The sequence below is a fragment of the Helianthus annuus genome, chromosome 13, assembly GCF_002127325.2.
Source record: "Helianthus annuus cultivar XRQ/B chromosome 13, HanXRQr2.0-SUNRISE, whole genome shotgun sequence".
Classification (NCBI taxonomy): domain Eukaryota; kingdom Viridiplantae; phylum Streptophyta; class Magnoliopsida; order Asterales; family Asteraceae; genus Helianthus; species Helianthus annuus.
In genome coordinates, this window is record NC_035445.2 from 65841367 (window position 1) to 65913455 (window position 72089).

At 35.2% G+C, this 72089-nt stretch overlaps 5 protein-coding genes and 3 long non-coding RNA genes across 13 annotated transcripts; 2 read left to right on the forward strand and 6 right to left on the reverse strand.

Annotated features, from left to right (window-relative positions):
• Positions 1-11379: 11379 nt before the first annotated feature.
• On the reverse strand, positions 11380-12948 carry LOC110902661. The gene is made up of 2 exons (XR_002571312.1): positions 12866-12948; positions 11380-11545 (listed from the first exon to the last, which is right to left on the reverse strand). It is a non-coding gene; the product is annotated as an uncharacterized LOC110902661 (long non-coding RNA).
• Positions 12949-27027: 14079 nt separating this feature from the next.
• On the reverse strand, positions 27028-28470 carry LOC110902662. The gene is made up of 3 exons (XR_002571313.2): positions 28368-28470; positions 27848-27901; positions 27028-27355 (listed from the first exon to the last, which is right to left on the reverse strand). It is a non-coding gene; the product is annotated as an uncharacterized LOC110902662 (long non-coding RNA).
• Positions 28471-45356: 16886 nt separating this feature from the next.
• Positions 45357-46217, reverse strand: LOC110900833. Its single transcript, XM_022147695.1, has one exon. It carries the CDS (start codon positions 46215-46217, stop codon positions 45357-45359), a length of 861 nt encoding a protein of 286 aa, XP_022003387.1.
• Positions 46218-47468: 1251 nt separating this feature from the next.
• LOC110902663 lies at positions 47469-48728 on the reverse strand. The gene is made up of 3 exons (XR_002571314.2): positions 48633-48728; positions 48116-48169; positions 47469-47623 (listed from the first exon to the last, which is right to left on the reverse strand). It is a non-coding gene; the product is annotated as an uncharacterized LOC110902663 (long non-coding RNA).
• Positions 48729-49591: 863 nt separating this feature from the next.
• LOC110902664 lies at positions 49592-50464 on the forward strand. Of its 2 annotated transcripts, none has more exons than XM_022149150.2 (2): positions 49592-49925; positions 50007-50464. In XM_022149150.2, exons 1-2 carry the CDS (start codon positions 49663-49665, stop codon positions 50050-50052), a joined length of 309 nt encoding a protein of 102 aa, XP_022004842.1. In that variant the 5' UTR covers positions 49592-49662; the 3' UTR covers positions 50053-50464. The 2 variants fall into 2 exon arrangements, with proteins under 2 accessions (XP_022004842.1, XP_022004843.1); XM_022149151.2 differs by having other exon boundaries at positions 50158-50464.
• A 2550-nt stretch (positions 50465-53014) lies between these two features.
• Positions 53015-56586, reverse strand: LOC110897869. Of its 4 annotated transcripts, XR_004877152.1 has the most exons (8): positions 56188-56586; positions 55844-56085; positions 55704-55769; positions 55538-55606; positions 55163-55267; positions 54272-54360; positions 53718-53773; positions 53015-53624 (listed from the first exon to the last, which is right to left on the reverse strand). XR_004877152.1 is itself a non-coding variant. In XM_035981940.1 (6 exons), the coding sequence occupies exons 3-6, from the start codon at positions 55586-55588 to the stop codon at positions 53528-53530; spliced, it is 309 nt and encodes a 102-aa protein (XP_035837833.1). In that variant the 5' UTR covers positions 55589-55606; positions 55704-55769; positions 55844-56586; the 3' UTR covers positions 53015-53527. The 4 variants fall into 4 exon arrangements, 1 of the variants encoding a protein (XP_035837833.1); XR_004877151.1 differs by having other exon boundaries at positions 55844-56586; XM_035981940.1 differs by lacking the exon at positions 54272-54360 and having other exon boundaries at positions 55844-56586.
• A 3275-nt stretch (positions 56587-59861) lies between these two features.
• Positions 59862-62411, forward strand: LOC110897870 (protein DEHYDRATION-INDUCED 19 homolog 4). Its single transcript, XM_022144601.2, has 4 exons — positions 59862-60152; positions 60865-61004; positions 61699-61776; positions 61871-62411. Exons 1-4 carry the CDS (start codon positions 60083-60085, stop codon positions 62243-62245), a joined length of 663 nt encoding a protein of 220 aa, XP_022000293.1. The 5' UTR covers positions 59862-60082; the 3' UTR covers positions 62246-62411.
• Positions 62412-64374: 1963 nt separating this feature from the next.
• LOC110897871 lies at positions 64375-70131 on the reverse strand. Of its 2 annotated transcripts, none has more exons than XM_035981942.1 (6): positions 69467-70131; positions 67701-67912; positions 66812-67058; positions 65545-65630; positions 65356-65447; positions 64375-64903 (listed from the first exon to the last, which is right to left on the reverse strand). In XM_035981942.1, the coding sequence occupies exons 1-6, from the start codon at positions 69701-69703 to the stop codon at positions 64656-64658; spliced, it is 1122 nt and encodes a 373-aa protein (XP_035837835.1). In that variant the 5' UTR covers positions 69704-70131; the 3' UTR covers positions 64375-64655. The 2 variants fall into 2 exon arrangements, with proteins under 2 accessions (XP_035837835.1, XP_035837834.1); XM_035981941.1 differs by having other exon boundaries at positions 66812-67061; positions 69467-70015.
• Positions 70132-72089: the final 1958 nt, after the last annotated feature.

Consider the following 72089-nt stretch of genomic DNA (forward strand, 5'->3'; position numbering starts at 1 on the left):
AGGGAAAAGGGGCATTTCAAGAGAGAGTGCGAAAACCGTGAAGCTACTGGAGCCTAAAATCCTTTCGGAAACAACGATTATCACAAAAAAGGCGATTTATCATCAAGTCACACCACCAGCACAGCATCAGGCACAAACTGCTCATGGGAGAGATGTGATTGATAATTCAAAAAGAGCATGTCTAAGCAAATATGAAAACTTTTCATGGGATAAATATATTCCAACAAACAGCAAAGTGTGTTTGGCAGAACAAGAAGATGAGAAGTTGGCTGAAGGTTTTTGTTGGGATGATTTTTGCCCAGATAAAGATCTCATGGCCAAAGAAATGTCCAAAAACACTTCAAATGCTTTCTTTGCTAATGCCTGTGATTTGAAATGTGCAGAAAGAAGCAGGAAAGTCATGGAAGCTGCTGAAGCAAGACGAAGAAAGCTTGAAGAAGAGGAAGAAGAGGAAGAAAGATTAAAAGCTGAAGCTGAAGCTGAGAGAAAAAGAAGAGCTGAATTTTTACAATCAAACAGAAAAGTCAAAGAGGTTCCTGAATATGAAGTAAAAGTTGATGCTGAACCAGTCAAAGTTCCAGAAAAATGCATGAACTGTGATTCTTTAATCAAGCAGAACAATGAGTTGCTGCATAACATAAACAAATTAAAAGAATCATATGATACCATGAACAGAGAAATCAACAAGTATACTGATTCAAATGGTGAACAAGCTGTGGCAATGAATACACTGAAGATAGCGTACCTGAGACAGCTTGATGATGCTAATTTTCATATTAAGAAATGTGCAGATCTAGAGTTGGAATTAGCAACACAAAAGATAGAAACTGAGAAAGTAAAAAAGTTATTAGAAAGTTACTCATGTTCTACTTTTGTTGTTGACAGGATTCATCCGGTTATGGAAAATTTGAAGACGTTTGGAGAAGTGAAGATGTCAGAAGAAAAGAAATCTGTGACAAAAGATGAAGAAAAAGTGAAGACTTCTGGTAAGAAATCAAGTGTGGTCTACAATAGATGTCCGCCCCCGGTCGAAAATGGATATTCACCCCAAAATCCAAATTCTGAGAGAGTCGAAAAAGCGATAAACTTAGAATGGGAGTCTGGGCCATCGGATAACTTGCCAGAAAATATTGATGTCACGTACACGTCATCCGACACTGATCATGAGTCAAAGTTGATAAAAAGTATGGTCGACCAGGTGTTAGATAAAGATGACAGTGAGGAGTCAAACATGGAGTCCAAACCTGAGTCAAAGTCAGGGTCCAATGCGTCAAAGCCGACATTCAAAAAGGACAAACGGGTTTATGATAAAGAGTTTTTGATGTCAAAATCTAATTTGAATGATGAATCATTCAAAGTAGCATACACTTTGAAAGATTCTGACAAATTATATTCTGATGAAGCTTTTCCAATAAGAAGTGTCAGACTTGAAATGATTCAAAAGGTTTTCAAAATAACAGAAATTAATATTTCTGAAATAAAAGATTTAAATCTTATCGGAAAACGTAAACAATACACTTCAAGAGATCAATAAAGAATCAACAAGAAAATGGGTTACAATTGTGGTTATAGTTTCCAAAAGAAACCAAACCATAATCGTAATTTCAAAAAGAAAGGATTAGGTTTTGTTCCACCGAAAAACTATAAAAATGAAAAAATGTATAAACCAAAAATTGTGTTTGTTTCAGGGAAAACGACAGAGGCTGAAAAAGAACATTCATTTAGAAAGCAGACAAATCAGGAATTCCTTGCCAAGAAGCAAGAAGAACTGAAGAAGAATGAAGTTCCGAAGAAGTTTGAAAAGAGAACCTGTTTTCAGTGCAAGATTGCTGGTCATGTTGATAGGAATTGTCCGAAGACATTCAAGCCAAAACAGGAAGTTTCTGATAAAATGAAAGAAAAGGTTGTCGAGAACACTGAACTGAAAACCCGGAAGTTTACTGGCTTTGAAAATTCAACTTTTGAGAAAGGAGAATGTTCAAAGAGTGCTTCAAGTAGAAAAGATAATGTGCTAAATCAAAAATGGGTTGTGAAAGGTTCAGGTAATAGTTCTGGTGATGAATCTGATTCCATAAAATCAGAGGAGCCACGTGTTGAGAAGAAGGTTGAAAGAAAAGTTCCAACTATGAATGATGAAAATTTTCCACCGTTGCGTGCTGAAAATTTTATGAAAAAAGTTGGAAAGGTTGAAATTTCAAATCAATTTTATTCTGACAAGAAAAAATTTGATGTTGAAAAGACTTTCAATGGAAGTGTGAAACACATTTTTGGCAAAATGGTCAATGGTAAGTCCAAAGGTGTTAAAGAATTTTACGCTGCCAAAAGAGGGGTTCACAAGTCCGTTAAAAGTAAAGATGATGAGATTGTTACACCCAAGGAAGGTCAGGCCTGGGTGGATATATTTTTCAAAGAATAAAAAACCTGACTTGCCGGAGATCCCAAGTTGGTAATCGTGGATCATGAATCGGCATCATTCTTTATTATGTTTGTATAATGTGTTTGAGAAGTTGTGCAGGACTTGCCGGAACTCCCAGGTTTGTAAGCGAGGAGTAGGAATCGGCACCTTGAGAATTCAACCAACATATGGTAATTGGTTGAAAAACAGGTTTGAGTTGTATGTTTGTGATTGTTATAAGTGGTTCAGAATGTGAACCAAGGTGTTCTTACAAGTGATTAATCAAGGTCATTAAGTTGAACTTGATGTGATCCATATTCAAGTGATTAAAAATGGGGATCAATTCATTATAAAAGGTAAAAAACAAAGTGATGATCTTTCCCCTTAACCTACAAGTGGTTGATAAACGAATTTATTTTTTGGAAAAACCATTCTGATTAAAACAAACTTAAGTGTTTTGAAATCATTATGGGAAAATAGTTTGTTGTGAGGGGGAGTTCTGATTGTTTAAGCCAAATGGATGGAGAATTGAGGCATTTCGATATCAGTTGTCATGTTCTGTACAGTTTGTTTTCAGTTTTCATTAGATGTATTTGAATTTTAGGGGGAGTAAGAATTTTTAGAAAATCCAAAAACATCAGAAAATTTGAAAAAGCCAAAAACATGATAAAACTGAAAAATGAGTTTTTGTTGCATAAAAGAGGAAATGATAGTACATCAGTGGACTATCACGACATGCTAAAGAAATGTAAAGTCAAAATGTGATAAACAATCTTACTGTGGATGTGTCAGTAGATTTTCGCACATTTAGTAAACTGTAAAGAGATATAAACCTAAAATTCAAACTTGCTTATTCTGTGGGTTAACAAAACTGCTTGGATATATAGGTAACCCCTGAAATCTTGTTTGAAAGGTCCCTTATTCTGAGATACTAGGTCTTTATACTCAGTGATATCTGGGGTATTATCCCAGGACTTCTGCTGTATGGAAGTACTGACCTAGTCCTCGGATAATGCTTTCTGCAAAAAAGCTTGTTTAAGCATCGCCCTCAGCAAGCTGATGAAACAATAAAATTAATAGTCGCCGCTGTTGTAAATAAAAGATCCTCTAAAGGGGACACACCAAAAGTCGAAGCCATCATCTCTCTGTGTATACGGAAGTATCGACCTGAGCTCTCACGGCCCTCGCACATAACCCCTTTACAGATATCAGCTGTGGTATACTCACCTGTAAGACTGAATATTGGGATCTGGATACGGGAGTATATTCAAGTAGTGGGACAAACGGATAAGTTTAAGTATCTAAGACACTAATTGCATATCTCGAAACAGTTGAAATCTGTGTGAAAATTTAAAAGGACAAACATACTGACAATCTAGATAAATTGTTTAGAACTTACAATGAAATTAAGCTTAACGGTGTTGATGATATGTCTCAGAAACTGATATGATCCTCTTGCACGAACTCACAAAAATATTGTCTGTAAATATTTCATTTCTGCATTGTTTCGTGTTTTTATAAAGTAGTGTTAGTTACTTTCTTTCAGAAAATTTAAAAAGATTTTCGACAACTGGTGTTGAAAAGCTGTTTTTCAAAGTTCAAAGTGCTAAACATGAAGAACAGGTTTGGGAGAGTGAATTTGAAATTGTTAAGTTTGCTTGGATAGAGCCAGTAAAAGTTCCTGAATGCAAAATCATTTCTGTAGTTTACCATCATAATTTCTAAATTGTTGAAAAGATTTAATCTCTGAAGAAACTTATGTTTGGGTAGAGATTGTTTAGGTATATTTGTGCCAAGTGATGATCCTGAGACAGATTAGAGTCAGGGAACGATCCTGAATCTGATGAAAGCCTGTTCACGATCTGAGAATGAAGCTGTGAATTCTAGACTACGATCCCAGCAGTTTGAGAGGGGGAGTCTGAAGACAAAAGTTGAGGAAGCAGTTAGAGCCAGTACTAATCCGGAAAATTGCAAATCAAGAAAGAGAAGCTTGTTAGTGATGAACATAGAGTTTGCGGATTCCTGCAATGATATATTCTTCTGAGGATTATTGAAGACTGATAAAGACTGTAGATTGGCATTTGAGAAGACTCGAAGACTCCGTCAACATCCGAGGGGGAGTCTGTTGGTGCACTACGTCTGTCGACTACGTCTTACTTCGAGTCTTAGAGTTGTATAGACTAAACATGGCACGAAATCCTAGAAACATGTGTTTGTATAGGTTTCGCTTATGTGTACTTAACTAGGTTTCGCTTGTATGTCAGTCTAGTAGGTTCTGCTTGTATGTCATGATGTAGTTCCGCTTATACGTGCATGTACGTATAAGCGAAACCTCTTCAACTATATATAGAGGTCATTTCAAGCGGAACTAGATAGATAGTTAGAGGTGTTTTCTTCCGGTGAGCCACGAAGTGCTGCCGAAGTGCTGTCAGAACGTGTACTCGTGTTATTGATCAATACAACAGCAAGTTTAATTGAATGTGACTGAAATAGAACCAAATTTCCGCCTCTTGATTTGGATAGGAATTCTTCTGATCGACTCAAACAGGGCCAAAACTCGATCCTACAACCTTAATGGATCATAATGGGTCGAAAGCACTTAGGATAGGTTTCACTTTAGTATGTAGGCCTTGTTTGACCATATCATATGAGTTCCCACGCTCATTTGGTTCACGAGACCTCATACTATCCGATCTCCCGATTTAGGCCCGGTTTATTTATGTAGTTATCAATATTATGTGCCGTTTGATTCCGTGCTCCTCTAGCTTTGCTTGGTAGTTGTTCAAGACTCCTAAGCACTCTCAAGTGAGTACATAGTCCCCTCCTTTACTGTTTTCAACTGTTTTGGGGTGAAGCATGTGTACCTATCTGTTATTTTCATGATTTCAAAGTAGAATTGATTATGCATGTTAGTACTTATCTTTTGACAAACTGCATGACTATTTATGGTTTAAACACTGATTTTTCAAAGATTATAAAATTAATTGTTGGAATAGTACTTATTTTTGTTCACTAGACCGGTTGGTAGTATGATATAGCGCTATAGGATTTGACACCCCATTCCTATTGTCATGGAAGTCTGAAACCAATTTGTTGCTCCATCCAAATAGGGATTGCCTTTGTGGTATTTCTGTAGTCTCAAAGGTGTATTTTGATGCACTAGGTCTGAATGAATTCTTAAATCACATTATTTTTGTATATTAAGTTATACTCCCAAAAGTATAGTTTGATATGCTCTCATATGGGATATTGTACAAAAACCAACATATATTTTGTTAATCATTAAAACATAGTTTGATATGTTATTTTCATAATCCAAAGCATAGTTTTAATATGTTATTTTCAAACCAAAACATAGTTTAATATGTTATTTATGAATCCAAAGTATACTTTTGATATACTACTGAAAACTTATTTATTTTACCAACTAAAGTATGGTTAATATACTATTTACTTAATGACTGGTTTTTGGTTAGTGTTTAGATAACGGGACGGGTGTAATGTGATGAAAACATGGTAGATACGCCGCTGGTACTTCTTATATATAAGTGTTTTCATCGCATTACGTACAGTGCGTTATTTAGTACACTTGGGTTAACGATTTTGGAACTGAAATATATTTTAATATATTACTTATTCGACTTTCTTAAAAACCAAAGTACATTTTTATATATACTATGAATCTTTTTATCAAAACATTGTTTTTCAAACAATATATTTTTATACAAACTTATTCTACTTACTTACTTAATTTCCTATGTATTATTATTTTATATCATCTGATTTCTTATAAATGATTTATAAAAGAAAACCTTTTACAAGGATCATGACTACTTTTATTAAACATTTTTCTTTAAACTCATAAGTCATGAATCCTAAATAAAATAAAACCTATGTATCTCACAGGCATTTTTATGCTGACGTACCTATTTTTACACATGTTTCAGGTGCTGCTTTGTGATGACTGTTGATATATGCTACACTTAGGATGGACTCGTGTCTTAGCAACTTTCAAACTTGAAAGATAATAGTTGTACTTATTTGATTGTATTAAAACAATGATTTCATTTATTCAATAAAACAAAATTATTTATTCCATGGTTGTGAAACAATGATTCTGTTACAACACTCCCCGACGTTTCCGCCACATTTTGTTGTTTTACGTGGTCGGGGTGTGACAGAAAAGTTGGTATCAGAGCCAATGGTTATAGGGAATTAGGTTATTAGTAATGCTTTGACCTAGACTATAACCTTCCTAGGACCCTAACACAAGTTATCTTGTGTTTAGTTTTAAAACAATACCGTCACTTATTCTTAGGTGACAACCACAATAAGAACACAAATTGTGTTTCCATCTTGAAAACTAATCATCTGTTCTAGGATGAATTATTATAAGGTTTTGAACCCTTTAAGTTTTCAAAATCTCCTCAAAGTTTGGTCTAAATAATGTGAACACGTGCAAACTGGAAGGGTGGGTGCCTGTACCTTGATTTTTCTGTCTAAGGCTAGATTGTTCATACAAATCCGCAGTATCGGACCAGTCACTCTTACCTGGGAACTCTTGGGGTGAGTGTCCACTTATAGGCGAGCATGTCTTCGCGATACATTATTTTTGACCTATTTACTTTGATTAATCACCGTGGGTCGTTTGTTGCTTTGTAGTAACAAACAAATGACCTCCATCTTTGCTTTCATCGGATTTGTTTCATCTCATTCTTTTCGTCTAATCCTCTCACTTGTTTTCCTTCCTGTTTCCCCTTTTAGAATGCCTTCTCGACGCGAAAATCCGCTCTCAAATGCCGAAATGGCAGATATTCTGGCACAGCACATGGCTGCCGCACTCCCAAACATTATAGCTCAAGTGAACCAAGCCAATAACAACCAGAATGCTCCTTGCAATTTCAAAAGTTTCAATTCAGCTAACCCCCTCAAGTTTAGTGGTTCTGAAGGAGCAACTGGGCTCCTACAGTGGTTCGAGAGCATTGAGAGTACATTTCGTCATGTGCAATGTCCAGACAATCGGAAAGTCGAGTTTGCATCTAGTGTGCTTCAGAAGAGGGCTCTCACATGGTGGAATGGAATTATGAGGGACCGTGGTGCTGAGGTCGCATTAGCACAAACTTGGGCTGAGCTTAGGGCTCTTATGAATAGGGAGTTTTGTCCTCGTCATGAATTGAGGGCTTTAGAATGGGAATTTGATGACCTAAAGCAAGACAGCGGTGAGCATCGCGCCTATACTGACCGCTATGAGGAATTGAGCCTGCTATGTCCTGCTATGGTTACACCTGTGGATAAGGCGATTGAGAAATATATTGATGGTCTTCCTGACCTAGTTCAGGATATTGTTAGTGGCAGCAACCCTACTACTGTCAGACAAGCCATTGAATTGTCTGCCACCTTAACTGAATCCCACATCAGGAAGAAAAAGCTTTTTCGAAAAGGCGACCCAAGACCATCCGACAAGACTGCTCCAGCTGAGCCAAAGGAAAAGCAGGTTGAAGGATCCAAGAAGAAGAAGCGTAAGGCTTCTCAAAACTGCGCCATCACTGCTCAAGAGAAATAGGTTGCACCAAACCAGCCAGCACAACCTCGCAAAAGGCAAAATTATGTTGGTACCGCACCTTTGTGCAATAAATGCAACCGTCACCATCTAGAGCAAGAGCAGTGTCGCAAATGTACCCAATGTGGGCGGTTGGGACATTTGATCAATGTTTGCCGTTATGCAAATCAAGCTGCTGCAAACCCTGCTGCTGTTCAAGCACGGTTCCCACCGGGGTCATGTTATAACTGTGGTGACCTTACTCACTACAGAAACAATTGCCCAAGACTTGTTAACATACCTCCAGCACATGGACGGGCGTTTAACATCAATGAGGCAAACATAGACAATGATGCAGCAGTGAACAATTAGTGTTTTGTTATTTCCTCTGGTTGTTATCTTTTGACATTTAAAGACAAGTCAGTTGTTATATAAAAAAAATTCATCGTTTTTATTTTAGCAAAACTGATGCAATTGTGTGAATGTTTGATACGATCTTATGATAACAACACAAAGATGAACTACTCGTGTGGTTCTGTCATTTTTATGATCACTCGTGATCTCCCCAAAAATCTTAAATACTCGTTTCTTTTAAGAAACAAAGCCAAACTCCTATTAAAGATCTTTCTATCTCCATAGATAGATTCTTGAAAATGATTAAGGTGCCAAATGAAATCCACAGATTGGATTCCTAGTGTGCTTTAAATATCCATGCCCAAAGATAACAAATTAAAGATCAAGTTAACTAATTATGTGATTATGTGCTTATGTGTCTTCTTATATGTTTGTGTTTTGTGTGATCCATCCAAATCCTAGTAGAATCTTCCATATCTCATATGACGGATTCATAGTAGGATATCTAAAGGTACTATCTTGAATCCTTAATGGACTTCTACGTTGTAGTTAAAGTCCCTTGGGTTTTAAAGTACTATTCTAATATTGGACCCCTTGAGTGGTCTAGTTAAACAGATTGATTTGAAAATCTGGTTAGGATTATCATGTGATGATATAATTGAAAAGATCCCTTAAGCGGTCTATTTAAGGAGATCGTACGACGGTCTAGTTAAGAAGATTATGTGTTGATCTAGTTAAAAAGATGGTTCGTTGATCTAGTTAAAAAGATTCTTTGGTGGTCTAGTCAAGTCTCTTCATGCCTATTCAATTGATTTTTCCCATACGCAATATGAAATGAATTGTGCAGACTGTGCAAGGAATTACGTAATTATGGAGGCCTACATAATTATGGAATTTAGTGCACAGAAACCACAAGAAGTTTTGTCATGTGTTAAGACCTATAGTGACAAGAGTAATGATACGGGAGAAGTCTTGGACCTTGACCGATGTCATTTTATCTTACACTCCCCAATTCTGATTTCAAGCACACAAAAGTTTCCTCTAAAATTAAATTTCGGGACGAAATTTCCTAAAGTAGGGGAGACTGTGACACCTGTGTCACTTCAACCATCAAACAAATGCCAAACCAATGTAATATTGTATTTCATACTTGGGATTTGTAAAAATATGTGTATTGTTTGCACATATCAATCCTTGTCCGATTTCAAGCTCTAAATCGCTTTCTGGAAGGTTATACGCGCACTGATGCGTAAATATAACCAGTTTAACACGACAAACACTCCAAAATAGTGAAATAGGCTTAACACACCTTAAATAACCTCCACATAACTTAGAAATAAGTTTTGGATGGTTTGGTGTGTTGAAATCAAGTTTGTTCGATCGCAGGGACTAATTGTGTCAAACTGCGAAACTATACCGATTCGTGTAGTAACGAACATTCCGGAACTTGATCATAAGTTAAATATGCCCTAAATATCCTTATTATAGCTTAGAAACAGGCTTTGAGGTGTTTGGTGCTCAGAAATAAACTTTATTGATTAATAGGGACTAAAAGCGTCAAAAAGTGCACAAGTTTGCATTTTCGCGCACATCTTATGTTCTGAACATATCCAGACATCCAAAAATTTATGTAATCATTAAAATACTTTATTTTAGTGATTGGCATGCTAAAATTCCATTCATCGCTTAATTTGGATCGTTTTTTGCGTTCGTTACGACTTCCGTCGTAATTTACCGAACGACGCAACCGTACGGCCAAACGAACCGACATCCGAGATATTTTTGTGCAAGTTTTAAGTTCCCTATACTTTAACTTCATTTTATAGCTTTGAAATGGGGTTAACGGGGCTTAAACGTGTCAAAAATGGACCCGAAATGCATGTTTCTCAAGTGCAGGGACCATTTTGCAATTTCTGGAAAGTATCAGACCTGCAAGGTCCTTACGTACTGTATGGGCATGGTCTTATGGTCCGTAAGCATGTCCCAAATCAGCAGAAATGTTTTCCAGCTGTTCCACACACTTGCAAATGGTTTTTGATCAATCTATGTGCTATATTTGATGGTTTTCAAGTGCCCATGGTATCCAAATACCATGTGCCCACTTGTACGGATGAGATCGAAGCTCGGTTTTCGATAAACGATCTTAACGGTGCAAGGAAATCTATAAATAGCCCACCCCTTTCACTTGAAAACTCACACTTGATCTGATTTTGGCCTTCTAAGTTGAAATTTATACTTCATACCTGAAGGTAAATCGGATCAAGAGCTTGCGGGGACCTTTTGTAAGTATTCTTTCGTTCTTTTCATTCGTTTTTATCGTTAAAGTCAAACTGCATTTGACTTTCTGCTTTGACCAATTTAAGGTCAACGCGAAGTTCGTTTGAACTTCATAACGTGAGCGTAATCACGATGGTCATAATCCCTAGTGACTATACCTACTGATTACCACGTTATCTAGGCTCAGTGACGTGTCGTAGCTTCCGCCAAAATGCGTATTCTCGCGTATTTTGTAACCAAGCTACTTGTAGGTATCAAAACCGTTTGTTTTGATACCAAACCTGTTTTCTAACTTTATTAAACATGTTTCGACATGTTTAGCTCGTCACTTTTAGTTTAGTGCTTGTGTAGAGTTGTAAGTCAAGCGGACATAACACCCGCTTAGACTTTTGAACACGACCCGTTTGGTCGATCATTAGGATCCGACCAAACATGTTTAGTGACCATAGTTGCATAGGGAATAACCTTCCGAGGTTATACCTATTGGTCACTTCGTTTAAGTAGTTGTATGATAGGTAGTTTATATGCCTTAGGAAAATGACCAAAATAACCTTTTTATGCATAATTGATATTTAAGCATATGTAACCCAAACTTTTGTCACTTAACTGATTATGTAACATATTTAAACATGTTTTGGCATATAATACTTGTCATGGGGCTAGTTAGACGTCTCGAACGCGCATTTCGCGCGCGACGCGTTAAAGTAGCGTAAGCTACCTTAATGGATCATAATGTGTAACACCCTAGTTACTATTTAACGGTTTTATATGTAAATACCAACAATTAGATGTGTAATTAAGACCACACATGCTATAAAAGAATACGAGTTTATTAAAACTTTCACAATTCATAAGTTATTCAACATAAGTGATCGAATTCGTCGTTTAAAATTTACGACGAGGCAAGGTGCGGAAGCATGTATCTTTATCGTGTTCGGTTCTTCGATGAGCTTGATTGTCTTCCGTTGTCCAAAGTGTACCTACATTTCATAAACATGAAATTCATTAGTCATACCGGGATTAAAATGTGTTTAAACAGACCCGGTAATGATAATCGAAGGAAAAAGAATCCCAACGTTAAACTTTTGATCTCAAAACAAAGATTTCGAACTGGGCTCCACCGTAACTTACGGTGGCACCGTAAGTTACGGTGGCCCCTGGTTTAACATGCCCCTACCGTACAACAGTAGGCAGCCACCGTAATGCATCTAGCTCCACCGTAATGCATCCAGCTCCACCGTAACTTACGGTGGCACCGTAAGTTACGGTGGCCCCTGCATCTGAACTCCCATATTGTCGTTTATTGACACGAAAACTTTCGTATCTTTTAAACCGCTTGTCCATTTGACCTACCGTTTTTTCCTACGTGATTGTAATTTGATTCTCTACCTTATGGAGTTAAAATCCAACATACGGTTTAACAAAATTTCAGAGTTTTAAGTCTTTGGCTTATTGCCCTTTTTACCAAATTTTGACCCGTTCGATTTTTATCAAACAAACAAGTTTGTTTGACCTTTATTTATCATAAACCTATTAAATTCACATGATGTCTAACATATTAGATTCGAATTACAGATTCATCTACCTTCTTAACCCATTTTCACCCATATGCTTATTTTGACCCGTTAAGGGTATTTAAGCATATTTTAAGCACCCATTGCTTTCACTCGTTTCTAAATACATATACCCACATTTCTTATCAAATGATCACCCACCACAACTATATTTGTGGTGGATTCGATGTGGTGATCTACTTAATCCGAGTTTTATCCATCGAATTATTATTTTACGGTAAAGACTCATATAGAGTCTTTTGACCAAGAAATTACATCTTTCGCTTATATACTTGTTCTAAGTATTGACTTGATTATAAAACTCGTTTTCCAAGTGACCTCTAAGGGTTGTTTACTTAATTTTACTTACAAGGGCGTTTTGGTCACATTTTAACCCTCCTTTACAACGAAGGGCTTGCTTAAGCCATGCACGCCCAAAATCTCATTTTTAACCAAATCTTGTTTTCAAAACACTCTGTCTATAATTTAAATCCTCCGGTTTACCTTTTTAAGGTAACCAAATGCCCCTATTACTTTGCCTAACTCTCATAGGTCTCCAAGTTCTAAATGAGGAGTTGATCTATTATACATACCTGGCCCGGATCAACTTATTAACCCTGTTTTAATACTTTGCTTTATAATCGCTAATTAAGAATGATGCGAGCACTCATTGGATATCTATTCCTGTAAGCATATAACTCGACAAAAGGATATTCTGAAACTATGGCTAGTGTAAGATATACTTACCTTGCATCATGTTTATGCATTTTCCTTTACTCCCGATTCGTTTGACCCGCTTCCTTCCCAAGCTTCCACCTAGCTTGCCAAGCGTCAAACCATAATGCGTTCATCCACAAGATAGTTGTATTAGTCATCAATACTATGACTATTACCCTCATGGACTCTCTTTACCATTTTCCGCATACGCTTTTTATTATAGGTCGGTTTGACTCTTAATGGTCAAACTTCTTATAACATATGCAATTGCACTAATGAACTTAATACACTCATTTAGGCATTTCATCAAACACTTAGCGGGTCAAATTTCTACATGATCTAAACCAAATTCATGACTTGAAATCACTATCTAAACTTAACTTCAATTAGTCAAATTTTACACATGTCTTAACATCAATATTTTCTGAAATTTATTCTTAAATTCAGATTTATGTTAGAACAAGATTATAATTCTAGGGCTTATCATGTTTTCTTCAAGTTCATTAATCACCTACAATGGTGGTTATAAATTCTATAAATATTCATGAAATCTTTTAACATGATTTCACCTAGGGTTCATCCCTAGACACCATATCTCTTCTAATTACATTCATGCATGACACAACCAAGCCAAATTTTGATTTTTCATAATTAACGTAGAACTTGAGATGAATTAAAACACTAGAATTTCACATACCTTGTGATCCCTTCAGTGAGGTGATCACTAATTCGTGCTTGAAACTTGATTTAGGACTGATTAGGAGCTTCAATTTGATGAAAATTGATTGAATTAGGGTTGTGAGGAAACCCCTATGTCGCCCCTGTGCAGAGAACGACCAAACACACACTTCTTGTGTGTGTTTGGTGTAATATCTTTTGTTTTAATATCCCAAGTTTCAAGTTTAATCATTCTAGTCCCTCAATTTGTGTTTTCTTTATGATTTAGGAGTTTTAATCCTATTTAAGTTATTATTTATTTTATTTTTTTTAGACTTGTAGTTAACTAGGTTATAATTTTCCTAGTTATTCATCTTGCTCAAAAACCCGTTTTAGTTTAAGTCCCGTTAAATCTCGGGCCTTTTTTATATATTTTGCTTTCTCAAGGTATTTCCCATCCTTTTAATAAATATTAGACTTATTTGTTTGAATCCTAATATTCACCGGGTTAACTTTACCACTAACGGTATTTTACCCGTTTTTACTATTAACGAGGTTTGATTACCAAACCCGTTTTTGGGTTGTTACAAGTCTACCCCCCTTAAAGTGGTTTCGTCCTCGAAACCTTTTCTTGCTTAATTCATCGAGTTCAGACTCAATGCATTTGATTCGTGAAATCTTTTAAATGTTACTTTTACTTTGACCAATTGTTAGTATTACCAGAAAAGTATGGCAATATCCTTTTGGTTACTAATTGTCTACGTATCTCATACTACATAGTGCAATCTTGAAATAACGTAACCTCGTTATTTCCACTAGTCCAGTTAACTTAGCGATATTCATCGCTTTCATATACTATCAAATTATTTATGAATCCGTCGTTTTGACCTGTTTAAAGGTCCTTGATGAAATCTTTCACTTTTAGCAACTATTCTTTTGTTCATGAACTTATAGCTTTATGATCCCTCAAATAAGTGATCAATATTTTCTGTTAGTGAGGTCTCATGGGACGTCACTTTATCTCTTGGATCTATTTACCTTTGTTGTTTACTTGACCGAATCGCCAAACGTTGGCCACTTAGTCACATAGGTTTATAAATTATGTTTATTCTACATTACTCTTCGTAGTGAATAACGTGTTAAACAATTTTTTAATTTGGGTTTCGACCTTAACCGATCTCACTAACTAGACTTATCAGTCCAGTTACTTTGTACCCATCACTCGGGTCATAATATGATTACTTCACATTACTTCTCTTGACCGTGATCACGTCACGTCATGTTTAGGTCTATTCCAACCTTTCTTTTCAAATGTATCGTCTTGCACTTATCAGTGTCAAGACTTATATCTTTCATGCCTATTACATAATCGTCTATCAGAATTCATATTCGTAAAAACGTCATTTCTTGCAAAAATCGGTGTTTTAGTTTAGCATTTTCCCTTTAACTTTTGTCAATTATCCATATCAAGGAAATTGATAACTCATAATTTATTGTTTTCCGTTCTTACTTATGCGGGGAATCGTAACAAATTCCCTCACCTTACACTATTGACCCGTAGGTTCCTTCACTTAACCTCGTAGGCTATTTCCTTATGTTTTCACCTCTTTAAGGTGAGACCCTTATGATCCCTTTTGCTTCAATTCATGACCCGTGGGTCGTTTTGGCCCCGTAGACCTTTACACTAATTAATATCCCGTAGGTTATGATGATCCCGTAGATCATCTTTTATTCGAGTCTTTATTTAATGTGTATACGTTTATATATACGCATATAGCGTTAAGGCACTCCTTTTATGTTTAGAATTATTCACCTTTACTTTTGGATTTCGTTTAACCTTGACCGTAGTCTAAGGCTACATTATTTTCTTTCGAACAAATTTTCTGACTTTATGACTTCTTACGTCATTTATGCGTCGGTTTATCTTATGCTCATCATTAGCCTGTTTACATACATTCATATTTGATTATGTCTCATTACCGGGCTCATTATTCTTTTGTTTTTAACACTACTATTATCCTGCTTGCATTTACTCATGTCGTCTGGCATAATATTATATTCGACCCGTTCAACTTTAAAATAGTTGAACATATTTATTCAAAATTTCTTTTACGAAATTTTTTTAGTCATAATTCATAATCCAAATCTTTTGAATTTTCAACCCTCGTTCATGTCTCTTGGTTTACGCGTGTGTTTAATTCTTACCCATCAACCGTGTGTTTCACCGAAGTCGTTATTATTGCGACCCTCCCGGTATGCATCAAGACTTCGCTTCATTTTTATATTCCGACTTTGTCCTCAAGTTTGACGTTTTACAAAAACGACCCGTTTAGAGACATATTCGCATTTTCTGGGTTCGAGTGTAAGTACACCCCCTCCAATACATGTCTACCTTGTTTTACATGTTTATATTTTCTGGGTTCGAGTGTAAGTACACCCCCTCCCAATACATGCCTACATCATTTTACATGTTTTCATGTCTACATGTTTATATTCCTCGGGTTCGAGTGTAAGTACACCCCCTCCCAATACATGTCTACATCATTTACATGTTTCCATGTCTACATGTTTATATTCCTCGGGTTCGAGTGTAAGTACACCCCCTCCCAATACATGTCTACATCATTTTACATGTTTCCTTGTCCCTTCTCTCGGGCTCATTATACTAATATAATACGCTTCCGTCACTCGGCTGTGCGTTTATATTATGATCAAATAATTTGCTTATCTGATTCATTTGGGTACTTCTTAATTTGTCCCTTTCACCCCATCCTTACTACATCGGACGTAAATGTGTCCGCTAGAAGAAGTTCATGGTATCATATGCCACTACTTACTTGGCCAGAGTAAGCAATTAACACATGACACACATGACCTTTTTATAGTTTTCACATCACGCCCTATGTGAGTAACGTCTCTTATTTAGTTTTCTTGGGAATAATATCCTGAATAGGTATTCTATTCAGGTTTTCCAAGTTTCTAATTTACATATGCGACAATCATTCTATAGATGCTTGTTGCATATTGCTAATTGCGCGATTATATTTAAAAGCACGCACCTGATAATACTTGCCCCGATGGGCGTTTCTTGCCATTAGCCTTGTTCGCGGTCTTTACGCGATTTAGTCCTTAGTGAGCATGTTCTTCTTGTCATGCCCCGGACTGTTCCTCTGTCTCATCCTTAATTTGTTTAACCTTTGTCATATTTAAACACAAGTGTCCTTCAATCAAGACATTCACAAAAGTTAGTAATGTTAACTTTACTAAATGCCCGTATCATAACACAAGACTTTTGTACTATATGTGTCAACGCACGAAATGTTGTTAACTATATCTATCATTTAATTGGGGTAACGTGTATTACACGATAACCCTATGTGTTGTTTACAACACTTTAATAAACTAAACTATTCACATACATACACTTACCGGAATTGCGATCAAGCCTCGAACCGAACACCAATATTTGTCAAGAGCATAAGGTTTAAGTCCAAGCATGGTTTTCCCCACCATACTTGAATCTCTTAAACCAAGGCTCTGATACCAACTTGTAACACCCTAGTTACTATTTAACGGTTTTATATGTAAATACCAACAATTAGATGTGTAATTAAGACCACACATGCTATAAAAGAATACAAGTTTATTAAAACTTTTACAATTCATAAGTTATTCAACATAAGTGATCGAATTCGTCGTTTAAAATTTACGACAAGGCAAGGTGCGGAAGCATGTATCTTTATCGTGTTCGGTTCTTCGATGAGCTTGATTGTCTTCCGGTGTCCAAAGTGTACCTACATTTCATAAACATGAAATGCTTTAGTCATACCGGGATTAAAATGTGTTTAAACAGATCCGGTAATGATAATGGAAGGAAAAAGAATCCCAACGTTAAACTTTTGATCTCAAACAAAAGATTTCGAACTGGGCTCCACCGTAACTTACGGTGGCACCGTAAGTTACGGTGGCCCCTGGTTTAACATGCCCCTACCGTACAACAGTAGGCAGCCACCGTAATGCATCCAGCTCCACCGTAACTTGCGGTGGCACCGTAAGTTACGGTGGCCCCTGCATCTGAACTCCCATATTGTCGTTTATTGACACGAAAACTTTCGTATCTTTTAAACCGCTTGTCCATTTGACCTACCGTTTCTTCCTACGTGATTGTAATTTGATTCTCTACCTTATGGAGTTAAAATCCAACATTCGGTTTAACAAAATTTCAGACTTTTAAGTCTTCGGCTTATTACCCTTTTTACCAAATTTTGACCCGTTCGATTTTTATCAAACAAACAAGTTTGTTTGACCTTTATTTATCATAAACCTATTAAATTCACATGATGTCTAACATATTAGATTCGAATTACAGATTCATCTACCTTCTTAACCCATTTTCACCCATATGCTTATTTTGACCCGTTAAGGGTATTTAAGCATATTTTGAGCACCCATAGCTTTCACTCGTTTCTAAATACATATACCCACATTTCTTATCAAATGATCACCCACCACAACTATATTTGTGGTGGATTCGATGTGGTGATCTACTTAATCCGAGTTTTATCCCTCGAATTATTATTTTACGGTAAAGACTCATATAGAGTCTTTTGACCAAGAAATTACATCTTTTGCTTATATACTTGTTCTAAGTATTGACTTGATTATAAAACTCGTTTTCCAAGTGACCTCTAAGGGTTGTTTACTTAATTTTACTTACAAGGGCGTTTTGGTCACATTTTAACCCTCCTTTACAACGAAGGGCTTGCTTAAGCCATGCACGCCCAAAATCTCATTTTTAACCAAATCTTGTTTTCAAAACACTCTGTCTATAATTTAAATCCTCCGGTTTACCTTTTTAAGGTAACCAAATGCCCCTATTACTTTGCCTAACTCTCATAGGTCTCCAAGTTCTAAATGAGGAGTTGATCTATTATACATACCTGGCCCGGATCAACTTATTAACCCGGTTTTAATACTTTGCTTTATAATCGCTAATTAAGAATGATGCGAGCACTCATTGGATATCTATTCCTGTAAGCATATAACTCGACAAAAGGATATTTTGAACTATGGCTAGTGTAAGATATACTTACCTTGCATCCTGTTTATGCATTTTCCTTTACTCCCGATTCGTTTGACCCGCTTCCTTCCCAAGCTTCCACCTAGCTTGCCAAGCGTCAAACTATAATGCGTTCATCCACAAGATAGTTGTATTAGTCATCAATACTATGACTATTACACTCATGGACTCTCTTTACCATTTTCCGCATACGATTTTTATTATAGGCCGGTTTGACTCTTAATGGTCAAACTTCTTATAACATATGCAATTGCACTAATGAACTTAATACACTCATTTAGGCATTTCATCAAACACTTAGCGGGTCAAATTTCTACATGATCTAAACCAAGTTCATGACTTGAAATCACCATCTAAACTTAACTTCAATTAGTCAAATTTTACACATGTCTTAACATCAATATTTTCTGAAATTTATTCTTAAATTCGGATTTATGTTAGAACAAGATTATAATTCTAGGGCTTATCATGTTTTCTTCAAGTTCATTAATCACCTACAATGGTGGTTATATATTCTATAAATATTCATGAAATCTTTTAACATGATTTCACCTAGGGTTCATCCCTAGACACCATATCTCTTCTAGTTACATTCATGCATGACACAACCAAGCCAAATTTCGATTTTTCATAATTAACCTAGAACTTGAGATGAATCAAAACACTAGAATTTCACATACCTTGTGATCCCTTCAGTGAGGTGATCACTAATTCGTGCTTGAAACTTGATTTAGGACTGATTAGGAGCTTCAATTTGATGAAAATCGATTGAATTAGGGTTGTGGGGAAACCCCTATGTCGCCCCTGTGCAGAGAACGACCAGACACACACTTCTTGTGTGTGTTTGGTGTAATATCTTTTGTTTTAATATCCCAAGTTTCAAGTTTAATCATTCTAGTCCCTCAACTTTTGTTTTCTTTATGATTTAGGAGTTTTAATCCTATTTAAGTTGTTATTTTTTTTAGACTTGTAGTTAACTAGGTTATAATTTTCCTAGTTATTCATCTTGCTCAAAAACCCGTTTTAGTTTAAGTCCCGTTAAATCTCGGGCCTTTTTTTATATATTTTGCTTTCTCAAGGTATTTCCCATCCTTTTAATAAATATTAGACTTATTTGTTTGAATCCTAATATTCACCGGGTTAATTTTACCACTAACGGTATATTACCCGTTTTTACTATTAACGAGGTTTGATTACCAAACCCGTTTTTGGGGTGTTACATAATGGGTCGAAAGCACTTAGGATAGGTTTCACTTTAGTATGTAGGCCTTGTTTGACCATATCATATGAGTTCCCACGCTCATTTGGTTCACGAGACCTCATACTATCCGATCTCCCGATTTAGGTCCGGTTTATTTATGTAGTTATCAATATTAGGTGTCGTTTGATTCCGTGCTCCTCTAGCTTTGCTTGGTAGTTGTTCAAGACTCCTAAGCACTCTCAAGTGAGTACATAGTCCCCTCCTTTACTGTTTTCAACTGTTTTGGGGTGAAGCATGTGTACCTATCTGTTATTTTCATGATTTCAAAGTATAATTGATTATGCATGTTAGTACTTATCTTTTGACAAACTGAATGACTATTTATGTTTTAAACACTGATTTTTCAAAGATTATAAAATTTATTGTTGGAATAGTACTTATTTTTGTTCACCAGACCGGTTGGTAGTATGATATAGCGCTATAGGATTTGACACCCCATTCCTGTTGTCATGGAATGTCTGAAACCAATTTGTTGTTCCATCCAAATAGGGATTGCCTTTGTGGTATTTCTATAGTCTCAAAGGTGTATTTTGATGCACTAGGTCTGAATGAATTCTTAAATCACATTATTTTTGTATATTAAGTTATACTCCCAAAAGTATAGTTTGATATGCTCTCATATGGGATATTGTACAAAAACCAACATATATTTCGTTAATCATTAAAACATAGTTTGATATGTTATTTTCATAATCCAAAGCATAGTTTTAATATGTTATTTTCAAACCAAAACATAGTTTAATATGTTATTTAAGAATCCAAAGTATACTTTTGATATACTACTGAAAACTTATTTATTTTACCAACTAAAGTATGGTTAATATACTATTTACTTAATGATTGGTTTTTGGTTAGTGTTTAGATAACGGGGCGGGTGTAATGTGATGAAAACATGGTAGATACGCCGCTGGTACTTCTTATATATAAGTGTTTTCATCGCATTACGTACCGTAGCGTTATTTAGTACACTTAGGTTAACGATTTTGGAACTGAAATATATTTTAATATATTACTTATTCGACTTTCTTAAAAACCAAAGTACATTTTTATATATACTATGAATCTTTTTATCAAAACATTGTTTTTCAAACAATATATTTTTATACAAACTTATTCTACTTACTTACTTAATTTCCTATGTATTATTATTTTATATCATCTGATTTCTTATAAATGATTTATAAAAGAAAACCTTTTACAAGGATCATGACTACTTTTCTTAAACATTTTTCTTTAAACTCATAAGTCATGAATCCTAAATAAAATAAAACTTATGTATCTCACAGGCATTTTTACGCTGACGTACCTATTTTTACACATGTTTCAGGTGCTGCTTTGTGATGACTGTTGATATATGCTACACTTAGGATGGACTCGTGCCTTAGCAACTTTAAAACTTGAAAGAAAATAGTTGTACTTATTTGATTGTATTAAAACAATGAGTTCATTTATTCAATAAAACAAAATTATTTATTCCATACAAGTCACATTCACTTATTTGTAAATTGAGCCTTAACTACAAACATATCAACACAAATCAATGCGATTACAAACAAACATAACTGACTAACTTCCAATAAACATGATGAACATTCAGCAACATAATGAACATTCCATTAAAACAATGAACATTCAACAACATAATGAACATTCGTTTCACACAATGAACATTCAGAAACATAATGAACACTCGTTTAACACAATGAACATTCAGCAACATAATGAACATTCATTTCACACAATGAACATTCAGCAACATAATGCACATTCCATTAACACAACGAACATTCAGCAACATAATGAACATCCAGCAATGTAATGAACATTCCACTAACATAATGAACATTCAGCAACATAGTGCACATTCCATTAACACGATGAAAATTCAGTAACATAATGAACATTCCATTAAAACAATGAACATTCAGCAACATAATGAACATTCGTTTCACACAATAAACATCCAGCAACGTAATGAACATTCCATTAAAACAATGAACATTCAGCAACATAATGAACATTCGTTTCACACAATGAACATCCAGCAACATAATGAACATTCGTTTAACACGATGAATATTCAGCAACATAATGAACATCCAGCAACGTAATGAACATTCCACTAACACAATGAACATTCAGCAACATAGTGCACATTCCATTAACACGATGAACTATCATCTTAATTTACATTAAGGATAGACGAAGTTCATATGAACTTACCTTGGTACTTACCCTTACCCGTAAATTCTTACATGGTTCCCTATATACAACATATCAAACTTCATTTATAAATAAGAAGTGATTCCGGAAATCACTTACCTTAAGCATCCGTTTCGTACTTGCTTCCTCGCATCCTTCCCATTAGCCTTCCACGCTTCCACCCACCTTGACATGATCCTATACTTTCATGTCATTATGGTTACTGTATTATTAGCATACACGCACATTCTAAATTATATTAATTTCACATTCATATTCTATATTGACCTTTACTAATCAATACCAACCACACAATGCATAAGATAACAATCACATCTTTTCATTCCACATAATTCTTTATATCGTCACATATAACATTTATTGATATAGCATGTGCCTTGCGATTTCCCTAACATTACATTTGTGGCCAAATGTCTTACTATGCTATTTATGCACAGTTGACTTTTAGAAAGTCAACTGTCCATTATATGAATTATCAACTTAAGCTCATACATTCTCAACAATAATAGATTATACTACGGACATCATACACATTTCATACTCATATATCAAAACACATATGATCATCCAATTGTATGCACACAAACATAATCAATTTCTTCCATACTAGTAATATCATGATTTTACAATTAACAACATTGTCCAAGCTTAGTTAACACACATAGCTTCCCAACCTTCCTCCATTACTTGCATGCGATCTCATCTAGTAATCTCACCTAGACATTTCATCAAACACTTGGTGTGCGTACACCATTTAATGCACAATTTACAACTAATTCATGCATACTCTTCCAAGTTCTTACTTTCAATCACCAACATAACTAAACATCAAACTAACTTCATACCATATTCAACCTAACTTGCAAGAGTTCATCATATTCAACATAATACATCAAGAATTACACAAATATTGAACATGGATGATTCACTCACTTCATCTTCCTCACCACTACAAGTGGGTTTCACCCCCAAACATCAAATTAATCAAAATCATGCAAAACACATGTTCTACATAGCGATTCTAACACATACACATGATTAATTTCATTCAATTTTGTGGATTAAACATAACCCACTTCATACAAGATCACCAAATCACAAATTACAACTTACCACATGTTTGTTCAAGCTAGATGGTGAGAAATCTTCATTCATGCAACGTTTTCCATTCGCTTCGGGCCTTGATTTGGGGTTGAATTGCATCTTCATTCAAGAAAGGGTTTTCTCCTTTCTCTCTCTCCATGTACGACACATCCACACACACTACATACACTTAGGCTAATTTATTAAACTTCAACCCCATTTACCAAGTTTAGTCCCTCAAGTTTGCCATTTTTCTTATTTGTCACAAACTTCCTTCCTCACCATTTAACTCATACTTTAACTAAGTTATTTAAAACCGGTTAGCCCACTTCATGCCATAAAACAAGGAAACACATTCGTAAGTTAAACATTTGGGTTTTGGGGCGTTACAGGATAGTCCCTGTGGTTTGCTCCGATTTCACATTTAGTCCATACATTTTCAAAATTACAGTTGTAGTCTTCAACTTTGGCAAAATTCGTTCTCGGATAATCTCTGACGTGGATGAGAGTTAGTTTTCTTAGTTAAGTGACTATAAAATTACTAAAATGCCCTTCATTAGAAAATAACATACAAATAAAACATATATCTCTCTACTCATATCTCTCTCTTTTTGGTCTCTCACACTAAAAACCACCACCACCGTCACCTCCACTCCACAGCCACCATCGTCACTACCCAATGCCGCCGCCGTTGCCACCATCAACCACCCATCCCTAAATCAGCAACCACCATCATCCTCCACAATCACCCCACTGTCACCACATCACCCTGCCAGACCAAAACTCTCTCTCACTAAGACCACCACCACCGTCACCTCCACTCCACCGCCGCCACCATCATTCCCCACCACCACAGCCGTCATCCCCTTCTATCACCACTGCCCTGCCTCCTAAACCCATACCCGCCTCCACCATCAACCACCCATCCCTCAATCAACAACCACCATCAACCACCCAACCCTAAATCAACAACCACCATCATCCTCCACAATCACCCCAGCGTCACCACATCACCCTCGCTGAACCAAAACGCAACCACCTCAACCTGTTGCCTTCACCGCCTCCACCCTCCACCGGCGACGAACAATATGGTGGTTGATTCGATAGTTGTGATTTTAGATGAAGAATTGGAGAATGTTAATAGGAACAGACCTATGAAGAAGAAGGTAATCGGTGCTCCGAATATCCGGAAAAGAGTCGGTTTTACCGAACTCCGGTGTCGGTGTGGTGAGTTGTTTTGCTTCGAGCATCCTTCGTATTCTGATCTTTAACAGTGCACCACTTCTTTAATTTGTTTGGGGTATGGTAGGGTGGAGGTGTTATGGTAGGGTGGAAGTGGTATGACGGTGGTGGAGCTGTGATTTATAGAAAAGAAAGAAGAGTGAAAATGGAAAAGGAGGTGGGGGTAGCCGGGTAGATAGGTGGATATGGAGTTTTTTCCCAAATAGGTGTAGGTGGAAAACTTATTTACCAAAATGGGTGATTTGAAAAGTATTTACTAAAATGGGTGTTTTTTTTAAAAGTTAGTTTTTCTCACTCTTAATTCTAGTGGGTAAAAAAATTGCTATTAATAAATATGTTTACTCAATAAAATTTTAAGAAAAAATCGTGGTAAATTTAAAAAAAAAATGTGGATCGTAGATTTTATGTGAAGTTTTTTCAATGTTTTTTTTCTAATTCTTTATTTAACATATTATTTAGGTATTGTTTTAGTTCCCTTCAAAATTATTTTATTGTGAACATTTTTGTTAAGTTACACGTATTTTTAAACTACTTTTTTAATTTTAGTATTTTACATAATAATAAAATAAAAAATATATATTATTTTAAGTTGAAAAAAACCTGAATATGATATCCATTTCTTGAAAGCTAATATATTTGGAGTTTTTGCCCAAAAAGGTGTTGATGGAAATTTTATTTATCAAAATGGATGATTAGAAAAATATTATCAAAATGGGTGTTTAAAAAAATAATTTTATGTAAAGTATTTAAAATATTCATGTTTTTTCAACTTCAAATATTCATGTTTTCTCAACTTCAAATAATATATATTTTTTATTTTATTATTATGTAAAGTACTAAAATTAAAAAAGTAGTTTAAAGATACGTGTAACTTAAAAAATGTTTACAATAAAAATATTTTTGAAGGAAACTAAAACATTACCTATTAAATAATATGTTAAATAAAGAATTGGAAAAAAACATTGAAAAAACTTCACATAAAATCTACGATCCACATTTTTTTTTTAAATTTACTACAATTTTTTCTTAAAATTTTATTGAGTAAAGATATTTATTAATAGCAATTCTTTTACCCAATAAAAAACTAACTTTAAAAAAAAACCCATTTTGGTAAATACTTTTCAAATCACCCATTTTGGTAAATAAGTTTTTCACCTACACCTATTTGGGAAAAAACTCGGTGGATATGTGAGAAAAGATGGGGCCCACATGTCTTTTTTTAATAATTTAATGTTTTATTGTTATATTTTAATATGAAGGGTATTTAGGTAATCTCACAGTTACTTAACTAAGAAAACTAACCCTCATTCACGTCAATGACTATTCGAGAACGAATTTGTCAAAGTTGAGGACTATAACTGTAATTTTGAAAATGTAGAGACTAAAGGTGAAATCGGAGCAAACCATGGGGACTATCCAGGCACTTTTCGCTATTCTAGGAGTTTTGAGGTCTCCCAATCCGATTCAAATCACTTAGAAATTAAAGACCAACATAATTCGAATACGAGTTTGGTTTTCGAATCAAATTAGCAACCAGTTTGAATTCAAAATTTGTTTTTTTAATTGAATTCAAAGTTTACGTTTTTCAGTTTGGTTTTAAATATAACACTAATTTTAAATAGCAAGCCCTACATTCACATATTTTCCGAATTTATACTTTTTCACTTTGGCACTGACTGCTTACACAAATTACTATCCATTATTACAACCTAACCTAACCTAAACTAATATTTTATTGTATACTAGTATTAAGCCCTTGCGTTGCAGCGGTTGTCATAAAACTGTGTTAAGTAGTAGCAATACTATACCATTGTCAGCGACTACCAACACCGGAAAAGCTCGTAAAAATAAAATAAATAAAAGCGGGAAAAAAATATCGCCGAGCGAAAAGCAGACGTAAAATCTTTGAATCATGCACGCTCGTTGCTGAGAAATTAAACCGAAATGTAAAACATAAAAAAAAATAACTAAGTCCATCCAGGACCCGCGTGTTGGACGAACTTGTCAAACGCAGAAAAATAGATGTGACACGACGAGCCAATCAAACGGGAAAAAATATACGAAAAAATGTTGAACCCCACACGCACGTTGCGGTGCGTTAACTTACAAATTTAGAACGAAACGAAAAACTTGGGAAAGATGAAAAGTACGGTGGAGCAAAATTGAAAATAAAAAGAGTTGAGATTAAATTGCAAAAGATGAAAAAGTTTGAGTTAAAAGTAAAAAAAAACAAATGGTCTAAATTGCAAAATTGAAGTTATTTATTAATTTTAGATAAGATAAGAAAAAAAATAAGTGATATCTATATATTGGTTATTAATTAATATTAATACTAAAGGAAATTTATTAAACATCTATATCTATATCTATATTATATAATAAAAGAAATCACTTTAGGGATACATGGCATTCTCTCCTTCAATCTCATAATTTTTATTTATAATTTTATTTTAATTAATATACCTATTTAATATTATATATGAATATCACTTAGAAATATCTTAATTCCTATTATTTTTAAATTAATATATCTTTATAATTTATAAGTCGTGCATAGCTTTTTTTATTTTATTACTAATGATGATGATAATGATAATTACGTGGATTCTTAAAGATATGTGTTAGACCCGCATATTTAGTTCTTATAAAACCATTTACAAGGATAATTTTAAGACTTGAAATAACAAGTTAAATTCATATTTTTGACAAAAATCGGACATGACCCATTCGTACAATGAGCATACCCCTGTTTCATACAACTTTCATACAAAATATTCCATGACCCTTACGACTAGACGCAATGAAAATCCAAAGAAAACATCAATTTTGACCAATACATCTACTAACAAGTTTAGACAAACTTTCACTATTATTTGACCCAAAACATTAAAGCAACTAGCGGAAGCGCTTGATATGTTAAGTGGTGATCACGTGCTCGCTTCAACTCGCCAAATAGTCTAAGATGAGGATTTACCTACATTAACAAGAAATTTTAAAGGTTAGATATCACGCTCGCTAAATCATAATTCTTTCATTTTAGTTCCATCCGTATATGAACTTTTAACCATTTTACGCATTCGACTACCCAAAAACTTGGGTATAGCATAAACACTCTCAATGAGAGTTAAGCATACACGTTCGACCCGATTGATTGGGTTATTTGCTTTCAACATAAATTCTTCTTTCCATCCGTATAACGGATTAAGCTTCTAGCATTCGTTATAGCATTCAAAACCACCCGTTCAAGACGGATGGTATCATATCATTACTCGACCTAGTTACTCGAACCGGTCGATTTGCTTATCATAGCTTAACCTTCATTAGCTTAGCCAAATCCGCAAGGGATTTGCTATTTATTTACTAATCACCGTATCCATTATAGCAAGAAATAATCATTATAACACAAATTGCTCGACACAGTTACTAACAAAAATTTAAGTAAAGTTTTGTACGTCACGAAACATACCTTTGTCTTGTGAGCTTTCCGACTTCTTAGAACCTGAGCCCTCTTCCTTTACGCCTATATTAACACATCCGTTCATTTGTTTAGTACCCGGAATTTCATTCCATTACATTCAATATTTCACATAGTTGTTCATTTAAGCATTTCATCAAACACATGGCGGGTTTCGCATTTTTGGGACATTTACTCATTTAACTAACATATATTACTAAGCTAATTTCTTTAATCATTCAATAACATTCAATTAAGCTTTACTCTAAATCAGATTATCTAGTGATTATTCATCATAAACAAGGTTATTCCTCAACAACACACACACACATATCAAAACTTGATCAATTTAACCCTAGCAACTTCTCATCAACTTGGGTTTCGGCTATTAACCACAAATTTTCTAAAATTCAGACATAATCCTGATCCTACATCATAACCTTAACTAAATTTCATAAATTTCATATCATGCATTCAAGATTAGATCAAAACCCACTTTCTACAATTTGTTAAATCACAAAATTGAACTTACCCTTTCAATGGACAAGTTAAGAGCTTGCAATTTCCTGATTATGCTTTCAATTTCCTTGAATCTTTATAGTTTTCCTTGTGAATTAGATGAAGCTAGGGTTTCTTTCCCCCCCTTGGCCCTTGTTCGATCGTACAGAACCCCACACACGTATTGTGTGTGGGTTTTTATTATTAATCATTTTTATTAATCTTATTTTTAGGTATTTATAGCTTTAGTCCCTCTATTTCCATCACAACTTTAATTTTAACACCACCCTTTTATTGCTACATTTTAGCTTATGCATAATAAATATTTTTGGGGTGTTACAAGTCTACCCCCCTTAAAGAGGTTTCGTCCCAGAAACCTGGCACAAACATATTTTTAAGTGTGTACGTACCAAAAAGGAACGGGTAGTGCTTCTTCATCTCGTCTTCCGCTTCCCATGTAAGTTCCGACCCCTTTCGGTGCTGCCATTGCACCAACACTTGTCGGATAGCCTTGTTGCGCAGCTTCTTCACCTTGACATCTTTAATGGCCATTGGTCTTTCGACATAATTCAACCCCTCGTCTAACTCAATGTCATCAAGTGGTACTGTCACACCCCAACCGATGGCGGAAACATCGGAGTGAGACGAAGAAAGATTGCTCATCACTCATAACGCTAATTATGACAATAGAATTAAAGATAAATTTATTTCATTCATGAATAAATGTTACAATACATTAAAAATACAAGAAAATAATACAACAACAAATATGAAATTTATACAATGTATTTGACCTAAGACGTCTAAGTGAGTATCTAGGCATCTTTGCTAGTCCGTTTTCATAGCATCATCAATCCTCAACCTGTAACATGTTTAAAATACAATTCAATGCAAAAGCAAAGGCGAGTATACAAGTTTAAGCATAAGTATAAGTATAAGTATAAAAGTTTAAAACGAATCCACATGGCAACTTAGTTTATACGAGATCAACCTAACGTGGCATGCAATATTTCTAGCCAACCTCTGTTTACGCAAGAAAGTTTAATTAATTCAACATGACCCAAGTTTAAGGGGGGTGGTGCGTTACTCCTATAGCGCTATACATGTCGAAGGAAGGCTCGTGAAAGCTAATGACTAAAACATATCACATAAGTATGGTCCACGTAAGCATCAAGTATCATAGCATAGTATTCATGTATAAGGATTGTTTTGTGCATTGCATAAAGAATAAGTTTAAGTGTAGTTTAATAGTAAAACATGTTACACCCCAAAAAGTGGTAAACATAAAAAGGGGGTTGCGAGTATACTCACAGTTTTGCGTATGGTAAAGCTAAACCGCGAGCGGGATTGATGAAGTCTCGAGATTATGAGTGGTTGCGTATAAGAATTCCTTATGGTTCGAAGCGCAAGAATTAAGATTGGGTAACTTGAGATGACAGGGGATTATCCTAAAACAAAACGTGCAATGTACTAATTAAATAAAATAAAAGGGATAACATTCTAAGCTATTTAATGAATATTATATCCTTATAAAAGAATGGTTGATATAATTGTTAGTAATTTGTTTCATTTAGTTTAACGAGGATATGAAGGAGAAGTATTTGGGTATTTCTTTTCTTGCTCTCAAAAACTCCAAGCCTATTCCATAATGTTACTTTAAGTGACTTATATTTTCAAAACTTGTTCTCTAAAAAGTTTTCTCATCAATACACAGTCTTTGTTAAAATAATTTGTTTATTAAAGAACATACTATCTAGGGCTCCTAAAAGTTGAAAGCCAACATATTCTTAATATATCCAACATGAATTACAAAGATAATTTATTCCAATAATATACAATTAAACCATAAACTGATTTAAAAGTAATTGCAAATTTAAAACTAACTGATTAAAAATATAACAAAAAAAAATAGCTTCTTTTTAACAAAAGAAATTGAAATCAATCCGTGTGAGTGTGTGAGTCCTGGTTCGAACTCAGGTCTGGCGGATTTAGGTTTACATGAAATAGAGATGGAAATCACTTTCTTTAATAAGTTACCCAACCAGAACCTTAACCCATACATACACAACTTGAGACAATGACTATCTATCATCTTCTTTATTTAGAAAAGAAAGAGCTTACGCACTGTTTAGTTCTACCATAATTTCCATTTCCATTTGTTTGCATGATTATAATCTTTGAAAAAAATATAAGATTTAACATGGTTTTAAGCGAAAGGAACTATCGAGGAAGAAGGGTATACCGAACACGACATTACGCGGTTCCGTCGTGGACCTCCGACGTGAACTCCGATGAACTTGAACCGAGAACAAACAAGACTAATGTTGACCGGGGTGAACTGGAGTCGACTGACCAATGAACCGAACATCGAATCTGAACCGAGACTGAACCCGAGTCTACACTTCGAATTGAACCGGGTTGAACCGAAGTCGTCTGCGCTGACCCGGACCCTGTACCTGAGTCGAACCAGACCCGAGACCAAAACAAGCCCTGACCCGAACCCGAAACAATCTTCAAACATGAACCGCCGCCACTGCCGTCTTGTCACCACGCCGCCACAGGCGGCGGTGATGGTGGTCGGCCATTTGTCGGGTTGAAGGGAAGGGGTGCAAGAAAGGAGGGGTATCGGTGTGGGTGGTGTTCGCCAGAGATCGAGCGGCCAGAGAAACTTGGTCGGTCGATCACAGTAGAGACAAGGTCTATGGAAGACAAAGTTCCTTCTTGATTTTTATGGGTATGCTTGTTGCCTGTATGCATAACCGAGAGAGGGAGGGAGGTTTTGAGAGATGATGTTGTTTAATGTGTGTATTACTTGTTCATAAGTTGAAGACAAAAAAAATGGGAGGGAACAAGATGTGTCGGCTACAAAAAAATAAAAGGGGATTAGGGCTTCACTTCTCTTAAATAGTTAGGTTAAGTGTGGGTTAAGTGGGCTTGGGCTTAAAGTCCATTAGTGCGTGTCCATTCTTCGCGTGGCCCAAAGGCGTCTCTACGGCCCGTTTTTGAAAATGAACTTCGTAGGATGTCGTATAACAAAGTTTTAGGGTCAAAAATACGTAAGTGGTGTCAAAAATCAAGGCGCGGCGCGTTCGTTTGTCGGTTGCGTTTAAAAGCGAGAAAAAAGCGTTTTTTCCATTTTATAACCATTCTTCGATCTGACTTCGACCGCGATTCTAAAAAATAGAAAAACTAACACGTCAAAAAAAGGAAATACGGAAAGAGCGGAGCGTTACAGTCTCCCCTCCTTTAGGAAATTTCGTCCCGAAATTTATTCAGAAAAATACTTTAAAGGTGAACGAGGTTCGTATAAAGGACAAGGATAAAGGAGGATAAAAGTGAACGATTGACTAATTAACGAATGCAAGTATACGAATGGCATAAGTATTGGATAGATGAAAGTACTGTGTTAGGAATGAGGTCTCATCACGGAAAATCGGATATAATGCGTTTGTGAGTTCTTAAAGTCTACGTATCAGGTCTAAGTAGGTCTTTAACTTAGGAAGTACCAGCGGCGTATCCACCATGTTTTGACCACATTACGTCCGTTTTATATTCGGTGTCATGTTTCGTTCCGTGTCTTACCATACACAGTAGTACACTCTATGATTGTCATGCGTCTATCACCATAATCCCGTGTGCACCCGCGATTATACTGATCGTCGCATAATCCGCATAGCTTGTACTGATTGTGTATGAATCAGGGTATACACAAATTTGAAAAGTAAGAACGTGTACGTATAAGAATGTATTATGTGAGCAAGTCCATGCTTAAGTATGTATGGGACCCACGTAAACGAATCCCTCGGATTCCGCTTGCGTATGGGTACGAATGCATGAATCATGAGTATGTATGAAAGTATGAGCATAAGTTTAAGTTTAGGTATGAATATGCATATAAGTATGAGTATCAACATAAAACGTATGAGTAGTATGAGTGTGAATATGAATACTAACGATTGCGTATATAGTATTAATTGAAAACATAACAAATTTAAGCATGTAATAGTGCTCAAAAGGTTGAGCATGTAAATACGAATGATATAAATGAAATTGTCGTGATGCGACGTCTAAAACGTGTATGATGATATGCATGTATAGTTGTTTAAATGAAACGTTGAGTTTATCGAATCAAAATTAGGTTGAGCTTGGTTTGAAAGATAGAATATAGTTTGCATGTGTAAGGGAACATAACGTACTCATTGGTTATGCATAATGTATTTGGTAATGAATGGAATGCTACTTTTGTTTAAAAGAGTTTATGTAATTCGAGGATGGTCAGTTCTCATGAAGTCTCCTTGCCCACGTTTTGTAAATTGGTGTAGGAAAAAGGTTTTCGATAAAAAAAAATAAGTTCGTCTCGTCAAACCAGAAATTATGAATTTAGGAGGTTCTTGTGAAAACGAGGATCCTTAGAAAAAAATTTAGCAGAAGGAGTTAGTGATTGTTAAAAGTTTTTAACAAATGATTTGTTGATGTTGAAAAGAGTATTTGGTAAAACAATCATATAACATCTATGAGATCTTATAAGTAATTGAGAAAGGTTAGTTTGATTTCGATTAAGAGTGGGAGTCTCTAGTATGATGATATAATGTGAACGTGTTTTAGTTAATAAATCGGATGCGAAGTTCATGGGCAAGAGATTCATTAGACCGATTAGATTGATAGGTAGCATTTCGTAAGGTTTGGAAATTCGTGTAGTAAAACGTTTAAGACATGATTAAGAATCTCGTGCATAGGATCTATGTGAAATGTATAAAGGAATAAAGAATACGTTTGATAAAATAATAAATTTTGAAAATCGCATAAGTAGGGATTTGGTTAATGATAAACAATTTTAGGTATAAGACATGATCGAGTTTGCATAATAAGATATTCTGAAAAGACGTTTTGGTAACGATCGCCTAGGTAAGGGAATCACCCCTAACTCGTTGGTGAGGTCGTTTTAAGGAAAAAAAAGGGGAGTGGAGTTAATCGTCAAGGTAAGGAAGTCACTCCTATCTCGATGATATTTCTCCACTTGTCGTTACAAGGAAAATGAATTTAAATTATATGAAATCATACATATGTATAAATGTATGGAAAAAGGTTCAATATGTTGTGTGTGCGAGAAGAAAATATCGAAAGTAAATTCGAATTTGAAAGATTGCATCGTATGAAATAAATAATAGAAACACATGCTTGATTAAAATTAGGATGGTTCCAAAACGGAACTTTGACTAACCAAAGTGGTCGAAAAATCTTTCGAGTTTGAGGAGCATGCTTTGGCCTAATAGGTGAAACACTCTCGCCGACAAGTTGGTTAACGGTATTTACCCTTCCGGTTACTACATGTCCCAAATCAATCGAAATTTCGAGACTTGACGGGATTAATGAAAATCAAGGAGTGGAACTAGTCGACAAGGCGCGGGTTTCACCCCTAACTTGGCGATTTAGTATCCTAAGTGTGGTTGGTACTCGTCGGGTCAAAAGTTAATTTCGAAACTTTGATGAGGGTCCACTAGAATTTGAAACTTGAATTTCTCCATCAAGGTGACGATTTCACTCCTAACTTGATGGTGAATTTCGTGTAAAAGAAAAAAAGTAGATGGATTGAGGGTCGTTCACCAAATTGTGGGTTTCACGCCTATTTTGGTGAAGTCGTCTCGTTTGTGTATTACGAGTGGCTTTGAGGTTAGTATAATTGAGTAAAAGACGTATGCTCAAAATGGTACCAACAAGTATAAGCATACTAAGTATTGCAAGAAATAATATGAAAAGGCACTTCAAGAATAGCACGTAAGGATGGAATAATGCAACAAGTATTAACAAACAAAGCAAGTATTAACACAAAAGTGGCATATATGTTTAAAAGGCCAAAAGTAAGTAAACAAGGAGTAAATAATGTATCATGCAAGTGGTTCAAGCATAACACAAGAATAAGGCTCTAGAACTATAGACTAGGTTAAAGCATTCCTACTTTTCCTAATTCCCTATAGTTATGGCTCTGATACCAATCTGTCACACCCCAACCGATGGCGGAAACATCGGAGTGAGACGAAGAAAGATTGCTCATCACTCATAACGCTAATTGTGACAATAGAATTAAAGATAATTTTATTTCATTCATGAATAAATGTTACAATACATTAAAAATACAAGAAAATAATACAACAACAAATATGAAATTTATACAACGTATTTGACCTAAGACGTCTAAGTGAGTATCTAGGCATCTTTGCTAGTCCGTTTTCATAGCATCATCAATCCTCAACCTGTAACATGTTTAAAATACAATGCAAAAGCAAAGGCGAGTATACAAGTTTAAGCATAAGTATAAGTATAAAAGTTTAAAACGAATCCACATGGCAACTTAGTTTATACGAGATCAACCTCACGTGGCATGCAATATTTCTAGCCAACCTCTGTTTACGCAAGAAAGTTTAATTAATTCAACATGACCCAAGTTTAAGGGGGGTGGTGCGTTACTCCTATAGCGATATACATGTCGAAGGGAGGCTCGTGAAAGCTAATGACTAAAACATATCACATAAGTATGGTCCACGTAAGCATCAAGTATCATAGCATAGTATTCATGTATAAGGATTGTTTTGTGCATTGCATAAAGAATAAGTTTAAGTGTAGTTTAATAGTAAAACATGTTACACCCCAAAAAGTGGTAAACATAAAAAGGGGGTTGCGAGTATACTCACAGTTTTGCGTATGGTAAAGCTAAACCGCGAGCGGGATTGATGAAGTCTCGAGATTATGAGTGGTTGCGTATAAGAATTCCTTATGGTTCGAAGCGCAAGAATTAAGATTGGGTAACTTGAGATGACAGGGGATTATCCTAAAACAAAACGTGCAATGTACTAATTAAATAAAATAAAAGGGATAACATTCTAAGCTATTTAATGAATATTATATCCTTATAAAAGAATGGTTGATATAATTGTTAGTAATTTGTTTCATTTAGTTTAACGAGGATATGAAGGAGAAGTATTTGGGTATTTCTTTTCTTGCTCTCAAAAACTCCAAGCCTATTCCATAATGTTACTTTAAGTGACTTATATTTTCAAAACTTGTTCTCTAAAAAGTTTTCTCATCAATACACAGTCTTTGTTAAAATAATTTGTTTATTAAAGAACATACTATCTAGGGCTCCTAAAAGTTGAAAGCCAACATATTCTTAATATATCCAACATGAATTACAAAGATAATTTATTCCAATAATATACAATTAAACCATAAACTGATTTAAAAGTAATTGCAAATTTAAAACTAACTGATTAAAAATATAACAAAAAAAAAATAGCTTCTTTTTAACAAAAGGAATTGAAATCAATCCGTGTGAGTGTGTGAGTCCTGGTTCGAACTCAGGTCTGGCGGATTTAGGTTTACATGAAACAGAGATGGAAATCACTTTCTTTAATAAGTTACCCAACCAGAACCTTAACCCATACATACACAACTTGAGACAATGACTATGTATCATCTTCTTTATTTAGAAAAGAAAGAGCTTACGCACTGTTTAGTTCTACCATAATTTCCATTTCCATTTGTTTGCATGATTATAATCTTTGAAAAAAAATATAAGATTTAACAGGGTTTTAAGCGAAAGGAACTATCGAGGAAGAAGGGTATACCGAACACGACATTACGCGGTTCCGTCGTGGACCTCCAACGTGAACTCCGATGAACTTGAACCGAGAACAAACAAGACTAATGTTGACCGGGGTGAACTGGAGTCGATTGACCAATGAACCGAACATCGAATCTGAACCGAGACTGAACCCGAGTCTACACTTCGAATTGAACCGGGTTGAACCGAAGCCGTCTGCGCTGACCCGGACCCTGTACCTGAGTCGAACCAGACCCGAGACCAAAACAAGCCCTGACCCGAACCCGAAACAATCTTCAAACATGAACCGCCGCCACTGCCGTCTTGTCACCACGCCGCCACAGGCGGCGGTGATGGTGGTCGGCCATTTGTCGGGTTGAAGGGAAGGGGTGCAAGAAAGGAGGGGTATCGGTGTGGGTGGTGTTCGCCAGAGATCGAGCGGCCAGAGAAACTTGGTCGGTCGATCACAGTAGAGACAAGGTCTATGGAAGACAAAGTTCCTTCTTGATTTTTATGGGTATGCTTGTTGCCTGTATGCATAACCGAGAGAGGGAGGGAGGTTTTGAGAGATGATGTTGTTTAATGTGTGTATTACTTGTTCATAAGTTGAAGACAAAAAAAATGGGAGGGAACAAGATGTGTCGACTACAAAAAAATAAAAGGGGATTAGGGCTTCACTTCTCTTAAATAGTTAGGTTAAGTGTGGGTTAAGTGGGCTTGGGCTTAAAGTCCATTAGTGCGTGTCCATTCTTTGCGTGGCCCAAAGGCGTCTCTACGGCCCGTTTTTGAAAATGAACTTCGTAGGATGTCGTATAACAAAGTTTTAGGGTCAAAAATACGTAAGTGGTGTCAAAAATCGAGGCGCGGCGCGTTCGTTTGTCGGTTGCGTTTAAAAGCGAGAAAAAAGCGTTTTTTCCATTTTATAACCATTCTTCGATCTGACTTCGACCGCGATTCTAAAAAATAGAAAAACTAACACGTCAAGAAAAGGAAATACGGAAAGAGCGGAGCGTTACAGTCTCCCCTCCTTTAGGAAATTTCGTCCCGAAATTTATTCAGAAAAATACTTTAAAGGTGAACGAGGTTCGTATAAAGGACAAGGATAAAGGAGGATAAAAGTGAACGATTGACTAATTAACGAATGCAAGTATACGAATGGCATAAGTATTGGATAGATGAAAGTACTGTGTTAGGAATGAGGTCTCATCACGGAAAATCGGATATAATGCGTTTGTGAGTTCTTAAAGTCTACGTATCAGGTCTAAGTAGGTCTTTAACTTAGGAAGTACCAGCGGCGTATCCACCATGTTTTGACCACATTATGTCCGTTTTGTATTCAGTGTCATGTTTCGTTCCGTGTCTTACCATACACAGTAGTACACTCTATGATTCTCATGCGTCTATCACCATAATCCCGTGTGCACCCGCGATTATACTGATCGTCGCATAATCCGCATAGCTTGTACTGATTGTGTATGAATCAGGGTATACACAAATTTGAAAAGTAAGAACGTGTACGTATAAGAATGTATTATGTGAGCAAGTCCATGCTTAAGTATGTATGGGACCCACGTAAACGAATCCCTCGGATTCCGCTTGCGTATGGGTACGAATGCATGAATCATGAGTATGTATGAAAGTATGAGCATAAGTTTAAGTTTAGGTATGAATATGCATATAAGTATGAGTATCAACATAAAACGTATGAGTAGTATGAGTGTGAATATGAATACTAACGATTGCGTATATAGTATTAATTGAAAACATAACAAATTTAAGCATGTAATAGTGCTCAAAAGGTTGAGCATGTAAATACGAATGATATAAATGAAATTGTCGTGATGCGACGTCTAAAACGTGTATGATGATATGCATGTATAGTTGTTTAAATGAAACGTTGAGTTTATCGAATCAAAATTAGGTTGAGCTTGGTTTGAAAGATAGAATATAGTTTGCATGTGTAAGGGAACATAACGTACTCATTGGTTATGCATAATGTATTTGGTAATGAATGGAATGCTACTTTTGTTTAAAAGAGTTTATGTAATTCGAGGATGGTCAGTTCTCATGAAGTCTCCTTGCCCACGTTTTGTAAATTGGTGTAGGAAAAAGGTTTTCGATAAAAAAAATAAGTTCGTCTCGTCAAACCAGAAATTATGAATTTAGGAGGTTCTTGTGAAAACGAGGATCCTTAGAAAAAAATTTAGCAGAAGGAGTTAGTGATTGTTAAAAGTTTTTAACAAATGATTTGTTGATGTTGAAAAGAGTATTTGGTAAAACAATCATATAACATCTATGAGATCTTATAAGTAATTGAGAAAGGTTAGTTTGATTTCGATTAAGAGTGGGAGTCTCTAGTATGATGATATAATGTGAACGTGTTTTAGTTAATAAATCGGATGCGAAGTTCATGGGCAAGAGATTCATTAGACCGATTAGATTGATAGGTAGCATTTCGTAAGGTTTGGAAATTCGTGTAGTAAAACGTTTAAGACATGATTAAGAATCTCGTGCATAGGATCTATGTGAAATGTATAAAGGAATAAAGAATACGTTTGATAAAATAATAAATTTTGAAAATCGCATAAGTAGGGATTTGGTTAATGATAAACAATTTTAGGTATAAGACATGATCGAGTTTGCATAATAAGATATTCTGAAAAGACGTTTTGGTAACGATCGCCTAGGTAAGGGAATCACCCCTAACTCGTTGGTGAGGTCGTTTTAAGGGAAAAAAAAGGGGAGTGGAGTTAATCGTCAAGGTAAGGAAGTCACTCCTATCTCGATGATATTTCTCCACTTGTCGTTACAAGGAAAATGAATTTAAATTATATGAAATCATGCATATGTATAAATGTATGGAAAAAGGTTCAATATGTTGTGTGTGCGAGAAGAAAATATCGAAAGTAAATTCGAATTTGAAAGATTGCATCGTATGAAATAAATAATAGAAACACATGCTTGATTAAAATTAGGATGGTTCCAAAACGGAACTTTGACTAACCAAAGTGGTCGAAAAATCTTTCGAGTTTGAGGAGCATGCTTTGGCCTAATAGGTGAAACACTCTCGCCGACAAGTTGGTTAACGGTATTTACCCTTCCGGTTACTACATGTCCCAAATCAATCGAAATTTCGAGACTTGACGGGATTAATGAAAATCAAGGAGTGGAACTAGTCGACAAGGCGCGGGTTTCACCCCTAACTTGGCGATTTAGTATCCTAAGTGTGGTTGGTACTCGTCGGGTCAAAAGTTAATTTCGACACTTTGACGAGGGTCCACTAGAATTTGAAACTTGAATTTCTCCATCAAGGTGACGATTTCACTCCTAACTTGATGGTGAATTTCGTGTAAAAGAAAAAAAGTAGATGGATTGAGGGTCGTTCACCAAATTGTGGGTTTCACGCCTATTTTGGTGACGTCGTCTCGTTTGTGTATTACGAGTGGCTTTGAGGTTAGTATAATTGAGTAAAAGACGTATGCTCAAAATGGTACCAACAAGTATAAGCATACTAAGTATTGCAAGAAATAATATGAAAAGGCACTTCAAGAATAGCACGTAAGGATGGAATAATGCAACAAGTATTAACAAACAAAGCAAGTATTAACACAAAAGTGGCATATATGTTTAAAAGGCCAAAAGTAAGTAAACAAGGAGTAAATAATGTATCATGCAAGTGGTTCAAGCATAACACAAGAATAAGGCTCTAGAACTATAGACTAGGTTAAAGCATTCCTACTTTTCCTAATTCCCTATAGTTATGGCTCTGATACCAATCTGTCACACCCCAACCGATGGCGGAAACATCGGAGTGAGACGAAGAAAGATTGCTCATCACTCATAACGCTAATTGTGACAATAGAATTAAAGATAATTTTATTTCATTCATGAATAAATGTTACAATACATTAAAAATACAAGAAAATAATACAACAACAAATATGAAATTTATACAACGTATTTGACCTAAGACGTCTAAGTGAGTATCTAGGCATCTTTGCTAGTCCGTTTTCATAGCATCATCAATCCTCAACCTGTAACATGTTTAAAATACAATGCAAAAGCAAAGGCGAGTATACAAGTTTAAGCATAAGTATAAGTATAAAAGTTTAAAACGAATCCACATGGCAACTTAGTTTATACGAGATCAACCTAACGTGGCATGCAATATTTCTAGCCAACCTCTGTTTACGCAAGAAAGTTTAATTAATTCAACATGACCCAAGTTTAAGGGGGGTGGTGCGTTACTCCTATAGCGCTATACATGTCGAAGGGAGGCTCGTGAAAGCTAATGACTAAAACATATCACATAAGTATGGTCCACGTAAGCATCAAGTATCATAGCATAGTATTCATGTATAAGGATTGTTTTGTGCATTGCATAAAGAATAAGTTTAAGTGTAGTTTAATAGTAAAACATGTTACACCCCAAAAAGTGGTAAACATAAAAAGGGGGTTGCGAGTATACTCACAGTTTTGCGTATGGTAAAGCTAAACCGCGAGCGGGATTGATGAAGTCTCGAGATTATGAGTGGTTGCGTATAAGAATTCCTTATGGTTCGAAGCGCAAGAATTAAGATTGGGTAACTTGAGATGACAGGGGATTATCCTAAAACAAAACGTGCAATGTACTAATTAAATAAAATAAAAGGGATAACATTCTAAGCTATTTAATGAATATTATATCCTTATAAAAGAATGGTCGATATAATTGTTAGTAATTTGTTTCATTTAGTTTAACGAGGATATGAAGGAGAAGTATTTGGGTATTTCTTTTCTTGCTCTCAAAAACTCCAAGCCTATTCCATAATGTTACTTTAAGTGACTTATATTTTCAAAACTTGTTCTCTAAAAAGTTTTCTCATCAATACACAGTCTTTGTTAAAATAATTTGTTTATTAAAGAACATACTATCTAGGGCTCCTAAAAGTTGAAAGCCAACATATTCTTAATATATCCAACATGAATTACAAAGATAATTTATTCCAATAATATACAATTAAACCATAAACTGATTGAAAAGTAATTGCAAATTTAAAACTAACTGATTAAAAATATAACAAAAAAAAATAGCTTCTTTTTAACAAAAGAAATTGAAATCAATCCGTGTGAGTGTGTGAGTCCTGGTTCGAACTCAGGTCTGGCGGATTTAGGTTTACATGAAACAGAGATGGAAATCACTTTCTTTAATAAGTTACCCAACCAGAACCTTAACCCATACATACACAACTTGAGACAATGACTATGTATCATCTTCTTTATTTAGAAAGAAAGAGCTTACGCACTGTTTAGTTCTACCATAATTTCCATTTCCATTTGTTTGCATGATTATAATCTTTGAAAAAAAATATAAGATTTAACAGGGTTTTAAGCGAAAGGAACTATCGAGGAAGAAGGGTATACCGAACACGACATTACGCGGTTCCGTCGTGGACCTCCAACGTGAACTCCGATGAACTTGAACCGAGAACAAACAAGACTAATGTTGACCGGGGTGAACTGGAGTCGATTGACCAATGAACCGAACATCGAATCTGAACCGAGACTGAACCCGAGTCTACACTTCGAATTGAACCGGGTTGAACCGAAGCCGTCTGCGCTGACCCGGACCCTGTACCTGAGTCGAACCAGACCCGAGACCAAAACAAGCCTTGACCCGAACCCGAAACAATCTTCAAACATGAACCGCCGCCACTGCCGTCTTGTCACCACGCCGCCACAGGCGGCGGTGATGGTGGTCGGCCATTTGTCGGGTTGAAGGGAAGGGGTGCAAGAAAGGAGGGGTATCGGTGTGGGTGGTGTTCGCCAGAGATCGAGCGGCCAGAGAAACTTGGTCGGTCGATCACAGTAGAGACAAGGTCTATGGAAGACAAAGTTCCTTCTTGATTTTTATGGGTATGCTTGTTGCCTGTATGCATAACCGAGAGAGGGAGGGAGGTTTTGAGAGATGATGTTGTTTAATGTGTGTATTACTTGTTCATAAGTTGAAGACAAAAAAAATGGGAGGGAACAAGATGTGTCGGCTACAAAAAAATAAAAGGGGATTAGGGCTTCACTTCTTTTAAATAGTTAGGTTAAGTGTGGGTTAAGTGGGCTTGGGCTTAAAGTCCATTAGTGCGTGTCCATTCTTCGCGTGGCCCAAAGGCGTCTCTACGGCCCGTTTTTGAAAATGAACTTCGTAGGATGTCGTATAACAAAGTTTTAGGGTCAAAAATACGTAAGTGGTGTCAAAAATCGAGGCGCGGCGCGTTCGTTTGTCGGTTGCGTTTAAAAGCGAGAAAAAAGCGTTTTTTCCATTTTATAACCATTCTTCGATCTGACTTCGACCGCGATTCTAAAAAATAGAAAAACTAACACGTCAAAAAAAGGAAATACGGAAAGAGCGGAGCGTTACAGGTACTAGCGCGGTTTCATCCGCAAGACACTTTCTCAATTGCGACACGTGGAAGGTATTGTGAATTCCGTCTAGAGCAGGCGGTAATTCTAATCGATATGCAACCCTTCCAACACGAGCCAAGATTTTAAACGGCCCAATATAACGAGGACCCAACTTACCACGTTTGCGAAATCGGATTATACCCTTCCATGGGGACACTTTCAGCAGAACCAAGTCTCCGACTTGAAATTCAATGGGACGTCTTCTTTTATCTGAATAAGCCTTTTGTCGATCCTGGGCTGCTTTCAGTCGAGCTCTAACCAACTTAATCTTTTCATTCGTTACTGCTATTAAATCACTTGGCACAAGCTCTCTTTGCCCTACTTCTCCCCAGCATACGGGAGTTCTACATTTCCTCCCGTACAGTAATTCATACGGAGCCATTTGGATACCACTATGGTAACTATTATTATAGGAAAATTCCACTAGTGGTAAATAGTCATCCCAACTTCCCCCAAAATCTAGGGCACACGCCCTCAGCATATCAACAAGTGTTTGAATGGTTCTTTCTGACTGGCCGTCAGTTTGAGGGTGGTAGGCGGTACTTATGTGTAATTTCGTACCCACACTCTCGTGAAACTTTTGCCAGTAACGAGAAGTAAATCTAGTGTCCCGATCCGAGACAATTGACACGGGCACGCCGTGTCGAGATATAATCTCGTTCATGTAAATTTCCGCCATTTTCTCGGAAGAGTAGGTTTCTTTAATGGGTAGAAAATGAGCGCTTTTCGTAAGTCGGTCCACGATTACCCATATCGCATCATGCCCCTTTTTCGTTCTAGGAAGCTTGGTTACCAAATCCATCGTTAATTCCTCCCACTTCCATTGCGGTATCTCCAAGGGTTGTAATTCCCCGTATGGCTTTTGATGCTCGGTTTTCACTTGGGAACATGTTAAGCATTTCGCGACATATTTGACTATGTCGCGTTTCATGCCCGGCCACCAATAATTGGCCTTCAAGTCCCGATACATCTTTGTAGCCCCAGGGTGGACCGAATATCGTGACTTATGTGCCTCGTCGAGTAGAGTAGCCTTGACTTCACAGAATCGGGGTATCCAAATTCGGCCGAATCGCGTCTTGAGTCCGGTCGAATTTTCTTCTAATTTATCGATTACACCTTTTAGTCTTTCCTTCTTTAAGTCTTCCACTCCAAGCGACTTTATTTGAGATTCACGTATCATTTCAAGTAATCGTGGCGTAACAATCATCTTCATGGACTTTACACGAAGAGGAGACGGATACTCTCTTCGGCTTAACGCATCGGCTACCACGTTTGCTTTTCCCGGGTGATAAAGGATATCACAATCATAATCTCTGATAAGTTCCAGCCATCTCCGTTGCCTCATATTTAAATCTTTCTGCTCGAAAAGATACTTGAGGCTTTTATGATCTGAGTAAATAGTGCATCTCGTGCCGTACAAATAATGTCTCCAAATCTTTAAGGCGAACGCTACCGCTGCCAATTCTAGATCGTGAGTCGGGTAGTTTACTTCATGCGGCTTCAATTGTCTTGAAGCATAAGCGATGACTCTTCCCCTTTGCATCAAGACGCAGCCTAATCCCTGGTGTGAAGCGTCTGAATAGACCACCAGGTCTTCAGTTCCATCCGGTAATGTTAGGACCGGAGGACGGGATAGTTTCTCCTTTAACATTTGAAAAGCCTCCTCCTGATCTTTACCCCACACAAACTTCTCTTTCTTTCTTGTCAGTTTTGTTAAGGGTAAGGCTATCTTCGAAAAATCCTGTATGAACCTTCTATAGTATCCGGCAAGGCCCAGAAAACTTCTTATCTCTGTTGGGTTCTTCGGAGAAACCCACTTCATTACAGCATCAATCTTTGAAGGATCAACTAAAACACCCTCCGAGTTGATCACATGCCCCAGAAATTGCACCTCTCTGAGCCAAAAGGCTCATTTTGAGAATTTTGCGTAGAGTTTCTCCTTACGGAGAATTTCAAGTACTTCACGCAAATGCTTTGCATGCTCAGCTTTGCTTCGCGAATAGACTAAGATATCATCTATGAACACTATTACCGATTTGTCTAACATGGGTCGGCATACCCGGTTCATAAGATCCATAAACGCAGCTGGCGCGTTCGTCAATCCAAACGACATGACTAGAAATTCATAGTGCCCATAACGGGTTCTAAATGCAGTCTTTGGAATATCTTCTTCCCGTACTCTAACTTGATGGTACCCCGAACGCAGGTCTATCTTAGAGAACCAACTCGCCCCTTGTAATTGATCAAAAAGGTCGTCAATTCTAGGTAAAGGGTAGCGGTTCTTTATGGTCAGCTTATTTAGCTCTCTATAGTCGATACACATGCGCATCGACCCGTCTTTCTTCTTAACAAATAAGACAGGTGCTCCCCAAGGCGACACACTCAGGCGTATGAAACCCTTGTCTAGAAGATCTTGTAGTTGTGTCATTAATTCGCGCATCTCAGTGGGAGCAAGTCTATAGGGGGCCTTTGCAATGGGTTTCGCACCCGGATTTACTTCGATGCGAAACTCTATCTCTCTCTCTGGTGGGAGTCCCGGCAATTCTTCCGGAAATACATCCGAAAATTCATTCACAATCTCAACGTCTTCAAGCTTCGGGAGGGTTTGTCTGGCATCTACTACATAAGCTAGGTATGCTCTACTCCCGTTAAGTACGTATTTGAAAGCTTGGACCAAGGTGCACAACTTGGTTTCTACATTTCTCTCTCCTTGAATACTCAATTGTCTTCCACTTGGAGCTTGGATGAGCATTACCTTATTTTCACAATCAATCTCCACATGGTGCCGCGCCAGCCAATCCATCCCCCACAATCATTTTAAATTCCCCCAAAACCATAGGTATGAGGTCGATGTCAAATTCCTCATCTTCTATAATGAATTTGCAGTTTCTACACACCTCGTGTAACATATAGATCTTACTATCGGCTATTTCTATTTCTAGAGGCATTGGCATTCGTTCGATCTTAAAGGACGGATGTTGTATAATTTCATTCGAAATAAATGACATGGTAGCTCCAGTATCGAATCACATTCGGGTGAGACTTGGCTTCTTCGGATGTAATTTGGAACACCCTCCCTTTCGCTCTAGAACCCTCTTGCTTCTTATCTTCATTCTTTGACTCTTGCTGAAGTTTTGGGCATTCCGATTTAACATGCCCTTTTTCAAAACAATGGAAGCAAGTCTTCGGGTTGTTTGGACACTGATAAGACGAATGCCCTTCCTTACCACATTTATAACACCCTTTCTTGCCTAACAAGCATTCCCCCGTATGAAGTTTTCCACAAGTCTTGCACGGCGTGATACCACTCTTCGACTTATCTTTTCTTCCTTGCTCTTGATACTTCCCCTTTTTGGTCGGGGTCGAACTTCCACCTTTTTCATTTGGTCTCTTTTCTCCACGTTCTTCTTGCCTCTTGATTTCGATTTCTCTATCCCGCGCTAGATTGATTAGCTCATCAAGAGTCTCACACTTCGAGGGAGTGATGAACTCCCTAAATTCTGCCTTTAATACCCCATAAAAGCGATTAATCTTCATCCTTTCAGTTTGCACAAACTCTCCACAAAACTTCATCTTATCCAAGAAAATGTTCGATATCTCATTTATCGTTTCGTTTTTCTGTCGGAGGCGTAAGAAATCCTCTTGAATCTTATCAATGGCTGACTGAGGGCAGTGATATTTCATAAAAGGATCCTTAAACTCTTGCCAGGTCATTGTTTGGAGCCTTTCTTCGCCTATTTCCTTGCTATGCGCATCCCACCAATCTTTCGCCTGAAGGGTGAGTTGACCCGTAGCAAACATCACTTGATCTTCTCTATCACACCGGCTTCGTATAAACACCGCCTCCATGTTTGAAATCCATCTTTGTCATGCGATCGGATCAATTTTGCCATCATACGTTGCAGGATTGCACGCCATGAAGTCTTTATACGTGCATCGTCGTTCCTTGCCTTTAATTCTAGACCCCTCAATCAGTTCTTTCAATTCCTCGATCTTGCTAGTCATCATAGTGTCTAAGACTCCCAAAACCCGGCTTTCTACCTCTTGAGCTATTCGCGGAAGATGGGCTTGCATAACCCCTTCCGCCACCTCAGTGACCCTGTTGTTAAAGGCTTCTTGACGGGCCGGGTCATCATCCTCATTGACGTTTCTTGCGCCAGCCATCTACACATTGTCATAATTATATTTAATACAAATAACAAGCTTTCATTACATCATAGTTCTTTGATCCATGTTTACTTCATCCGCATTCCCACATTTTAAACTTTACTCGCTTTTAAAAATTTTTATCATTCGACTCATCACCTTCGACTCCTCCGAGTCTATCCCTTCATAATTACTATTTGTGGTTCCCCACATCTATGAAGCCTTATATGGACTTCACATAACAATTTAGTAGGCTTTCAAATAATACGGAAACTTAGAATGTGAAAAACAAAACAAATCAGCAAACTGAACCTACGTTAGCCGTCGGCGACGGCAGGGAAGCCCGTCGGCGACGGTTCTTAAAAATGTGCATCGGGTGAAATTCTCCGTAGACAGGAACTTAGGCCGTCGGCCAAACTAAGGCGTCGGCGACGGACGTGTAGGGCGTCGGCGACGGCCTTTCCCTGATCATTTCGCTGTAACTTCATTTTTTTATATTTTAACCCATTTCCAGGTCCATTACCAGCTGCTCGGGTTCCGGAATTTCTTGCTTTGCTACCCATAATTGTTACTTCACATATTTAACTCATCCTTACATTTTAAACTCATAACATATATTAGCATTTATCTAAAACGTACATTATTACCTCATTGGCGATCCTGGAGCGAGCACACTTTCGAACGAGCCATTGGTTTGAGTTCAAGCATCGCGTTAAAAGCTCGAATCCCTCAAACCTTGGCTCTGATACCAACTTGTTAGACCCGCATATTTAGTTCTTATAAAACCATTTACAAGGATAATTTTAAGACTTGAAATAACAAGTTAAATTCATATTTTTGACAAAAATCGGACATGACCCATTCGTACAATGAGCATACCCCTATTTCATACAACTTTCATACAAAATATTCCATGACCCTTACGACTAGACGCAATGAAAATCCAAAGAAAACATCAATTTTGACCAATACATCTACTAACAAGTTTAGACAAACTTTCACTATTATTTGACCCAAAACATTAAAGCAACTAGCGGAAGCGCTTGATATGTTAAGTGGTGATCACGTGCTCGCTTTAACTCGCCAAATAGTCTAAGATGAGGATTTACCTACATTAACAAGAAATTTTAAAGGTTAGATATCACGCTCGCTAAATCATAATTCTTTCATTTTAGTTCCATCCGTATATGAACTTTTAACCATTTTACGCATTCGACTACCCAAAAACTTGGGTATAGCATAAACACTCTCAATGAGAGTTAAGCATACACGTTCGACCCGATTGATTGGGTTATTTGCTTTCAACATAAAATCTTCTTTCCATCCGTATAACGGATTAAGCTTCTAGCATTCGTTATAGCATTCAAAACCACCCGTTCAAGACGGATGGTATCATATCATTACTCGACCTAGTTACTCGAACCGGTCGATTTGCTTATCATAGCTTAACCTTCATTAGCTTAGCCAAATCCGCAAGGGATTTGCTATTTATTTACTAATCACCGTATCCATTATAGCAAGAAATAATCATTATAACACAAATTGCTCGACACAGTTACTAACAAAAATTTAAGTAAAGTTTTGTACGTCACGAAACATACCTTTGTCTTGTGAGCTTTCCGACTTCTTAGAACCTGAGCCCTCTTCCTTTACGCCTATATTAACACATCCGTTCATTTGTTTAGTACCCGGTATTTCATTCCATTACATTCAATATTTCACATAGTTGTTCATTCAAGCATTTCATCAAACACATGGCGGGTTTCGCATTTTTGGGACATTTACTCATTTAACTAACATATATTACTAAGCTAATTTCTTTAATCATTCAATAACATTCAATTAAGCTTTACTCTAAATCAGATTATCTAGTGATTATTCATCATAAACAAGGTTATTCCTCAACAACACACACACATATCAAAACTTGATCAATTTAACCCTAGCAACTTCTCATCAACTTGGGTTTCGGCTATTAACCACAAATTTTCTAAAATTCAGACATAATCCTGATCCTACATCATAACCTTAACTAAATTTCATAAATTTCATATCATGCATTCAAGATTAGATCAAAACCCACTTTCTACAATTTGTTAAATCACAAAATTGACTTACCCTTTCAATGGACAAGTTAAGAGCTTGCAATTTCCTGATTATGCTTTCAATTTCCTTGAATCTTTATAGTTTTCCTTGTGAATTAGATGAGGCTAGGGTTTCTTTCCCCCCCTTGGCCCTTGTTCGATCGTACAGAACCCCACGCATGTATTGTGTGTGGGTTTTTATTATTAATCATTTTTATTAATCTTATTTTTAGGTATTTACAGCTTTAGTCCCTCTATTTCCATCACAACTTTAATTTTAGCACCACCCTTTTATTGCTACATTTTAGCTTATGCATAATAAATATTTTTGGGGTGTTACAATATGTAGATGAGTAATATGAAAATCTTAATAGCAGAAATTAGGTATTGTCATAATTTCATAATTTTCAAACATGAAACATAATAACTTAAATAGGATAAATATATTAATTTATATTTATATATGTTATTATATTTAATAATATTATATTATATTAGATATCAATTATATTATTCTTAATTGGAAAAATTTGCATTACTATTATAAACTTATTTCTTCTTTTGATTAACAATATTTGATAATTTCTTTATCTTAATAATGTAAAAGAAAACGTTAATTCTACGTTCTAATAAGAGAAATTAGATGGTATACTGAGTTATTTATTATTAAATATGGTTTAACGTTTATCCATATAAATAATAAAAAAATAAATAAATTATCCTCTAGCATTTGACACTTTATTAGTATTTTCTTATATTTAACATAAATAACATTAACAATAAAATTATTTAACAGAGAAAGAGGTGTTGATACATGATATTAATTGTAAATATGAAATATTGGTTTATCACTTTATCCATCCTCACTGTTATTATATTAAATTGTAAACAAAAAAGTTCGGTGTATAATTTTATTCTTATAAATAAGCAAAAAAAACAAGCAATAAAGCTTGTACTTTATGCCTAGGGAGTTTTCCAAAAAAAAAACCCCAATTCCTTTTACACGTCCCTCCTCCCTCTGTTCTCACTCACAACCCCACAAGAAGCAATCTCTCTCTTGCAAGATGGCAACGTCTCCGGTGAAAGAAGAGGATAGATTTGACAAACTAGGGATCCAGGTGACAGATCTACTTATCTTTTTCTTTGATCGACAAATATCTGAGAGAGAAAGAGCTAGAGAAAGAGAGCGAGAGAGATTGAAGACGGTAGTGGTGGCCGTCCATGGTGAAGATGATGGTGGTTGTTTTGTTGAGAAGCGGCTGCGGAGACAAAAGATTCGGGTTCCGCGACCCTTATTGTCCTCCGACAATGTTCCGACTAAACTCGGGTAAGTTCCAATTCTATTGCATGTCATATTGGTTAGATCGGGTCTTGGTGTGATGAACGAGACTAAGTTTTGGTGTTTCAGTATTCCGGCGGTCGAGTTTTTTTATGAATATTCCAGGTTTGACTAGATCGGTACTGTCAAAGGCATGTAGAACTAATTTCGGGGTTTTAATTATTCCGTTGAACTTCCGGCAAGCCTAAATTCACATGTATGTCCCATTTTTACTTCGCAGGGATTCGTAACATCATAATAGCAATTGTCGGCCACTAATGTATAATGTCGTCAGTGAACACTCTCTGTTTCCGGTAATCAGATTCTGCCACCGTATAGATCTGTCATGTGTGCTAGGGTTTCGTTGTAAGCATCTTCTTCATTCTATGCACATTATTTTCTTACTAATCTGTGATGAAATAGAAATATGTTTGTAACTAGCAATAGCAAGCTCTTTACGCCTTCAATGCGAAAGTGATACTCTACTGAATTGGCATGATTCTAAACTATTTTTATCATAATGTATCAGAAAGATAACTTTTGGTATTCATTTTGAAGTTATTTCACACTATTAAGGGTGGTGTCTTGATAGCAATGCCTTTTTATTAAGAAGTTATACTTTGGCTTTTATGTTAAATAAGTTTTTTTCAACTGCAAAATTTATTTGAAGTTTAGTTTTTTTTAGAAAACAAATTGTAAACCGTATTGAACTTGATATTTTTGGGAGAGTATATGATGTGCATTACATCTATAGACCATGAATCTTTAGTATAGTTTTGGCAAGTAATTTTGTTGCAAACAGATCGACTTCCATATGATCTTGAACTCACTTTCCTTTTGTCCATGGTGAGTTATTAAGAAACTTGTGTACACAAATACCCTGTCAACAAACTTTTGTATGACTTAGTTAGCAAGATTATGGCATGTGAGTGAAAAAAAAAACATCTTCATGTAACAAGCATATGGCTTCACCTAATGTGTATGAAACTAGCACCCCGCCGCATTGCGGCGGGTAGTAATTCTAGTTTAAATAATGATAAACATTTATCATGTTAAATTTGAATTATTGGTCGAGAGTACCACTCAAAGTGTAGAGAAAAATGTAAAACACGTTATTATATTTTAACTTTATATCTTTATTTATAAACTAGACTAGATTATAGACCTATTGATACAGTTTTTATTGATATTTTCTTCTTTACTCAACCCGTGTAACACACGGGGTGAATAAGCTAGTTAAACAAATATAAATAAAATCTATAAGGTTGAAGAAGAGAATGTCATGTGGCATTATTTGGAGTCTTTTATTATAAGTTAGATTAGATAATTTATAAATATTGTTATTATATAAAAAAAGATTAAAAGTAATAAAAATAATAATTTTATTTTGAAACTAGTAAACTGTTTATCTATCTATACTATATAATAAAACAAACCATATAAGGGACACATGTAATTCTATGGAGTAATCTTCATGAGATTTTTCCGCCTAAAATATTATATTATTAATTAATATTAATATAAGGATAACTATTTTTATAAATATATGAAAATTAATTTGATAAATATATATCCTATTTATTTAAATCTTATTTTTCAAATTTCAAGATTTCAAATATATTAATAAATCTCTAGATTATAACGTTTTTCCACAACATCAATAAAGCTAAAAAATATTAAAAAATGTATACTATGCATCGCCATCCAATGAAGATTTATAAACACTTGATATCCAGAACAAATCATATGTTACAATTAATGAACTTCGTGTATTACACGGGCTGAATAAATACAATTTGATATGCTAAGTAATAAAAAAATTACTTTTTTAAAAACCAGTGCATTGCATGGATTGAATAAACAAAGAGATGCATGATCATTTAGATGTTTTTTTAGCTAAAAGAACACACAAAAATACACAGGAATAATATATGTCATGTAAATAAGTTAGGAAGAAAGGAATTAAAAAAGGCCGGTGAAGAATAATGAAAAGTCGAATGTATTAATATTTTATTTATATATTTTGAAGATAATTTTATGTGAAATTAATAGATTATTTTTATATATCTTTGAAAATTTATAAGAATAAAATAGCATGTTTTTCGTTTCGAAATAAATATTTGAGTTTAAAAAGTCAAAAGATGATTGAAATAATCATTTAGTCTTTATCATTTATTAAAATATTTATAAAAAAATAAGTATTTATAGTTAAGTAGGAGATTATTAAGGAGGTGAGAGAGATAGGTAAACAAAGATTTATTAATATATTTGAAATCTTGAAATTTGAAAAATAAGATTTAAATAAATAGGATATATATTTATCAAATTAATTATCATATATTTATAAAAATAGTTATCCTTATATTAATATTAATTAATAATATAATATTTTAGGCGGAAAAATCTCATGAAGATTACTCCATAGAATGACATGTGTCCCTTATATGGTTTCTTTTATTATATAGCACTAGCGGTAAGACCCGTGTGCAAACACAGATCGTTTCTTAGAAAACCATGCATAACACATTTTGTTAAACGATGAATGATTATACATTATTTAAGGTTTAATTAAAAATAGATTATAAAGAAAGGGAACGGCATGATAAACCAATTACGTGTTGTTATCTATTATAGACAACTATAAATGAGATGGTACATGCTTATGAAAATTTTCTTCGTTATTATAGACGTTCAAGTTTTGTTTCATTATGATGCATATGGTTACCAACCATGTGACCATATATTCGCAAAGGGCTCTCCATTTGGATGAACCATCGACCATTAATTATAAGACGAAACTATTGGACCGTTCGCATATTGGTTGAGTCATTTGAACTCAGCATAGTCAACTGTGATAGTAATCAATATTCAGCTTTTGTTTTCGACAATCTATCGTTCAATCATGTCTTCCAGTCAAAAAGTCAAGTCTTTCTATTCAAACACACCACTCCTACGTGAATCGTGACAGAGGGATATTTGCAAATCCAAACTAAAGATGTCCAGAAAATGAAACAAAGATGAAGCATATATCGACACGTTGCGAAACATATTTATCTTTGCATCCCCCGTTTACAAGATAAGAGTTAATAATTGAAGAATCACTTGAACTGGCAATATTGTTCTTTCCAGCAACTTTTGAAGGGTCCATGTTCATGCTTGCAATTTTCTTAATTTTCTTCTCTTGAACCTGTATAACATGAAGAGATAATGCAATATCCACATGTAATTTCATCCCAAATAAGAACAAAAAAATGAAGCAAATAGAAAAGATCATAAAAACCAGTGTAAAAAGGAATAACATCACACGTCTTCATCCAGATTGCTAAAACCATATTTAAAATCTTCAGAAACTTTCAAGTGGATCGGGAAACGGATTCTTTGAAAAGATTCCATCCGGATTGCTAAAACCATATTTAAAATCTTCAGAAACGTTGATGTTGTTATTAGGTTTTCCTCCTTTAAATCCTTTAAGAATATTCACAAGCGCACCGAGGATACCCTGTATCAACAAAAACGTATCGCAAGATCACTAATCATTATTAACATTTTAACATAGTCACTGATCATACTGAAAACCTCTAAGTACTATCACTTAGTAATTAGACAGAGTTTCAACCTGTTTTTCTTTTGATTATGAGAACTGCTAACACAGCTTCTACTGCAGCCGCAAGAACTTTATCATTAAGTGACGAAAAAGATTCTGTAACCCTACAGTAATGAAAACAACATATTGTTATTATATTGACTATTTGACATCTTATGTGGACAAAACACGGTGCCACAAAACAAAGATAAGTGTACCTGAGATCATCGTCACTTTTCAGTAAAGAGAGCAATGCCACTTCAGACTCATTTATCTACATAGTAAAGACGTTGATGAATAAGAAAAATTCATCAAACAAATTTTTTAAAAAATTGTGCATATAAACTTCAAAGGTTACAAAATTTCTAGAAGAGTAAAATGTCATTTTCGTCCTTGAGGTTTGGCCAGTTTTGGGCTTGGAGAAAATAGTGGTCGAAACAACTGTTGGGTAATATTTTATTGCGTTAAAACAGTGTTTTGTGGAGAAAACAGTGGTTGAAACCACTGTTGAGTTAAAACTGTGTTTTGAAACCAGAATTTTAACCCAATAGTGGTTTCAACCACTATTTTTCTCCACAAAACACTGTTTTAGCTTAACAGTGGTTCCAAACCACAATTTTAACCCAACAATGGTTTCAACCACTGTATTATCCAAGCCCAATTTGATTACAATAATGGTTTCAACCATTGTTTTCAATATAAATCTATACACAAATTCAACCTCCGATGCTTACGACGTTGATTAGAATCAAGTGCATAAATAAAATATTACCTCAACTTCAAAATCCACTTCTCCACTGCTTAGGACATTGTACTGTTTTTGACATCGAACAGATTCATTGCACCGCTTTCGACATCGAACTGAATTGATTTTATTGCGTTAAAACAGTGTTTTGTGGAGAAAACAGTGGTTAAAACCATTGTTGAGTTAAAACTGTGTTTTGAAACCAGATTTTTAACCCAACAGTGGTTTCAACCACTGTTTTCTCCACAAAACACTGTTTTAGCTTAACAGTGGTTTCAAACCACAACTTTAACCCAACAGTGGTTTCAACCACTGTATTATCCAAGCCCAATTTGATTACAACAGTGGTTTCAACCATTGTTTTCAATATAAATCTATACACAAATTCAACCTCCGATGCTTACGACGTTGATTAGAATCAAGTGCATAAATAAAATATTACCTCAGCTTCAAAATCCACTTCTCCAATGCTTACGACATTGTACTGTTTTTGACATCGAACAGATTCATTGCACCGCTTTCGACATCGAACTAAATCGATTTTATTGCGTTAAAACAGTGTTTTATGGAGAAAACAGTGGTTAAAACCACTGTTGAGTTAAAACTGTGTTTTGAAACCAGAGGTTTAACCGAACAGTGGTTTCAACCACTGTTTTCTCCACGAAACACTGTTTTAGCTTAACAGTGGTTTCAAACCACAACTTTAACCCAACAGTGGTTTCAACCACTGTATTATCCAAGCCCAATTTGATTACAACAGTGGTTTCAACCATTGTTTTAAATATAAATCTATACACAAATTCAACCTCCGATGCTAACAGTGGTTTCAACCATTGTTTTCAATATAAATCTATACACAAATTCAACCTCCGATGCTTACGAGGTTGATTAGAATCAAGTGCATAAATAAAATATTACCTCAACTTCAAAATCCACTTCTCCAATGCTTACGACATTGTACTGTTTTTGACATCGAACAGCTTCATTGCACCGCTTTCGACATCGAACTGGATCGGTTTTAAGCTACAAGTAACAACTATTATCGATAAGCTTAAGACTGAAATTTGTAATGCTAACAAAGTAAAGGATCAACTTATAGTGGATTAGTGAGTTGACATGTGGAGCCTTGAGAAGGACGACTTCAGCTTATGTGGACCTGTTCACTTTCATTGACGGTGTGAAAGAGTCTGAAATATTGTGACAGAAACACACAATACGTTAAGACATAATACGATATTATAAACAGGATAGTTCATATATTAGTGATATTTATTTTTAGAAGGAAAGGCATACCTCAACTTGATTATGAAGTTCTTTGATATACTCAACAGCCAAATCCAACATGTCTGTGGTTCTCGTTTACTTCGATTAAACATTAAAATCACCAAGGCATAAATATTGTGATACAGTCTTAGTTGATACTATAAAAAGATATTAATTGAAACAATAATGATCATACCTTATCCATATTTGGGACAAGATCTTACAGCTTCCTCCTTCTTTCACTTATTCGTGTCCGCCTGACCTACACATGTTCACAACAAAAAACATCCTTTTATCTTTGTCGTTAGGTACACGTTCCAAATGATCAACACATACGTCAGCTGATAAGTCAACCCAGTGGGAGCATGAGTTGCTTGAGTTATTCTCCCTCCATCATTCTGTTCATCAACACAATCAACCATCAGCCCAAAATTAGCAAAATTAAAAATTCTTCTTCAACAACTTGTTCTCTTTCAAAACGTTTAACACTTGAGTTCTTGGCATAACCCGCTTCTCCAAACTGTAAACTAATAACTTAGGGTGAGTTCTTGGCATAACCCGCTTCTCCAAACTGTAAACTAACAATAAGATGTAGCAATACAACGGTTATTCTAATAACGGATAAGTATTGCAATATCAAGAAAGTATACACAATCATACTAAGTTTAAATGATCATTACCAGATATTGAAAATCAAGTCACTGGATGACCAGTAGCTTTGGTGTAAGCTTCAAACAGATGAGGTACAAATTCACGATACGGCAACACAAAATCTTTTAAAAATTTCTGTAAACTAATAACTTAGAGTGAGTTGCCAAATACGCAGGCGTATAACCCAGCTCATTCATGAAAAAATTCAAAGAAAGCTGAAGTCGAGCCTCCGAACTTCTCAAGCAGAAAGGTAAAGCTTTAGTCATTGTAAGTATTTCCGAATCCGACCAACCAAAGCTTCTAAAGATGATAAGAGGTATTACAGATTTTATTAATAAAGGTGACATAATAACTTTGGAAACACCCATTTATCACACCAACAACTAACCCAATCATAATTCTTGGTAAGAAATTCAGCAACAGTTCACTTATGCCTGGTCAATAGCAACAGTTCACTTATGCCTGGTCAATAGCTCCTGAAACTTGTCGAAATGTATAGAGTTCAATCCAAAACAAACTGATAAAATCGGTTTAAAACTTATCCGAAATCACACCGTAAATATTTGTTTCTAGTCAATTGTTTAACACCAACAAATAAAGATAAAATCACGTGACATTTGAATCAATATTTACAGAGCATGGAAGTTAAAGAAAACCAAATTCTCTCTATTTTCTCATGATTTTTAAGGGGTTTTGTTTTCTAAAATCTACTACGATGTTCTTTCTTTTACAAAACCTCATCCTATTTATCACTCAAAGAAGCCCATTGATTGACGGAGTCACACGTAGGAAAAAAACACCAATAGTTAATTAAAACATGACTAAACCCTAGGTTTTGAGTTACCTCATCTGAAACCCGATGGCTATCCCTCTAAATCGATACAGCGTGAGAATTAAGGAAAATAAAATAAAATCTGATTCTAACTTTATTAAATCTTAGTTTGAATTACCTGAAACCAACTGTTTTCCTATGTCATAAACGCCAACATGGTTCGATTCATAGTCAGAATGCTCCTTAGTTAGCTGAAAATCAAATTAAAGTAATCAATATCTAGAAGAGGAAGAAATTGGCTTACCTGAATGGTTTTTGTAGAGAGAGAAAGAAGAGAGAGAGATATAGAGGCGTCTGGATTTAGAGAGAGAAAGTGAGTTTGGTTTGGATTTAAGAGAGAGAAAGTGAATTTATAAATCAAGACCTAGATGGATTTATAAATCATGTTGAATTGAATTGAATTACCTGATGAATTTATAAATCATGCTGCATCCTCTTCTTCGTCTTCTTCTGAAAGTGAAGAATGGAGAGAGAGAGAGAGATTGAAATGGGTTTTTGAATTTTGAAGTTTTGAGAAATTATAAAGAAGTTTTTATACTATGATTTGAATTTTGAATTTTGAATTTTGAATATGGAGCCAGGATTTTTGAATCGTCAGAGGTTTTGAATTTTGAATTAACAATCAATGGTTGAATCTCTATTAAATGCAATTCAGTGGTTGACTCTTGAATGAACATCAGTGGTTGAATTAACAATCAGTGGTTTCATAATTGAGAGTGGGGCAGTGGTGGTTTGATGCCATAAGTGGACCAACTTTGAATTTTAAAGTCTTTTAATATTAGGCATTATGATGTAATAATGACATAAGAAAAGCCTTGTTGGACATGCTCTCAAGCTGACACATCAGCTTTTCTTATGTCACTTGGATTTCTCCTTTTATAGAAAGTATACATAGATACGTACAATATGAAATATTGGTTTTATCATGCATAAAATTTTAATAACATGTTAATATTATTAATCTATATCTATCTATCAATTCATGTGTGATACGTGTTATTCACAAAATGCTTTTATTTTTTATTAAAATATTAATTAAGTAAATAACAAATTAGTATTAAATCTTAGCCTACTTTGAATTTGGAACAAAATGCTTCCCTATAACGAAATCGTTTGCTTTTTTATGCTATAACTTTTTCTTATTATCACGAAAACCAAACTTTGTATTAATATATTATTATTAGTTTTTTTTTACGATATAACTTTGTTTTCTTATTTGGTACATAAAATTAGGTTTATTCAACTCAACTCGTGTAATACATAGGGTTTAAAAAAAAAACAACCTTCTTTATTATTTATTATACAAAATTAAATTTATTTAACCCATGTATTACACAAGTTTTTTAAAGTTATAACTTTTTATTATTTGGTATATAAATTACATTTGTTAAATCTATACAATACACGAGTTTTTTTAGGATATATTATTTTTATTATTTAGTATATAAAATTATATTTAGTAAACCCGTGTAATACACGGGGTTCTAACCTAGTTTTAAATATAAAAACAAAAAAGTTAAAACATTAATATATATATATATATATAGAGAGAGAGAGAGAGAGAGTGTTTAAAATTCAAAAGTCCTTAATGTGCGAAGCGTACGCGAGCAGTAGTATAACGCGCGTGATAATACTACAACATGCGTAATTAAGGTTTCTGACCATGCGTGATTGTGTGTTTGCCATGCGAGATTTTTTTTAACCATACGTGATTTTTGTGATCATGCGTAATTCGGGTTTGTAAATTATAACATGCATAATCTTACAATGAACATGCGTAATTTACTCGTGTACACTTAAGCAACTATTGTGAGCTAACCTTCCTTAAATATGTATTGAAAGAACTCTCTTTAGATGTTATAAAAATAAAAAATAAAAATTAATAAATATAGTGTATTTAGTTTTGTTTTTAAGTTTAAATATTACAAGTTAATTGACACTATTTGGAGAATTAGCAGAGTTATGAAAAAAAATTGAAAAAAAAGTTAACGTAGAGCACTAATTTAATTTGGGTAGGGGTGAGCAAATTAACCATCATAATCGATAACCGAACCATAACCGACATAACCGAACCACTAATAACCGATAACCAATATAACCAATGGTTATGGTTATGAAACTTTGTATAACCGCTCAATCGGTTATGGTTATGGTTATGAAGCTTTGGTTAACCGAATATAACCGAAACCGAACTGAAGTTCTGATGTTAACTTTACATAATAGATTTGTGTTTTTCAAAACCATATAGAGGGTTTTTACTAAGATAAAAGTATCTTAGTAACAAAATGATCTTGATATAGATGTCATTTATTTTGATAAAGAACTAAGGTGCTATGGCCATAATTGTTTTTGTTTGAGAATTACCTTATTAAAAAGAACTCTAAATCGGTAGTTTAACCAAAAAGTTTAGTCTTCGTTATCTTATAAAACAGGCTCAAGCTAAGTTCAAATCGTGTACAAAGCTATTTATTTCAAACCTGGCTTGGTTACTTAACCGAAATTAACCAAAACCGAACCAAAACCGACTTCATAACCGATTAACCATAACCGAAGTTTGGTTATGGTTATGGTTACCAAAACTCCATAACCGAACTAGCGGTTATGGTTATGGATAGTAGTAAAAACCGACCCAAACCGACCCATGCACACCCCAAAATTTGGGCATGGATGTTGGGTTGCAACCTAGGTTGCGAGTTGTAGAATTTTTGATTTTCTAAATTGTTGTTTCGTTTTTATTAAATTCACATGACAACCAATATTATCAGCCTAGACATAAACAACAATAAAATATACAGGGGGCATAAATAACACTTTCAAAAACATCAAGGACTTGTACGGACCACAACAATATAAACACAACATACCAATAGCAAAGGAGTTCGGTGGAGAGTTCCTTACCCTGCACTCTCTCTCTCTCTAAAAACCCCCCTCTCTCTCTCTCTAGAAATCCTCCACAGGCATCAAACCTATACATACACATGCTCCGTATCTATACACACCGATGATCAACTCTCCAATTCTCTAAAACAAATCGGGATTACTTCGTATCAAAGATCAATTTGGACACTTGTTTGTTTTCTGGATCTAAGCGAATGGACTCAAATTCATGGACTCGTGTCTCCACTTCGAATTCTTCTTCCAGGCGTTATCAATCTCGATCAGGTTTGTGTGTATTCTCGTTCTTTGATTTTAATTAATTTTAGGTTACTGATTTTAGGATTTAGGTATTATTCACTGTTGTTTTATGTAAGTATGTGATTCATTGATTTTGAACTTACTTTATGTGTTAGTTTTTGTTTCTATTGTGAATTTATTATAATTAATTGAGATATTTTGCAAATTTAAAAAAAAAAAAGCTTTTTAGGGTTTATAAATTGAACTTTTGTGTATTATTGGTGATGTGTTTTTATGCATAAAATTTGTTTTGTGTGGAAAGTATAATGATATCATGCATCATATAATTGTGATTGTATTAGCGGCTTGGTTTTAAAAAGCGCGAAGCACACTAAAGCGTGCAAAGCGCAAAAGCGGTGGGCTTTTCGTTTCGTACCCGAGGCGCAAGACAATTATATATATATATTTCTGTATATCGCATAGGTTTTTTGTTTCCCCTACCCAAAATATAGGGGTTTTTTTTATGATTTTACCTACCTGAATATTTTTTTTTTTTTTTCATTTTGAGTTTTGATGCATAATGTATTGACTAGTACTTGAATTACTTCCAAACTAATAAATCTTATATTTTGATTTAGAACTATATATTTCTTGATAATTTGTTGTAGAAATCTGGTGACTTTGTACGCCTGCTGGAACTTTTTGTTATTTGTTTCTTCGTTTAATTAGTTTTGAATCTCACATTCTTGTTTCACTGCAGAAGCACTTCACGTAGTTGAAGAAACGGACGGTGATGAGCGGAGGCCTGAATACTTGTGCCCGTTCTGTGCGGAGGATTTTGACATTGTGGGTCTTTGTTGTCATATCGATGAAGAACATACGGTTCAAGCAAAGAATGGGGTATAGTTATCTTTTTAGTTTTTACCACTTTTTTCGTTGTTTCTAGGGCTGCAAACGAACCGAACGAACAGTTTGTTAAGGAATATATGTGTTCATGAACACTTACCGAACTAGATTTTATGTTCATGTTCATTTGTTAAGGAAATGAACGAGTTCGTGATCGTTTGTTAAATTTTAGGCAAAGAATGCAAACGAACCTTCATGAACACAAATGAACACGAACTAATGTTCATGAACACAAATGGAAACAAACGAACACAAACAAGTGTTCATGAACAAAATATATATTATAAACTTTTACTTATTATATATTTTATTTGTCGTAATTTTGAAGTAATTAAATATACAAACTAAAAACACTAATAAACTATCGAAACATACACGAACACATTACCAAACCTTCACGTACATAAATGAACGAACGCGGCCTCTCTTCATGTTCGTTCATTTAACTAAATGAACGGAATTTTTTGTTCGTGGTTGTTCATTTATTAAACGAACTTCCCACCGAACGGTTTACGAACTGTTCGCTGAACGTTCGGTTCGTTTGCAGCCCTAGTTGTTTCAATAAACCTCTGCAGTATTATTCACCATAAAGTTTCCATTTTTATGTATAGTTAGTATAATATACGAGAAGTCTAGAACTTTATGTAGCATACAAACAGTACTATATGTATCTATGTTGTAAATGCAGGTATGCCCGATATGCGCAAAAAAGGTTGGAACCGGTTTGGTCAGCCATATTACGATGCAGCATGGAAGTCTTCTTAAGATATCCTTTTATTAACGTCGATTCTTTTTCTTATAGTTACTTATTTTTCTTGTATTGTGGTTCCCATTGTTGCTATTTCTTGACTAAATATCACGTTCAGCGCAAGAGGAGATTCCGTAGGGGTGGTGGACTGAGCTCGACGTATTCTGTTTTAAAGAAAGAGTTGAGAGAAGGAAACCTACATTCTCTTCTAGGTGGTTCGTCATTCATGGGCCAGTCATCCGTCAACACAGAGCCCGACCCATTGTTATCTTCATTCATGTACAATGATGCCGTTGACCCGTCACGAGATCAAACTAATCCTTCTATTGCAGCATTGTCAGTAGCAGAAAGCTCAGATAAAGATTTCTTGACAAGCAAGAAACAGGCGGTTGCTACGCTTTCTGGTGAAGATCAGGAGGAGAAGGCTAGGAGAAGTGAGTTTGTGCAAGGGCTGCTGATGTCATCTTTCCTAAATGATGATTTATAAGCGGTTATAACCTATAAAATAATAAGGTAAAAAATCTACAAGGAGAGAGAGAGAGAGAGAGAGAGAAGAGGTCTTGAGCTAAGTTTGCTTAACTAATGAATATTGTTTATTGTATTAAAAATCTATATATCTCTATATATAATATATATGCTTAATTGATGATAAATAACTGCAAGCTTGGCTAATTATTTGTTCTTGTTCTGGTTTTAACCTGACCCAAATCTCGACTACCTGTGGGTTTGATCTTTGAGTTGTGGTTGTGGGTTTTAACGTTAAAAGCAATATGTTTGTTTGGTTTTGTTCTATTACCAAACTAAAACCATATAGCATGAACCTGGTAACCTAACCGAATAAGAGTAATTTGGCTTTATAGCGTAGATTGGTTCCATTTAAGTTTGGTCGGCCGGTCATAGTGCAAAACTTGATTGAAACTGGCAAATCGAAGTATCAGCCGATCGATCAAGACGAGTTTTGTAAGTTATGTTCCCGGTCGATGAATTGAAAAATATCGGATTCTGGGTTTGATCTTTTTCATGTAAATTTATTCTATTCTTGTTCATGTTCCCGGTGTATGACTACTACATAGCTCCCTTAAACATATACAGATTATGAACCTGTGGTATTTTATCCATGACAATAGTTAAATAATAACGAAGGTCTCTAAATTATTAACCGATATGTTTGCAAGATGTGGCATGCAACATTGTTAACCCATCGAAAGGTGAGAGCTGGTCGCGCCATAGCTACATGTATTATGACATCATGATAGAGGAAAAATTGGGGTCTTCGTCTAACTTTGTACTCGTATATAAAGGATTGATTTTTTCTTTTATAAATTTAAATCCACATCGTTTTTGTATTATAGCATTTATCGAGTTTCAAGCCTCTTTTGCTCTTGTATGTAAGATGTGCCACGATAACAAATCGACTACACTTCAATCCAACCGTTATATATATATGATGGTGTTTTTTTTTTTTTTTTTTACATTAAAAGGAAGTACATAGGTTCTCACATTTTGTTAGGTTGACCGCTCTAAAAAGTAATTTTCACCTTACTAATTTAATGAATAGGTGCAACATTGATAGCCTATAAATGTATGTATGTTTGTTTGCAATACATTGCTTATTTGTAATACATTTTAGTAAGAGTTTATAGCTTGGCAAAGGGAGTTTAGACAAACACCTAGTAGGGTTTGGCCACATTGCAATACATTGCTTATTTGTAATATATTTAGTAAGAGTTCATATCTTATAATTTAAATAATAAAAAGAAGTTAATTACTCACATGAGAACTATGGTTTGGCCATATTGCAAGTTTGGTCCAAAGTTTAGAAAACCGTAACGCTAATGGTCCTTGGAGTAGATTAAGGGTTTTTTTTTTTTTTTTTTTTTTTTTTTTTTTTTTTTTTTTTTGTTAAAATTAAAGGAAATAACCAAAATACTATTCTCTTATACAAACAACCCCCTCTTGGTCATCGAACCGGCCATCACCATCCACCCTCACCTTGCTGGTCACACTATCCATCTCGATGGTCACCGCCGCCCATCCACCTCAACGGCCACCATCACCATACACTGTCTTGAGCGCCAACCACCATCTCCCGTCCATTTGAAATGGGTTTATATGCATGCAGATCGCCGTTTGTAAATCCACACCCACCACTCATCCCCTGTCAAGATCGCCGCTTATTCACTGGTGTTTGGTGGAAACAATCGGGCATAAGACTCAAGAATCATATGAAGATAACACATTTGATCCGGATGAAAGATGAACATTGCAAAACCTGAATTCGTCTATCGTTGTTTGCTCACATGAAAACCACCCCTCACCACCACATATCTAAAACCCCTCGCATCACTATCGCCTCAACCACCTAATTTAAACCACCATCATAGCCGCCGCTAACCATAAATACAGAAATCAATTCATTTCTGCAGAAAACCCCAAAACCTTCTACAAAATGAATCATATGTTCTTCCCAGTCAGATTCTTGGCGGCCCCGTTGACAACGACCGTTATACATAACCTGTTAATTCTCGGCGGCACAATTGAGTTTTAATCACTCAAAAAACCAGCCGAAAACGGTATATAATACGATACACGAGGAAAAGTAAATACACGATCATGGGTCCACGTGTATAGGATCTTTTCTTACACTATTATATCATTATAACAAAATGAGTATGTACATCCTCCTAATAATTAGTTTTCATATTTTAGCAAATAAAAGCATTAGTTTACACATGCTAATAACACAGTTTGTACAGTAAGTTACATCATATCAAAAAGCCCCAAACATGGACCCCTTCCTACTAATTTCTTTTACCATTTTCATACCCAAAAAAAAAAAAAAAAAAACAACTTTAGTCAGTTTTACCTATCTGTTTTGCCACCTGCATTCGTCCATTTTACTGAACGAAATCACGGTTCTTGAAAAACACAAAATCCGGGTGATACACGTTTAAACTCCGCAGCCAGTTTTCAGTCGAGTTCATAAAGGAGTTCACTATTTCCGTCCCGTGGGCCCCGCTTTGGGTCCAATCGGATGTCTTGAACTTGTAAACCGCAAGTCCGAAGATTGGCAATGTGAGCTGACATGGCATCCCAACATCATCAACCTTAATTACGGCTGGCCCATGATCATGTGGCTTATCACCTGAATTTATTATACACGAAAATAGAAACCTTAAATAAATACCAACTACATCTAAAAAACAAGAGTAAAGCGCACAGATGGTCCTTGTGGTTTACCAAAATTTTGGATTTGGTCCCTGGCTTTCTAAAAGTACACATATGGTCCTTATGGTTTGCACTTTGTAACGCATTTAGTCCCCAACTTTTTCCAAAAGTGCATGCATGGTCCCTACGGTTTGCACTTTGTAACGCATTTAGCCCCTAACTTGGAAATGCTAAAACCTTTCGATTCGTTGGCTGGAGACTAAATGCGTTACAAAGTGCAAACCACAGGGACCATCTGTGTACTTTTAAGAAAGCTAGGGACTAAATCCAAAATTTTGGGAAACCACAGGGACCATCCGTGTACTTTACTCAAAAAAACAATAACCCGTAAACATGATTATTATAAGAAAAAAGGGTAGAGATTGTTACTTCTTAACGGTGTTGATAGAGAATGGAAAGTCAAGAAACTAGCATCAAGATTCTGCAGAGACGGACCGACTGGAATTCTGTATATGGGATACCTGCAAAATAATGAATACAAATCGGGTAAAAACGTTAACATGCTAAAAAGACTCCGTGTTAAAAAAAATCATTAAATAATTATAAAAAAAAACTTACCAAGCAATGGAAACCCAACTTGATTGAGTTAAATCACAACTCCGATACGTTTTCAGTTCTGGGAACTTCGATGCAAGATCTGAAATCTGTTATGATAGATGACAAATCATGATTAATGATATTGGTGGTTATCATAGGCTCGGTGATATCAGCAAATATTGACAACGTAAGAACATGCTGCAAATTTAATTACCCTTAGTAAGGGGTGTTTCATACTTCCGCTGTTTTGAGGTTATAGTATATATAGCAATAAATAATGACATTTAAAAAAAAACATTTTTTTCTCATCTCCACTGCTCGTTAACTCAGATTTGGTCTTATAACATGTATTTTTTCTGTATTTTCCTCATCTCCACTGCTCAATTACATGTATTATTCTATTTCTCTACTTTATCGATGAGCATGAAATAGCTGGCGCTATTTCATCGCTATCGCTACGTAGCATATAGGTAGCTTGTTGCTATTGCCCGCTATTTGCTATTTGTTAAGTAATTAACAAACAAAACAACCAAAAGCATAATACTTTTATGGTACTAAGGTTATTTGCAATTAGGGCTGCAAACGAACCAGACGTTCATTGAACCGTTTGGCAAGAAGTTCATTTGTGTTCGTTCATTTAATAAATGAACGAACACTAACAAGAAATTTCGTTCGTTTAGTTAAATAAACGAACATGAACAAAGGCCGCGTTCGTTCATTTATGTTCGTCACCGTTCGGTAAGGTTTTCATTTATGTTCAATAGTTCGTTAGTGTTTTTAAATTTTAAATTTTATTTAATATGTCAAAATTCCGATGTATTGTATATTATGTTCATGAACGCTTGTTTGTGTTCGTGTGTTTTAATTTGTGTCCATGAACATTAGTTTGTGTTTGTTACCTAAAATTACCAAACAAACACAAACGAACACGGACACTTCATTTCCTTCACAAACAAACACGAACATAAAATCTCATTCGGTAAGTGTTCAGGAACAGTTCGTGTTCGTCCGGTTCGTTTGCAGCCCTATTTGCAATCAACTACAATAACATCTTTACATATCACTTAATGATAAACCAACAAAAAAATTGCGGTAAAAAAGAGAGGAAAGACTAAAGAGGGTAGATATCAACTAAGTATCTACTTTGTACTAATAACCCTTTAAAAAAATGACAAAATGAGAAATAATGAAATACCTTGTGGCCCCAAATCAGTACTAATGAACCATTATAAAAATGAGAACAAGAAAATAAATATATAACAATTAAAAGGGTACCTAAATAAGTTACCTTGTCAGCTATAGGCGCACGATGATACGGTAACGCATGTTCAAAGTATTCAAATATTAAATGCCCAGGAGGATTTCTAATCTCACTTTCTTCGAGACCGTTTCCGATAAAATAATCACCACCTCTCAGTTTCAAATTATTGAAGTTTTTAGCAACTGAACCGACATTATTTTTTTCAACTCGAGGCTCATAACTACCATCGCTACTCGTGGCTCTTGATGAATCAGAATCGCTTTCTTCACCTGGCCTTCTGTTCATATTATTAAAAATAAAAACAAGAGTCAGAATTCCATGAAAGATTACCAGATAGACCTTTCTAATTGACTGATTGATAGTATGCGAAAATAGTATATTTAACAAAAAATAATATTGAAATATTGTCTTTTTGACATACGGTTGCATAAACACTCAACTTGAATGGAGCATCAACAATGATCAAAATACGATGCATTCGAGATAAAATAATATGAATGAAGAATCTATAAAGCAAATATCTCATCAAATAGTGCAAGTTGTCATTTAGGTGAATAAAAGCCTTTTAAAAAAAGAGAAAAAATCTACATTACGAATATATAGTCATTTTTTAATAAATGAATATCAATGATATATCGATATGAAAAAAAGATCAAGTAAAGCCATTTAAGGCTAATGAAGATAAATAACTATGTGAGTGAGTGGACCCCATTTATAAGGTGTACGAAGATCTAATTATAAGATAAATAACCGATATCATTCCGTTCAAAGTGCTAATCCGGTATTTAAATAATACAACTTATAAACACACATTTGGAGCCGAGGGTCTCTCTCGAAGCAGCCCCTCTAGATTTGGCAATTGATAATTTAAAAAACAAATTTGATACCATTAGTAAATAAAAACTATAATACTCACCTTATTTTGGTTAGGGGTGTTGTCGGATCTACATAAAGTTGAATGCCGGACAAATAAGGAACATAGTATTGAACAACTGAATCACTTTCATTCAACACAAGAGGAACTCCAGCTCCATATGCACTCCATTCCTTTAAAGACTCCCAAAGATCCCCAAGCACAAAATATGGGTTGTAACCGTTTACTTTATTCCTCCATCCCTTCATGCTAGTCTACATATATGATATATCAAATAAATCACCAATCAAGATCGTGTTTTTATGCCACTTAACAAACTTAATCATAAGTGTTAATGTGTTATCAATAGCCACATTCAAGTATCTTGAACACTAATATAATCATTACTTTACTTGTATGCAACTTTAGCATCATCTAAATTAATGTTAACTTTCTATTAGAGCTAACAAATCACATGCAAAATCATTGACAATAAATAATTGAACCACAATGAGCAATTATTACTCAAAAACATGCATTGTTTCCTAATCCAGTCAGATTTATACAGTACAAAACAAGTAAGAATCCACTAGGGTACTAAAGCATAAACAAACACAAACTTTTCAAATAAAAATTCAAACTTTATCAATTACCCACAAAAAAAACATCAAAGAATACTTAAAGCAATAATAAATTAACATCAATAACTAATCTAAACCCAAAAAGATCACATTTTTATGACTACCCATGTAACCAATCATCAAAAAATACAGAAAAAAGTTGCATTTTCTTCATCATCAAAAACTTTCTTGAATCTTGTTTTTAATACCTTGAAGCAATAAGCATTAGCATCAACCATTGATCTAAAGCCAAAAAAAATCACATTTTTATAACTACCCATGTAACCAATCATCAAAAAACACTGAAACGACTTGCAATTTCTTCATTATCAAAATTTTTATTTTTTTCTTGAATCTTGTTTTCATACATTTTAATGACTACCAATAACCAAAACCCAAAAAAAACACATTTTTATAACTACCCATGTAACCAAACATCAAAAAACACAGAAACAACTTGCAATTTCTTCATTATCAAAGTTTTTATTTTTTCTTGAATCTTGTTTTGATATATTTTAATGCCTACCAATAACAAAAACCGAAAAAAAATCACATTTTTATAACTACCCATGTAACCAATCATCAAAAAACACAAAAACAACTTGCAATTTCTTCATTATCAAAATTTTTATTTTTTTCTTGAATCTAGTTTTGATACATTTTAATGACTACCAATAACCAAAACCCAAAAAAAAAACACATTTTTATAACTACCCATGTAACCAATCATCAAAAAACACAGAAACAACTTGCAATTTCTTCATTATCAAAGTTTTTATTTTTTCTTGAATCTTGTTTTGATATATTTTAATGCCTACCAATAACCAAAACCGAAAAAAAATCACATTTTTATAACTACCCATGTAACCAATCATCAAAAAACACAAAATAAACTTGCAATTTCTTCATTATCGAAGTTTTTATTTTTTCTTGAATCTTGTTTTAAACCCAAAAAAATCACATTTTTATAACTACCCATGTAACCAATCATCAAAAAACACAGAAACAACTTGCAATTTCTTCATTATCAAAGTTTTATTTTTTCTTGAATCTTGTTTTGATACATTTTAATGACGGCCAATAACCAAAACCCCAAAAAAATCACATTTTTATAACTACCCATGTAACCAATCATCAAAAAACACATAAAAAATACATGCAACTCCTCCATCATCAAACCATTTTAACTTAAATCTTGTAAAACAATACCTTAGGGAAATGCTGAGCTGTAACAACTGGAGTCGTGTGTTTCATAAACCGATCCAAATTAGTAGTCACATCATTTCTATTGCTGCTAATCAACGGCTCCGATTGCTTCTGCTTTGAGGGTTGTACTTTCTGCTCCTCTTGTTGTACTATCTTCTGCTGTTGCTGGTTGTACCTTCTCATCGCCGGTGGGCAGTAAAATCTGTCCTCTCTGACCCGGCTCCGACCCGAATTCGACATTCCCAACAATGATAAAAACAACTAATTTGCAGGTTTTAATCAAAGATCGCAAAAAACCCAAATCCTTATGTGTATGTAAATTAATAATATTAGTATGTGTGATTATATGTATAGAATTGATGGGGTTTTTGATCGGATAAAAGGGTGTTTGTTATTGAATGAAGCAATTGGGGTTTTGTGGTGCGATCGAAGTTGTTCGATTTTAGGGTTTTTGAAGAGAGAGAGAGAATTTTGGTTGTTGTTTTGGCGAGTGGAAGACGAAGGGAATAAACGAAGGTGTAGCTTTACTACCGTGTGGCGTGTCCTAGTGGATTAATTTTTACTTCACTTGGTCATATAAATGAGGTACAAGTAATCTATACATGGGTCGGTTGGTTCTAGACTTCAAGATTATGGTTGTAGAAAACCGACCAGTTTTTTTTTGGGTTGAATGTATAAGGGTGTTAGGAGTGGTTAAATACTTGGGAGTGGCAAATTAAAAAATCGACTAATCAGAGTGTGTTACGTCAATCAGTGAAAAGTGTTTAAACTTTGGTGAAAAGTGTTGGCAATGGTTTAGACATTTGGTGAAGTGGTAAACTTTAAAAAAAAAGAAAAAAAGTGTGATTTGTTGAGATTAGAATGGACCCCACCCCATACTACCCTCTCTCTCCTTCCTCCCTTCCGCGCGTCGGCATGCACCCACCGAATCAAACCTTCATGCGGCAAACTGATCGGCATTGGTTGCCGATTGATGAAAGATCGGTGCCGGGTGGGTTTGCCGCCCCCACTCCGAACACCCTAAGTTTTGTTTGGTTATGGTTTAGTTTTTGGTTTTAATTTTTAATATTTGAAATTGGCTTGTAAATGAATTGAACGAACAAAGACTTTGTTAGTGTTCATTTGTTAAGAAAATACATGTGTTTATGAACAGTTTATGAACACTTATTGAACAAGATTTTTTGTTTGTGTTCATTTGTTAAGGAAATGAATGTATTCGTGTCCGTTCGTTAATTTTAGGTACCAAACACAAACAAACATTCATGAACACAAATGCATATAAACAAACGTTCATGAATAGAAACAAACACAAACTCAGATGTGGATTTTTTGTTTGGGTCGTATTTAATTTGTTATAGCACATTTGTTTTATTTTTATTTTTCAATACCAACTAGTAATAAGACCCGCGCGCGTTGCAGCGCGGGTACTTCGCAATATCAAACGGATTAGTCCAAGCGTTATGTGATGTGTTAACCATATGAAAACATACGTTCTGACGTATCCAATTGAACTCAGTGTATCTTATAGTTGCATTGCGATTGGATCAAAACGTAACGTAAATCGAATTTATATTGTACAATCATAACGTATTATACGCGACCCGACTAACTCGAATTTATATCGTCAAGCCAAAAACTCTCGAGGGGGTCAAACTGACATTTACAAAGTTCATCAAAAGTTAAGTAGTTAAAAATTGTATTTCCTAAACTTAAAGCTAAGAAAGGGTAAAGATAAAATTTGATAAAGTTTTGGGATAAGAAGGAAACTATAACAAAGTTGGAGTTGAAAAGGAAACTACCAAAAGTTGGGGTGTCAAAAACAAACTATTTGTAAAATGGAGTAGTAGTAGTTTTGAGACTAAATTTGTCACTTTATGAAACTTTGAAGGTACCAAAGTTAAGGAACTATAATTGCAACATCGTGAAAGTATGGGAGGAGGGAAGACAAATGCAGTTAGGTTTCCACCGATTTTGTCTTTTAAAATATATAGAATTTGATTTTAGTCGTAATCGATTTTGATCGAAATCTACCTTAACCGATTTTAATAATATGAAAGAGAAAATCCGTTCAAGGTCGCCAATGTTGAAGGCCATTTTTAATATGGTGAACCTAACTCGGGGCTGTTTGGTAGCCTCTGAATGGTCATTAAGAGGCTACCTCTTAATGGAACCATTAAGAATTTTACCAATGAGAAGGTAGAAGAATGTGACATGTGATAATTTACCATTCAGATGTTACCTCTTAACCATTCAGACTTGAGGTTACCTCTTATTCATTCAGAGGTTTTAAACCATTAAGAGGTAGCATCTGAATGGTCATTAAGAGGCTACCAAACAGCCCCTCACATTTTCCTACGTGATTTTATTTATTTTTAATTAATAAAACTAGGTCTATGGTTATTTATAGTTTTCTTAATCGCTTTATATTTATTTTTAAGTTATCCATGATACACTTATTTTAAGTTTTTATAACGATTTACTAAATGACACAACACAATTCCTTATGTTAATTCAACAACAACAATAATAAATAATGAATAATAAATAATAAATACGCATAATAATTATTAATAAGAATAACAAATCTAATTTATGACGACACCTCATGGGACCGCCTAGACGCCAT

Excerpts from the sequence above, each read along its gene's own strand:
- LOC110897869 (XM_035981940.1), bottom strand. The coding sequence starts at position 55,588 with ATGTTGGATTTGGCTGTTGAGTATATCAAAGAACTTCATAATCAAGTT. Across the intron at positions 55,268-55,537 it reads AACTTCATAATCAAGTTGAG|CTTAAAACCGATCCAGTTCG; the intron begins GTATGCCTTTCC and ends TGTTACTTGTAG. Across the intron at positions 53,774-55,162 it reads AAGTGGATTTTGAAGTTGAG|ATAAATGAGTCTGAAGTGGC; the intron begins GTAATATTTTAT and ends TTTACTATGTAG.
- LOC110897870 (XM_022144601.2), top strand. The coding sequence starts at position 60,083 with ATGGACTCAAATTCATGGACTCGTGTCTCCACTTCGAATTCTTCTTCC. Across the intron at positions 61,005-61,698 it reads CGGTTCAAGCAAAGAATGGG|GTATGCCCGATATGCGCAAA; the intron begins GTATAGTTATCT and ends TTGTAAATGCAG. Across the intron at positions 61,777-61,870 it reads AGCATGGAAGTCTTCTTAAG|GTTCAGCGCAAGAGGAGATT; the intron begins ATATCCTTTTAT and ends ACTAAATATCAC.
- LOC110900833 (XM_022147695.1), bottom strand. The coding sequence starts at position 46,217 with ATGGAGGCGGTGTTTATACGAAGCCGGTGTGATAGAGAAGATCAAGTG.
- LOC110902664 (XM_022149150.2), top strand. The coding sequence starts at position 49,663 with ATGGCAACGTCTCCGGTGAAAGAAGAGGATAGATTTGACAAACTAGGG. Across the intron at positions 49,926-50,006 it reads AATGTTCCGACTAAACTCGG|TATTCCGGCGGTCGAGTTTT; the intron begins GTAAGTTCCAAT and ends TTGGTGTTTCAG.
- LOC110897871 (XM_035981941.1), bottom strand. The coding sequence starts at position 69,703 with ATGTCGAATTCGGGTCGGAGCCGGGTCAGAGAGGACAGATTTTACTGC. Across the intron at positions 65,631-66,811 it reads GTGCGCCTATAGCTGACAAG|ATTTCAGATCTTGCATCGAA; the intron begins GTAACTTATTTA and ends CTATCATAACAG. Across the intron at positions 64,904-65,355 it reads TCTATCAACACCGTTAAGAA|GTGATAAGCCACATGATCAT; the intron begins GTAACAATCTCT and ends TAATAAATTCAG.